Genomic DNA, 60,948 nt, shown 5'->3' with positions numbered 1-60,948 from the left:
AAAGAATCAGACCGATAAGCAGAATTGCTATTGGCATTGGTGTCAATACTAATAGTCTTGTCAATTCTCATCCCTATAATTGGACATGGTACATCATGGTAGAAAATAACACAAAAACTGGGTGCTTGATTCTTAAAGGACAACTTTAGTTTTTTTCAACCAAGGTTCATGTTTTAGGTTGTTATTAGAGAAACTAAAAGGTGAGTGTTAATTTTCTTTCATTTGCTGCTTTCTTTCGTTTTAGGGATTTTAGCTCTTTTGGACAGGGGGGCGGGGGCATTCGAGCATGGGGCTAAATATGTATTTTTTTACCAGATTTGATGGTGATTTATTTATTTATTATTTACTATAGTCCTAATAAACCCCAGGAAATTACAGTACATCTGGCCACAGAAGATCACATGATCTACTGAATGTGAAGGTATAGCCTACTGGGGGAAGGCTTATACTGTGTGTATAGGCTCAATATGTCAGTTTGACACATTCAATAGATCCTGTGATCTTTTGTGGCCAGATGTAATTTCTTGGAGTTTATTAGGACTATAGTAAATAAAAAATAAAAAAATCGCCATAATATTTTGTAAAAGAATACATATTATATATATATACATGCTCGAATGCCCCCGCCCCCCTATCAAAAACTGCTAAAATCCCCAAAACTAAAGAAAGCAGCAAATGAAAGAAAATTAACACTCACCTTTTAGTTTCTCTAATAACAACCTAAAACATGAACCTTGGTTGAAAAAAACTATAGTTGTCCTTTAAATCACTTATATTAGTTGGAGTTCCCCCGGGCTCTACTACACTCCTAGTCCTATTTCATCTCTTAACCAATTTTCTACGCAAGAAATAGACATCTATAAGCTTACAATATACATTATGAACTTGTATATATTTTTGCCAAATGTTTGCCCTAGAAATAGAATAGGGAGTTGGACGCTATAGTATAGGGTTTAATAACAGGACCATGAACTTTAGGTAAGCAGCACTAAAATAGCCTATACTAAATTAAGATAACAATTATGCATCCCCTCCCCTTTACTTGTGAAATGTGTTCTAGAGCTGCATTTTCTAATATTAGGAGCAGTTTCTGCCATTAAAGGTGCAGTATAAAGTGATTTTATTTTGTTACAATATGTCTGCTAAATAGCTCTGATAGTAAACATGTGTTTGTTCAGTGACTGCATGGTCTCCCTGTTTCTCTACTGACAACAGTAAACAGAAAATATACATGTTCAACGTACGGGATACCAATTTCATCCAAGCAGGAGAGATAACTCAAGATGTAAGTGAATGTGGAAGTGTTGAAATTTGGAACTGGAAAAAAATTGAATCTGATAAATGGACAATTCATTACTCTTTCCTGAAATTGGCAACCCACCTAAAAATGTATTTTCTGCTAATTAAATTAATAACTGGACAGACGGTCGGGGATGTACCCCAGGCCTATAGACTAGTTAAAATAAGGGATAACACTCTTTTGCAATTAATGACACGCACGCGCACCCACGCACGCACACACACACACACACACACACACACACACACACACACACACACACACACACACTCACACGTGCGCACAAACGCACACGCGCGCCAGCCTACTTCAATAGTTTGTATCTAACGTCAGTCTCGTCCAGTTTAGTCAGCACAGTGCTCTGCTCTCCTCTGCATGCAGCCAGCCAGTCTCATTCAGGCACAGGGTCAGGGTCTGTTCTGCCATGCCATATTTCGAACATAGTTCATGAATAAAACTGTCTTTCTTTTTTGGGAAAGAACGGGAATACGTACCTCGCATTGAACGCCTGGCTGATGAAGAAAGAGGAGTTCCGTTTGGAGGAAAAGTGCTGTGTTGTGACTGTTGTCCCAGGCAGCAGCAGCGCGACGCCAGATGTGTGCCAGTGAGCGACTGGAAGCTACAGAGAAGAAGCAATGTGAGTCAATGAATATTCCATTTATATACTGTTTTAGGGAACCATACAGGACAATCATTTAAGAAAAAAAACGTGCAAAACTCAAATGTGTGCGAGTGCAGGGACTCGGGTCTCGGGAGGGTTAAAGAACCCAAATATACCGACCTGCCTGGCGTTAGCCAATTGAAGCTCAATAAAGTCCAATAAGTCCATAGCATGAGTGTGTCTGACTAAAGCGTTGCTTGCCAAAAAGAACATCACACATGGCAATTAATTTGGGTATTTACTATTTATGTGTGCATGTTTGTTTAAAAGTAAAAAAATAAATTTACATTGTTACAAATTCCTGGCCGGTAATGTCGTAAAGTAGCCTATATATATACATTTATTTTTTTGAAACTTAATTAAAGCACATCACCTGTGTGAGCCTTGCATTGGTTAAAAAATAAAGTTTGAATTCTTGTTTGAGATGACCATGATGGCAGCCATGTTTCTGAACTGTCCACTTCCCACAGCAGTCAGTCAGTCAGTCAGATAGACAGACAGACAGACAGACAGACAGACATAGAATTATTGTACCAACTTAACCTAAACTTATGAGCATTTTTTAGGACACATTTTATGAAGATAAGTTGAAAATGGGTGACGTGCTCCTTTAAGTGAAGTGTGATTGAAAAATCTCTTTTGCAAGGGAGCTCTGGCCAAGAAAGCAATCAAGTAGGATTACAACACAAACTACAATAATAAAAAAGCAAAAGTGAAAATACATTAAATACATTACTACAAACTCAAGTAGGAAGAAAATAGCTGCAGTCTGCAGGTCGCGATTTTTATCATCTGAAGTAAACTTTTTAAAATCATCCAAAGGGATGAAGTGCTCCAGTTTAATGTAATTCTATCTCAAGCTCATTCCTAGGACAACGGAGCAAAAAAACCCAACTAAAAGCCACCCCAAATTCTGTGGACAGAAGATGGCCGGTATTAGGGATGTCCCGATCACGTTTTCTTTGCTGCTTTTTCCGATCATTTGATTTTGAGTATGTGCCGATACCGATTTTTCCAGATCCAATATTTATATTTTTTATAGAACACTTATGCCATATCACTATAGTACAATATCCCAAATCACAGACAATATCCAGTCTAATATCATGATATGGATATAATATTGATACAAGGATGTTCCAATCATACATGTTTCTTTTTTTTGTTGCTTCGATCATTTGAAGATTCCCCGATTTCCGATCAGGTGATCGGATTGTGACAACCCTAGCCCGGAATTGGTTATGACATGAAGCAAAATGTGTGCTCCCTCTGTGTGTACAGTGCTACTCATGAGGTACATCATGGGTACGCTCTCACGAATGCTACCAATGTAACCAACTCATACATCAGGGAAACGACGCTGAGAAGGGAAGACAACGGTCATATGACTGTAAATAATATGACATTTATAGCCTAAATAAACTCACTATTTACAGTAGCTCTCCATGAACAGTTCAGTTGTCACTGTTCATTGCTCACACTGTTACAAAACACAGAGTGGCTTAGCCAAAAGCCCCCCCTGGCCAAAGGGATTCCCTCCCTCGCAGGCTAGCGTTTTAATGTCCCATTTAGTGCCCTCCCATTAGTGTCCCGGCCACTAATGTGTATGTGTGCTTTATGTACTGTATACTAGTATAACTTACTGTTGTGTATGTATGTGGCCTATTTATTTACACAAATGTTTATTAAATAATAAAATGAAACTGGAACTCAGTTTTATGGTTCTTTGCTGGTCGAAGCCAACTCGACATACAATCAATACACCTGTGCTGTGCAGCGCCTATTGAACAGTGTGCTCTACCACATAAAGTTGTCCTTGGATAAACGGTTCACTTACCGCACCACACATTCCATGAATATGATGATAAAGAACCCCCAATTCTGCTCATTCCCCATTGTTATAAGTGTTATGCAGAGCTTTGTGTGTCTGTCCGTATGAGCAGGGAATGTGCTCAGTTGATTGGCTGAACACGGAATGGAATGTGATCTACAGTATGATGAGTGTGATCTTTATGAATTACAATCAAATATGATCTCTATAGTATTATTGTACTGTTGTACAGTCTTATGATGCAACGGCAAATATTTTCTTATTCACAGTATGAGTGAGAGACAAATATCTTGATTCATAATTATTGTACAGATTAAATATAACTTTGACTAATGTGACATATCTTTTCACTCAGGTGTGCTGCCTGGGGGTGCTCAGTCGGAAGGTTGATGGGGGTTGATGAGATCTTCTCTGGTCCAAAGAAGCGAGGAGACACGACAAGACACAACAGAGAACAGGTAAAAAAAAAGAAGAAAAGCCTGTAAACAGGGTAGGCAGGAATTATAGGTTATGATATAGGACACAATACATCATTATTATCCATGGTTTATGTGAGGCCAGCATATATTAAGTAACTTAACGCAAAGACACATTTTCATAAGCAGAAAATAATATTTCAGGCGGGACACCTATCGGTTCTGAGCTTCCCCATTATCTGAGTCTTCTCTTTGTCCTGATTGGATAAAATTGATATCCTGACCTGACAATGTATTTTCTGTTCACCAAGACGGCAGTTCTCAAACATTTTAATGTCAAGGAGCACCAGAATCGATACTAGGCTGTGGACACCCATTTGAAAAGATTCAGTGCCAGTGAGGGACTCTCATAAGATATATATTTTTAAATGTTACATTAGATTTAGTGAAAACCATCATCTGAATAGTCATTCATATACAGTAGATTTCTCTCATTGGGCTAACATCTATGTAGCTGGTTTTGTTGGGGACCCCTGGAATCCCTTTTGTCCCTGGACCCCACTTTGATTACCACTGCACTAAAGTGACCGAGACCCCTATTACTGAACAAACTCTATAGAGCACCGAAGTCTGACGTCACTTTCAGTAGAGGGCGTCAGTCCCCAGGTTCATGTATTTTTTTAGTTGCATTGAAATCGCCATAGGAGGATTTTTAGATTGCTTCATATAAGAACTGTGTTTGAAAAATAAACATGTCATCCCGGCCGCTTCACTCATATGGATATGAAGAATCAACTGACTGAGAGAAAACGCTAATGTTACTGCTACTGAATTAGTTACATTTTCGCTAGAAGCAGACTGTATCATATATGAGTCACTGACTGTTGCAAAACGATACAGAGACACCTCCCTGACAATAACGCAAATGTTTATTTTTGGACCACAACGCTTATAGTAGACGATATTAAGATCACCCCATGTTATTCTCCATAGAGAAATTACTTCCGCGAACCAGGGGAATCAAAGGGATGAGCGAGTTATGTCAGGACTTCGGTGCTCTATAGCAGCAGCAATAGCTGCTATTGTAATATAGAGCTATTTCATATTTATTTGTACACCTTATTTTCAAAATCTATAGTAGTTTACAGGTACCCTGGGAGCAATATTATACAAAACATATTTAAATTACTTAATTTCCTACCATTTTATTAATCACTTAGCCCGTTAAAAGACACTACCGTCGTCAATACATGGCATACCATTGTCTATTAAAAGATACAGACATGAACTGAGATCATTTACGCTAATGGCTTTATTTTTAGATTTAGCTTTTGTTTTCATTTTATCCATAGTCATCAAAATGCTACTGGGCTCATCTGAATAATTCAGCCATTGTTAACTAAACATCATTGAGTGGTTAACAATTCATATATTCATAAATCAATCTTTTCTCCAGGGATTATGTTCAAATCAATTTGTGCTCATGCATTCAAAATCACAGATAACATAAACTTTGACAAAAACAGGTGCCATGACGTTCACTTTGTTACCCAAAAGCAAGTTTCAAAATCTCTGCATTTTTATTTTGTGCTGCTGACATGATGGGAATTCAAGGGCTTTCTTGAAACTGATAAAGCTTTGGAAAATCATCAAGTATGCCTATTATATACCTGAGTCATAGTCAATAAAGTACACATGCTAGCTAGACTGCCTGCGTGGTCTTTTAAAGGCAATTAGGAGCCAAGTTAAGTATTCCTATACTTTATTCAGCCAAAGGCTGTCCAATATTTGTGTAGATGAACAACTCTTTCAAAGTAAGACAACAAGAGAGCTTAAGGCGGGTCAGTGGTGGAAAAAGTACTCACATTTCTTACTTAAGTAATAGTATCAATACTGAATATCGATATTTGGCTCTTCAAAATAAGGGTTGAAAGGGGGAAAACCTTGGCAATGCGCGATAAATAAATACATTAATCCCGGCAGGGTACCAAAAGTAGCAGAATAATGTCCCATCCCAAGTTCAAAATGTATAAAAATGTTCGCATAGTGAACTTGTAGAGAAATGTATATAGGGTATAAAGTGGTTATGTTTTGTGATAATCAAAATCTACAAAGTAACTAGTAACTAAAGTTTTCACATAAATGTATAGTGGAGTAAAAGTACAATATTTGGATCCAAGTAAAAGTATTGAAAATACTCAAGTAAAGTATATAAATACCTCAAAGTTGTACTTTGAGGGTTAGGGGTAAATGTACTTAGTTACTTTACAGTTTACACCACTGGGCGGGTGTGGTGAGATGCACTCAGTCAGCATCTAAAATCTGATTTATTCTGAAAATAATGTTCAGAGTTGGAGTAAAAATGCATAAAAGAAGAGAATTTGAGGTAAAATGTGAAGTGGTAATTGGCATCCCCTCTGGGACCCCAAATGTCTGTGGCTATAGCCACAGACATTTCAGCTCCCCTGTACAGACCAAGACATCCGTCCACCTGTTTGTATATCTGCCTATTAGTGATGTGCGGGCTGGCTTTTTTTCATAACCCGCCCGTCCCGCCCCGCCACGGGAGCCAGACCGCACCAACCTGCCCCGCAGCCCTCGAAAACAAAAAGTAGCCTAACGACCGGCTTTTCAACAACCCAATTGCGTTGAGAGAGGACACCGTATGAAAAACCCATGCTGAGCAGGTCACTCGTCCCCTGCATGCGACGCGTTGTGAGCTTCTAGATCTGCTTTAATTCTGTGTGTGCAGCGCACTGTGCACGCCTGCACAGTGCGCGCTCAATTAAGAAAGATTGGGTACAGATGTGCTCATTACGCTGATGACGGTCAGGCTCAGAGCCTCAGAACGGAGGGCACTTGGTCAAAAAGGCAGGAGCTAAAGCGCCCTTTCATAAGCAACACAACAGAACAACAAGCTGATGGTTTCAGCAGGAGTAGACAGTAGACACAGGAGAGCAGGTATCGGAAGAAAAAAAAATTCCTCCTTTTTTGGGAGGGGGGGCCCGCCCCGCCCGCCGTCGATAATTGCGCTGAAAACCTTGAGCCGTCCGCCCGCCCCGTGGGACAATCCGCGGGTCCGCGCATCACTACTGCATATGCACAAAATAATTGGATGTTTTCGACAAGTTCTCCAGACTTTAAAACCTTGTCTTTAAATCAAGTGGTATCAGACAGACACACACCACATGTTTACGCTGCATGTGGTTTGACCATGATTTTCACTGGATTGTCTCACAAAGAAACCCCAAAATATCCTCAGGCTGCTGTGTCTAATGGGCTAAGCTCCAACGTTAGGCCTTATTTATTTAACCACTTAAACCAGTGGTTTTCAACCCTTTTCAAAAGGCCCATTATGTATTCAGCATTTGAGCCACGGACCACCATTTGATGATATTTCATTTAACCTCTCAGTCTCAGATCCAAAACAAGAATATTAGTCACTGGTTGAGAACCACTGACTTAAACCCTGTATAATTATTTGGCCGGGTTCCACCAGGGCTCTGTACTAGGCCGACAGTATTTAACTCAACTTATTTTTATATTTCTCCTCCTATCTTATCCAAATCTCACGCTAAATCGGGACACATGATCTCTATAGTCATGTGATCAAGACGGGTCTGTTTGATTTCTCATATTCCATCCTGATTGACTTTTTTCCCCAAAAAATGATCCTATCCTGCCCCGAGGGGCACTTTTTCTTGTTCATTTTAGGGTCGTCTGATTGAATCTAGACCCAAAGATTTGATTCTGAAATTTCTGATTCAACGTTATATGTACTGTATACAACTCTGCATGCTCCCTGAGTGGCGAGGACCAGAGTTGGAATCTGTCTCAGTCACATCATGTCTCCCTGCTCTCGGGTTCCAAATACAGCATGAAATGCTGATATCCTGACCCTAAGAGATGACGTAATCGAGAACATGTTTTGGAATGGAATTTATTAACCAAAACACTGATTAGGATTCATTCAAATGATAATTTTAATAGATTTGCATTTTTATCTGACAATAGACCGCTGTAATGTACTGTAGCCAATATTGGGCCTTGACCATGCTGGGCCTATAGACACTTTTGATTTGTCAACTCTGTGCCACTTTTGACTCACTTTTACCGGATTCATCCCTCAGCACTTCCGCAAACTCAAGCGTACTATTTTAACTTCATGCACCCATAACTATAACACAGGAAATCTGAATTGGCATCTTGCTTTCTCTTATCCAAACCCGCTGTCGCTCCAGCCTTTCTAAACAACCGGGAGGCAGTTACCTAACTATCAGTCAGATGTCATGTAAACGCCAGTGAATTTATTTAGACTGACATGGATAGTCTTTACTGAACCAGAATACGTGAACGTGTTCTACTTTAGCCTGGGTTTTTTAGATCCAGGCTTTATGCCCTGTGTTATATTTTTCTGTAGTGGCGCTCTGTAAGTGTTCCCCAGCACAGGCCAGGAATGAGTTACTGCCGGGGCACAATTTCTTACAATCAAAGAACCTCATATGCAGCACTATATCCCCGGCAGCATGTACTGCAGTTTCTCCTGTCCTGCTGTTAGGTTGCCAGGAATGAATCGATACGAGGAGAGAGTCTCTGGTTAGGTCCTGAGTCAGAGGGACACTCGGGTTATTAAGAGCCAAATAACTGCAGTTATATAGGAGGCTTAAGCATTCAATCATCAAGAGGTAGTGGTTATTTTGTAGGATTTATAGAAAAATGCTACGTAGAAACATTTTTTTCCCCTCCCTCCTACATTATGTAATATCATTCCCCATAAGGATTACCCCTGCAGAGTGTGTTTTTGCCGTTGGACTACACTAAAGAGAAGGTAGTTTTTGTTACGTGATAGGCTTACATGTTACATCAATTCAAGGACTGGTGGTGACCAGACCTGTACTTTTGAGGTACAATTTTGACGTATTTGTACTTTACTTATTTCCAATTTCCAATACGTTAAAAGTACAATTCTACTCCACTACATCTCAGAGGCAAATGTTGTACTTTTACTCCACAACTTTTTATTTATTTATGTATTCTTTTTAAACTTGAATTACTAGTTGTATATTTGGATTATTATTACAAGACATACAGTAACCACTTAACTCATATATACATTTCGGCCACTTGAAAATAGCAGATCTACAAGCTCACATTGCATGGCGATGTGACACATGATAAGCTTGTAGATCTGCTATTTTCAAAAGATTGTTATCCATTTGAAAACTTGAAATGAGACATCCTGTGCACAATGAGTACTTTTTCTTTTGTTAATTACATTTTGATGCCAATACTTTTGTACCTTTACTGGAGTACATTTTAAAATCTGGACTTTTTCTTGTAATGGGAGCATTTCTATATTCCAGTATTGATACTTTTTACTTAAGTAATAACTTTTCCCCACCACTGACAGCAACACTGCATAATTAGTATAGCTACTACTTCGCTTTTCCTCTGCTGAACATAACCGTTCAGAGAGACACACGATGGATACAGTTTATTCTCACAGTGACAACTGCAATCGCTAGACCCCACAAAAGTGTTTATTCTAAATTGTACATCAGTTAAGACGGTGCCTAGCTACCTTGTTCCACCAGTTGGTTGTAGAGGTGGCCTTGCCGACACTGTACTTTACTGAAGAACACGTTAAACTTCCAAAAAAAGAAGCATGAAACAAGATATAAATGTACTTTGTCTGCAGTTCGTTGGTTTTATCTTGGCATATGTATATCCTCAGAATGATTAAACTGTATCTATACCTAGACAAACTGTAGCTAGACATTTTTCTCGATATAAAGCTGAAACAGGGAAAGCTGCTCGTACCAAAAACATTCTGTCATTAAAGGAGTTGTTCATCCCAGAAATGAACTTATTTTTCTATCAACTTACACACCCCATCAAGCCATTCATGCAGAGTTTTGATGACCGGCGAAGTCTCCGGTTTGAGACTCAAATGGAGTCTATATTGAGCGGATTTGGACGGACGGTACAAACCTTTTGGGGACGAACAAACGTGACGTGTGCAGCTATCAGGCGCCACGCCACAGTAAATCAAGGGGAGAGGCAGGAAATTGGCTGTTTAAAAAAAGGTAAAATGCCTAAAGATGCATACAAAACCTGTGTTCAAGGCCCTCAATCCGTCTTTGGGAGCGTTCATTTCAAGGAGCTCATTTTGCGCACTTGTAGAAAACCACAAGGCTTCTCCCCTCACAGCGTGAGACCTCTTTAGACCAGCATGTCTAAAGAAGGGTGTTGTTCTAACTTCCAAAAACCACAAATATTTCTTTTTACTGTCTGGCACTGTGGGAAGCTGGAGGCAGCCGGTCTGGACGTGTTGGAGAAGTTTCTGGGGGTCCATGCCTCTTCTTTTGATATACCCCCCTCTGGTCATTTATATTGTTTTATCCCTGCTTCTGGACATTAAATTCATGCATTTCCTTTATTTGGAAATGTAGACTGATAGTATGTTTGATATTTATGTTTCATAATATCATAATTTAACAATTTAAGAACAAACACACGTATGTTAAGCTCATTAACCCTAGTGTCCCTATTTTGAGCAAATACAGTACAATACAGTCTACACCAAATCTCTTCGGCCTAATTTGTTTTTTCCAAGGTTCTCTTCAACCTTTTCAGGCTGTGACCGACAAGCACTTGTAGTAGTTGAGCCAGGCATTACATTTAGTTTGAATCGGTTCCACAGACAAATATTGCGAAAATTATAAATCTGCAAGCAAGTTGTGAGCTATTTTCACAATGTTGGCCTCTTTCTTGTATTATTTGACAATGTGGCTAATGTTTGACCAGTTTCTATAGTATAGTTGATTACTTTTGATGCAGTATAGTAATGGCCTTTCTTTAGGTATTAAAACTATCTTAACCCTTGGACTACCAATCCCAATTTTTTTGTTTGGGTAACAAATTGGCATATTTTTTATTCATCATTTAAACATTAATAGAAAGATCTGGTGGTTTGAACAGATGTTTTTTTTTTGTTTTTTTTTCATTGCTAGTGTATTCTCTCGAATTGCCACCAGATGGCGGGAACGCACCATTATGCTGATTTTGGCCAAAATAGACGAATCTTCCTAAGTCACTTCCAGTTCAACGATCAACAACATCCGGTAGTATTTTGACCCTAGTCACTAGCTTGGCTGGTCCGGATTGCTAAGCTAATGCTATATTTTTCATAACTAAGTCAAATTAACCTCAAATCAACCCCAAAACATCGCAAAATATCACATTTTTTACAGCGACGCACATAGAGACGGCGTGCGTGCACGATAGCACACGATCACGCGGATTTCGGCCGTTTTCTGGTTAATTACATCCAACATTAGTGATATTAGCGAAAAAATGCTAATTTTTGCTCCATTGAACCCCCGATAACTGACATTGATTGACATTCCGTTAATTCCGTGAACAGGAGGATTGTATTTTTAGCAATAATCCGTTTTTTCCGGGAACGTACGCCAGGGGTTTAAAGTCTTCACTGTCATCTGGGGACCACCCCAAAATCACATGGAGACTCCCCTGGAGATCCAGACCCACAGGTTGAGAATCACTGGACATGGCCAGAATAGACACGTTGCGGTTGAGGTGTTCTTTAGCTTTTACTATTGGAAAGTAAATGAGGAAAGGCTCTCTCTCTCTGCCACACATACACACACTGTGGTGTCCTCAGGCCACAGGCTTAATTATGAGGGTCTGTCTGTTCTGGGTTCTGGGTGTTGGAATGGCCACTTCACCCCTTTTGCAACCAGATCTTATTTTAATGATGTTTAGGACACAAACCCTTTCCTGGGGTTTTGATGTGTGTAATATGTCTTTTTAGATATTTTAGTTTTGACGCCATGTTCATGACCAAAAGATTTCATGAAAATGTGGTCTCACTTCCTTCCTTGACTACACGTCGCACCTCCACACAGCCTCCCCCCTCTCCACAAGGAGGGGAAGTGCAATAAAGCATTTTGGAGGAATTCAGCAATCCAGTCAAACCCTAGGTGCTCTTTCGTTTTCATGAAGCCATCTGATTTATGCTGGCATGTACACATTTATCGATTTACATTTACAAAAAATTGTGAAAATAGAAGATCTAAGCTCTGTTCTGAGCTTGGAGATCAGCCGTTTTCACTATTCTTCCCATGCCACCTGTTGTATGAAGTATAATTAAAGCGGGCTTAGTGGTTAATCAGAATTTAGTCAATTATTAAACATATACAGTTTATACAATTTTTGATTTTTAAAGTTTAAAGTAATATTTATACTCAACTCAACTCAACTCAACTTTATTTATATAGCACAGCAAGTTTTGTGTTGAGGTTAAGCTATTTTAATTTATACAGCAAGTTTTGTGTTGAGGTTAAGCTATTTTAATTTACTAAAGAGCTGGAGAGACAGCTGGCTCCTGAACAAACACTATAGCAATGAGTAGGCTATAAATATAGAGCTATTTAACACTTATATGAAGGGCAAAAAACAACAACAAAAACATGGGGTACTATAGCAATGAGTAGGATATAAATATAGAGCTATTTAACACTTATATGAAGGGCAAAAAAAGAACAACAAAAACATGGGGTACTATAGCAATGAGTAGGCTATAAATATAGAGCTATTTAACACTTATACGAAGGGCAAAAAACAACAACAAAAACATGGGGTATTGCTTAATTGGGTGCAGGTGGTGTTGAACTGTCGTGTAGTGTGTGGCCTATTAACACAGGTTCTGTGAGGCTGTGAGGTTAGCGGGCATTAAGTCAACAGTTAATGGAGAATGTTGCGCTGGCATCTGTGGTTTAAAAGAAGTTGAATGAAAATCTGGGCTAATTATTATTGTGCAGCAGCGTAAGGAGAGTTTTTGAGGAATGTTTTTGAGGTGAGAGAGACATGGCGTGTGAGGCGATACATGCTGAATTACAAGGCAGACACTCTGTCTTTGCCTTTTTGTTGTCATTTTGGGCAATAGTGAAGCACCACTTCCACACGTCGCAGACTCAAGCAACTTGGGCTATCCTGCCTCTGAGTTTCAATTCCCCCCATTGCCAACGACCCCATTCATCAATAGTCTCATAAATGGTGCATAAATGGTAAATGGTAAATGCATTTTATCGCGCTTTTATCCAAAGCACTTTACGTAGATTGTGCATTCCATTCGCCCATGAACCAATGAACCATGCAAGGCACCAACCTGCACATCGGGAGCAATTAGGGGTTCAGAGTCACAACAACGATACCATCGCCAATATTGCACCTGTACAGACGGCTTGGGCTATATATCTTCTTTGTCTCTATCTAGAATTTGTGGAAACATGCAAGCAATTTTCTGCCAATAAACTCTGTGCACTTGTAGTAGAGAAAAATATACACACACCGTCAGGATATGCTCCAAAACTTTATTTTATTAGAGGCAGACAATAACTCACAACTTTTTTACTTACTATATGAAGCCTTCGTCAGGTGTAATAAACTGTGTGGCCATGATTCTTTCTAAATGCTCGAGTTGGGGAGTGCTCGTTTTAAATCAAGCAATGTCCTGCATATTATGTTCAATTTTGAAAATGGTGGTGCGTAAGATTTAAGACAAACGGTTCCCAACACGAACCCGAGCTGTCTGCAAGAGGTGCAATAAGCAATATTGGTCATTTTATCATTGGGTCTATTCTGTCTCATGAATGGGGCTGTCCAATGAAGGGAATTTTAACTTAAAGGATATCCTCTTAAGTTGCAGCTAGACACGGACAATCATTCATGCACAGTGTTAGCAGCTAGAGGCATCAGTCTGCACCCTGAGCACATGGCACATTACACAACCTGGCCATATGGGCCCTTTTTTGAGGGTGTGTGAGGGCTAATGAGACAATGTTCAGGCCAAATTAATTAAATGAGGGAGACCTTGGACACTCAGGCATGAAGGAAGCATGAGTTCAAGTCCGTTGCTCTCCCCATGTCCCCCATATATGGGGACTAGGCTGGCGGAGGGTAGAGCCCAGGATCACATTAGATAATTGACACAGGGGTGAAAAATGGGTTACAAATCGTGGGATAAAAAAAATATAAAAAGAATAAATGAGGGAGACCTGCGGTGACCGAACGTCCTGGTTTGACTGCGATTGTGCTGGCTCTGGTCCATAGCGTTAGGATGACGTCTCCTTAACGCTATGGTGATTTCAACTTCCTGCGCACGCATGAAAGGCTGCACTGCCTTTCGACTGGCGCAAAAACTAAAATAATACTTTCAAAGACAGTTTTGCCTACTTTCCTTAGTGGACTCACTCTAAGCCCCCACACCACACGTCTAAGATGCACCTTTTGTCCAGAAAACTTTTCACCTGAAATGAAGAACTGTAGAGGGCGCAGTGGAGTAACTAAAATCTTTTCTTCCTTGAAATGTTATACGTGTGGTGGGGGGCTCAGTGTGTGTCCATTAGGGAAAGTAGGCTGTCAACTCCACAAAACCGTCTTTGTATATTGGTGAGTTTAGCGAAAGTGTTCTTTTTATTTTTGTAGCAGTCGACGCGACTCGACACAAGTCGACAGCGCTTTTCATGTGTGCGTAGGAAGTTGAAATTACCATGAGACATCCTCCTCCTAACCATACTCCTAACTCTATGCACCAAAGCTAGGATTGTCCCAGTTCCAAGCTGGGTGCCCCAAGTTCCCGACGCGATATATCTATACATGCACCAAGTCTCTAATCCACGTAACTCGAGAACCATTCGCCCCACCAACTTCAAATTCAACACATGCGTTCCACTCCCCCACAGGGAGTGCAGTGCCCGGTGTTGAGTCCGTCGGTGAGTCCGTCAGTAGCCAGTTGTCCAGAACCAGCACCTGCATCACCCCTATATCTCCATATATGGAGCTGGCTTGTTCTGACATCATTCTGATCTGCATAGACTCCATATTTGGGCATGCTTGACAAATAACTCCATATATAATAACTAGGTGGGGCATCCATTTCCAACTTGCATCGTTCCAAGTAGAGCGGTTCCCAACGGGCACCGCTCTACAGCTCTCTGGACAGGGCCGCTGCCCAGGCTCTGCGCAGGGCCCATATTAGCCAATTAATCACACCTGATCACCCATAGAGCTCCATATATGGAGCTTGACTGTTCTTTTTTTTTCTTTTTTTTTATAACTTTATTTATAAGATTTTCAATTTTTGTAGACAAACAACCCCACATATACCCCACCCTCCCCGGTTCCATCACAAAACAAGACAACAAGAACAACAACAAAAAAACAACAATAAAATAAAATAAAGGTAGTAAAGGATATAAATAATAAATGAAATAAATAAATACAATAAAATAAAATTAGCCTTTCACTAGATTAAGGGGCTACACAGTGAACCAAATTACATGTAGGAAAAACACTTAGGACAAATCATCAAAAGACAGTGAGTCGGAAGACAGTGAAAGGGTGAATTCAAGGAAAGGGGACCAAGCCTTTACACATTTCTGGCGAGATTTGAACCTGTTGTATCTGAGCTTCTCCAATGGTATAGGATAGAACATCCTTGACCCAACTTGTAAATGTTGGAGGTTTATCAGATTTCCAATTGCCGAGAATAAGTCTCCTCGCTATGAGTGAAGCAAAAGCTATGAAATTGGCTTGGGGAGAGGTAATTGGTGCATCGTCGTTGGGAACTCCAAATATAGCAGTTATCGGGTTGGGCTTGACTGTTCTGACATATGCTTAGACTCCACATTTGGGTATGCCTGACAAAGAAGTGACACAAATAATATAATAACTGGGTGAGGCCTTCTTTTCGCACATAACCTGCTCCCAAGATGTCTCTAGTCATCCCCGAGAAGTTCCAGCACATTCTTCGTGTCTTGAACACGAACATCGACGGTAGGAGGAAGATTGCCTTCGCCATCACTGCCATTAAGGGTGTTGGCAGACGTTACGCCCACGTTGTCCTGAGAAAGGCCGACGTCGACCTCACCAAGAGGGCAGGAGAGTTGACGGAGGAGGAGGTTGAGAGGGTGGTGACCATCATGCAGAATCCTCGTCAGTACAAAATCCCAGACTGGTTCCTCAACAGGCAGAAGGACGTTAAGGACGGCAAATACAGCCAGGTCCTTGCCAACGGTCTGGACAACAAGCTGAGAGAAGATCTGGAGAGGCTGAAGAAGATCAGAGCTCACCGTGGCCTCAGGCACTTCTGGGGTCTGCGCGTGCGCGGTCAGCATACCAAGACAACCGGCCGCCGTGGTCGCACAGTCGGTGTGTCCAAGAAGAAGTAAAACCTCTCCTTGTCAATAAATCATCACAGTCCACAAAAAAAGACAAAAAAAAACTGGGTGGGGCATGCATTTCCAACTTGCATCGTTCAAAGTAGGCCTGTGGCAGTGCCAAATGGGCACCACTCTAGTCTTATCTATAAATGTCTATGTCTATGTGTACGTACAGTACGTGTGCACGTCTGTAATCCACGTAACTCGAGAACCGTTCACCCCACCGACTTCGAATACGACACGCGCGTTCCACACCCCCACAGGAAGTGTAGTGCCCGGTGTCGAGTCGGTCAGACCCACTGTTGTCCAGAACCGCCACAAAAGGCCTCTGCCCGGGCTCTGAACAGGCTCCGTATATGGAGCTGGCTTGTCCTGACATCACAAATAATGTTCTGACATCTGCATATTAGACTAACTAAAGAACCCCATATATGGGCATAAAAGGGACACATATATAATAACTGGGTGGGGAATGCATTTCTAACTTGCATTGTTCCAAGTAGGCCAGTGCCTACTTGCCTATGATAAATTAGCGTTAATCGACAGTTTAAAAACTGTTTAAAGAAACAGCCAAAATCCCCACATTCACGCGTGTGCACGCCTGCACCGCTTTTATTGGCATTATGGCCCATAATGAGATGAAGTAGGCCTGATCGGCAGCTAATAAAACATTAAGTCAAACTCCCGCTAATCAAAACACTGATCACATATGTTCATACTTGTCCACCATTGATTTCAATGCGTTTCATCAAACCTCCGGCTCCAGTTTGCCTGGCAGACATTTCCTTACCTATATCATCACCAGGTGAGCAGCAATGACAAGACGACAAAAAAATTTTGGAATTGGCATAAGAAGAACTGGATTAAGAGCGTCTGCTAAATGCGTCTGCTAAATGCCTAAATTGTAATAACACAAGAGGTGGAGATGGTCTACTCTAATTTTGTAATAAAAAAATAAAAAGTATCACATTGAACTGGCGATATGGCGATAAATATTATAGAGACAATACAATGTCTTCACGGAATGCCTTTTCAGATACCTTCTATTATATATTAGAGAACTTGTACCCAACACATGGCAAGAAACCCAAAGCCACAACATCTATGTCGCTATAGAGCACCGAAGTCCTGACGTAACTCGCTCATCCCTTCGATTCCCCTGGTTCACGGAAGTAATTTCTCTATGGAGAATAACATGGGGTGATCTTAATATCGTCTACTATAAGCGTTGTGGTCCAAAAATAAACAAGCTGTCTCGGCGTTATTGTCACGGAGGTGTCTCTGTATCGTTTGCAACAGTCAGTCACTCATATATGATACAGTCTGCTTCTAGCGAAAATCTAACTAATTCAGCAGCAGTAACATTAGCGTTTTCTCTCAGTCAGTTGATTCTTCATATCCATATGAGTGAAGCGGCCGGGATGACATGTTCATTTTTCAAACACAGTTCTTATATGAAGCAATCTAAAAATCCTCCTATGGTGATTTCAATGCAACTAAAAAAATACATGAACCTGGGGACTGACGCCCTCTACTGAAAGTGACGTCAGACTTCGGTGCTCTATTGCAACACCCACAACACCATCTTACACACTACACCCACACACACTCACACGGCAGTGACGTCACACACTTACCTTCGCAGGGCTGACTTCTATAGGTTTTGAAAGGTACCTTTCTTGTGCTCATTTTCAGCAACGCCCTGCACATCGAAACACACACACACACACACACACACACACACACACACACACACACAAAATGTCATGTCAAAGGTACCTCTGAAAGCCACACCTCTGATTGGTCGGGTTTAGTCTTAAGGGGTGTGTTTTTTTCACCCACTGTGTAATACAATGAATGGACGGTAGGTGGCAGTAGTACAGAGGCCAGAGAAACTATAAGACAAACGCACATGGAATGGGAAATAGAGGGGGGGGAAATGGTAGGCTTTTTATTTTTGGTATTTGACTTTGCTACTGATGATTGTACGCAACAACAACTATTGCATTGTGTGTTTGAGCTGACAGGCCCTTTTTTATGTCAATCAATCAAGTCATCTCAGGTCATCTCAAGCGGCAGATGCAAAAATAGTTTTTTATATTAAAATTATATATATTTTTAGCCATGTCATGTGCTCTACCTGCAAAGCCTTTGTGATCTATAACTTTTGGGCACCGCTTAACGTCAGATCAGGGGTTTTGTCGGCCAGCGCCAAAAATGCTCCCCGACAGCATAATCGGAGCAAATACCGGGCAGTGTGTATGTATGTATAACGTGTTGACTACACTACACTACACTAATAAGGACACATAATAATAACTAATAACCCATCCGTTACTACATGTGGAGTCAACTCCCGCAATTTCCTTCTTCCCATAGTGCGCTGCAACGTAACTCGTAGTATTTTGGTCTAAATGGTCTGTTATTCTTTTCGTTTTTGTTAGCTGGTTGTACTGTTAAAAAACACATGAACAAATTTTGTGTGTATAGTAGATAATTCATAGATAAAGCTTGGAGAAATATTGTGGTATTTTTCCATATCGCCCACCCCTAATTGGACTGGTATTCTGCAGGGCATTACTCAGAATCGTTATTGGCAATGAAAGAGGCTATTCAGGTCTCTAGTATTTTATCTCCTTTTACGGCCAAAGGAAGCGTCTCTTCCCGTCTTCTGATAAAGAAGTATGTATTGTCATGATGTGAGTGGGCACTCGCCCTAACGGCAAGGAGCTCTCATGCAATGTTCAACACAAGAAGACATTGACTAACAATAGCAATTATGGTAAAGAATTCCACAGTTATCATTACTCAAGCCTTTTGTGCGCCAGAGCCAAGCAGCGTGTATAAACAAGACCCGCGGGGCACCGCTGCTAAAAGAAACAAGGCTGAACTGGATTATTGTAGAAAGGAATAAATGTTGTGTGAGACCTGTGCGTGCAGGAGAGACTGTTCATTGTTATACAGTATCACTATCTTCTCTCGGGCAGATTCCACAGTGAGCTTAATTTGGGACGCGTGTGTTTTCAGTTAGGCTGCATCTGGCTGGTGGTACGCTCTCCTCTCACGTGAATGCCAAGCTCTGTCAAAGTACAGTCGAGGAATGTGTGACAGCTTCATTTTGTTGATAAAGTGTGTGTGCGTGTGTGTGCAATGCATACACGCGTGTGTGTGAGAGAGAGATATGACACAAGCCTTTTGTGTATCAGTGGCCTGGCCACACATGCTGAGTCAGCCAGCCATCCTCACTCCTTCCGTTCTCTTAATTCATCTGAGCTTGCCATCCTTTTCCTCATTATCTCCCCCACATAATGTTCCTCTGGTATTTCTTCTTATTATTATCACTATTCATTTGTAACCTCAAATGTTATGCTGTGTGCACACGGGCAGATGCAAAGATTCTCAGCATAATTAGTTGTCGCTTAGAATCTTTGTATCTGAAGCTGATCTTTGTAGCTTTATCTTAGTATCTTTTGTAGGCAGCTAAACGTCGGATGCATCTTTGCATCTCCATGTCGCTGGCTTTCATTGACAATGAATGGTAGACTGTAACATCTGCTCGTGTGAGCAGATGCATGATATGAGCAGTTCCTCTGGAACAGTTGGGGGGTTTATTGCCTTACTCAGTGGTGGAAAAAGTACTCAAATGTTTTACTTAAGTAAAAGTATACTGTAATGTAGAACTACTTCGTTAGAAGTTGAAGTCCCAGATAAAAAAATGTACTCAAGTAAAACTACAAAAGTATTGGCATCTAAATGTACTAAAAGTAAAAGTACTCATATTGCAGAATGTTCCATTTCACAAGTTCAAAATGTGTTTAAAGTATTTTGAAAATAGCATATCTACAAGCTCACATTACGCATTGTGAGCTTGCAGATCTGCTATTTTCAAATGGCCGAAATGTGTATAGGGCTGAAATGGTTAATGTGTGTTTTCTAAAATCTCCAAATAACTAACTAACTAGTAACTAAAGTTTTTTAGTAACTAAATTTTTTCAAATTATTGTAGTGGAGTAAAAGTTTGTCTCTGGGATGTAGTGGAGTAGAAGTAAAAGTTTCGGAAATACTCAAATACCTCAGTATTGTAGTAAAGTACAGTGCTTGAGTACATGTACTTTCCACCTCTGGCCTTATTTACAGTATACTCAAGTGCTCGTTTCCAAAGAGGATAGAGCAGTCGTTCCAAAACTCCTCCAAGCCAAGGACACCCAAATAACCATCACCTCTGGCTGTGGCCCAACCATGGGCATCACACCCATATATGGATGAGTACGATGCGACACCCCAACTCTCACAGATCTGTGATGTCATCCCCCCCCACTTTGACTGGCTGATGTCTGCGATGCGTTATGATCCCACCGCAGTTAGAAAAGCCCTGCTGCGATTGGCCAACTCGGTTTCCCCTATATGAAAGTCTATTGGCCGTTGATTATGTTCAAATCAGAGTAATGCTAGTGTCGCCACTCTCTTACTAGATTACTCTGGTTCAAATTAGGTCAAAAAGATGGCAAAAGAAAAATAATGCGCGAGTGCACACTAATGCACGCTCACCCCCTCCCCACGCTCACCCCCCACCTTCAGATACCCTATGACAGTAGTTCCCAAAGTGGGGTCCGAGGACCCCTGGGACTCCCACAGAGGACTCCCTAGGGGTCCCCTGAGGGAGTTCCAGGTGGTCCCCAGCTTGGACCATTACGGGTCTGTAACTCAGAGAGTGGAACAGTCCATTTGGTTCAATTTGTACACTCTCAGAGTTAAATTAACATAGATTTTACCATATAAATTGGGGTCCCAGAGATAGAAATGCCATTAAATGGGGAACCGTAGCCTAATTCAGGTCAAACAGAGGCCCTTGAAATGAAAATGACTGAAAATGACTGCTAGAGCCATACAAATCTTCTCTTATGGCATATATTTTCAAATGGGGGTCCGTGGGCTAGTGTCATTTTGGGGGTCCTTGACGTGAAAAAGTTGGGAACCACTGCCCTATGACACCCCTGGGCCAAACCTCCCACAGGACACGGGATAGACATGTTAAATTGGAAGTGATGAAACAAAGTCTTCCAGGTCCAACAAAATTGGACCTGGAACACTATTACATTATCTTTGTGGGGGTGTTCTCTGTCCTGATAGGATGGCATTGGTCCCCTGACTGACCTGAAAATGTATTTCATGTCTATTTAAGTTTCCCAAACAGAGGGTTGGGACATATTTGTGTGTCGCGGACACATTTTTATGGGTCCCCTTTGTTTCTTTTTTGTTTCCAACATTTTGTTGTGAATTATTTCAAAATACAGATAATTCTGGGGGTCCTTGACATGAAAATGGTTGAACACCCCTGACATAGAAACATAGGTTTTTCAGAAAATTGTCACAATTTAGAAGACATTTGTAGAATGCGTTCACAGTTCAAAATGGGTTAAAATGTAATAACTTCTATCACCTTACACCACCTTTAATTTAATTCAGAGTTTTATTGTACAGTATGAGGCATTGGCACTAAGTGCCATCACTTTTATGACGTGTGTGTGTGTGTGTGTGTGTGTGTGTGTGTGTGTGTGTGTGTGTGTGTACTGTATGCCTGTTTAACTCAAGGACACCATCTTGCTGACTCTTGTCTTCTCTCTGTAAAACAGAGTGTACTGTTGTACATGAGGGAACAGGGAAGGCCTTGTCTGTGTTTGTGACATCCCTGTCGGTCCTGAGCGCTCATTAATGATGGTGATTGTGATTACATGTGTTATGGGGGTCGGTCATAAGTGGCCAACGGGCACAGTGCTGTCGGGTGTGCACAAATATCTTCTTCCTTGGACGATGAGGAGAGAGGAGTCACTGATAAGGAGACTTGGTTATAGCCGAGGTTCTCAAACTTTTTAATGTCAAGGACCCCCAAATTGACACATATTAGTCCGCGGACCCCCATTTGAAAACATTATGCCAGGGACCCTCATAAGAGAAGATTTCTACGGCACTTTAATTTCAAGGACCCCCAATTTGACATGCATTAGTCTACGGACGCCCATTTAATGGCATTTCTCTCTGAGACCCCAAGTTATATTGTAAAGTCAATGTTAATTTAACTCTGAGTGTACAAATGGACCAAATGGACCCTTTAGCATTTGTAGCATCTCAGAGTTACAGACCCATAAGGGTCAGATTATTTTATGTTAAACTAAAAACTAAAAGAAAAAACTCATTAGACAATGGGCCCCCGGTCCTTTTTTTTTGTTTAAATGATATTCAATTGTGCAATCAAAATGGTATATGATAAATAAATCAGGGGATAAGTACAGGGATCCTGAAACATATTGTTATAATAGTAACTTTGAATTAATTATCTAATTAATTAACTAATTTGACTACAGTGATAGTAAACAACTCTTTTTGCAGGGAACCCCCTTAATAATGCAACTGGTTTAGTGCACATAAAGTACATTACGCAGAACAGAGGTAATGCTAACAGTAGCTAGGCAAAATAAATAAATCTCTCCACTTCTCAGTTATCCCTGCGTAGACCAAACTGTCTGTTGAATTACTGTACGTGTGTACACAGTGGAGTTTAACTTCGCCCCCTCGCCTCATATTTTGCTGATGCCGGGGTGACCCGCCTCGTTCTGATTAGCACGACGAGATTGACTTTGCATCGGAGCTCGCCACAGATGGAGGCCAATATATCATGTCAGAATCAATTCATTCAAATCTAATGTCTTTCCTCCCAGCCGCTGCCCCCCCCCCCCCACACCTCCTGATTGACTGACTGCCTCAACTCACGTGCATATTCCGATAGATCAACAACAACATAGATCTCTTACTCTTTGTTAGACTCTCAAAGCTTTGGTTTTGTTTTTAATCTACCATACCCAATTACCCGACCCACCAACTGGTCTTAAAACTGCAATTCTGAACTTTATTTTGCAGTATCTTTACTATCTTAATACGACACCTGTAAAACTACCACAACTTGCGGCGGTTGGAGGACGTCTCCCTTTGAGAAATGTAGACCCGGTAGGAACAGGTATTAGAAAAGTATGAATATCCGCACTCTGTATTTTAGCTCCCAAACACATGTATCCAAACAAAAGGTCAACGCTTCATCAGTCAAACTGTTTTTGACAGACAGAAACAAGTTCAATACCAAAGTCATTGACTAATGACAAAGCAATTGCGCCTGTGAGCCAAATGAAGCAGGCTAGCCCATAGATAAGACCAATCACAGGAACAAATCAAACCCTCCTGTCTCCCCAGTCTCCACCCCTCAGAAGAGCATAGCCTACTCAGCGCCTGCTCAGGCTTCGTGTGCTCTTCTGAGGGGTCTGTCATAAACCATTAGCCTGGACATGGTGAAGACCTAAAAGGTGAAAGTGTTGCCCTTTGAATACATTAGTTTGGGAGCTACTGTATATCCAGTGTGTGAAGCCTCATTGAACTAACAAGAGGTATTGCCTGAACTAAGTTCAAAGTGAATATCTCTGCCGTCCAAGTAGCAGTAGTTGAGTTCTGGTTTTTCGGCGTCACTTTGTTTAGGTCCCCTCTGTTTATTTTCCGTCTAGGCCAGTCGGTACGAGTTGGAATAAAAGATGGATATAACAAACAAATTATTCCAAGAAGTAACTTCTCTCATTCATACTTGTCGGATACACCGAAACCCGAAAATGGTATGCCTCCCAGGCTACTTGGGAGGTAGTGCAGAACCTGGTTCAGCCAGTGGCATATTTGCAGCTAATCTTTTATCCGATAACTTGCACATTTCTCTTATTTTCAATCTGGGGGAGTACTTACTGTAAAGTTGAAATCACATTCTAATCATTCTAATTGAGGTTGTTAGTGGGATGAAATGTCTGAAGATGGAGGGCTGCTATAAACAATGGATGGAATCACAGCTTTCTTGGATGGTGGGATAGAACAAGGGTTGGTGTGCCAAGGCAGGCTGTTACTGGGGGAACATGGAGAAGAATGTAATTATGGACACAATCCCATATGATATGATATGTTGCCCAGCCCTATCTTATACTTCATCGTATGACAATGCCACGCACATTTTCTTCAAGGTATTGTATTGGAATGAGAAATTCCAGTATTGTGATGACACTACTCTGTGTATGTTGTGGGCATAGAAATGAAGACTGATTCTGCTGGCTTGCAACACAGTGAGTCACAAACAAATATAACTCCCAAATGACTTAAGTGTTAAGTGCGTGCGTGCGTGTTATTAATTCGTTCCAGATTACATCTTGGCAGGCATCATTAGTTAAATGTTAAATATGGAATTTGGTGGAACAGTGAGTTTTATGCTTGTCTACAGTGTATGTCTCGGACCATAAAAGGCATGATGTCTCTGGCAGCCTGTGGCATTTTTCTCTGGGTTCTGTTCCCCCCCCCACCCTCCCCCGCATGAACAACATTGTGTCCATAACTATACTGTACAGTGTACAGTGAAGGCTATCAAAAGACCAGATTTATATGCTCTATATTCTTTTTTTTAATACATTTTATTCAAAGAGTATGACATCATGCAAGTTTCACAGAAAGAAAATACAACTCTTTGTTTTTATATTTTCTCCCACAACTCCTTTCCCAATCCTCCCCACCCACCCACCATCTTTCCCCACGAGGGCAGACATACAAACAACATATATACAGGTATAAAACCAATAGGTTGAGTACATAACTAAGATACAAAGAAAGGGATCACATGGTTATGTTCACAGAAATAATTAATAAACAACTTAAAAGCGGGGTAAAATAAGAGACATACAATTAACTAATGCTCTATATTCTTAAATGTAATGTTGTATGCACATTCAGGTAAACAGTCGGTTTAGATCACTAAGTATGTATATTGGCACCAATTGTTCCCAGTGGTTTGTGATATTAGATCCGGACTAACACGCGCACAGCCGCACACACACAGACATAAACATAATCTCCTCTACCCTTTGACACTTTGATGTGCTCGAAGGTGCTCTGACTGCTCTCTCTCTCCAACTCTATCATAAAAAGAAAATACATTTTCGGGTCAGGATACCAATTTCATCCAATCAGGATCGAGCACTTCATAGCAGATCTGAAAAATGTATATTTTTCAACATGAAAATGATTATGACTATATTATCCAAGAAATCATTGTGATTATCTCAAATCATTGCGCTTAGGATTAATTGGAACTATTACGCCACGTTGAAGAGTGATCGGATAAACGTGTGTCTCTCCTCTCCAAGTTTGATGTCAGTAAACGACAGCAATGTACTAACGTTACGTTGATATGCATCCCTATTGGAGTGTTCACACTGTGGTCAGTGTAAAATACTAGAAATGTGCACGCTCAAGTCTATGGAGCACGCCACATGTCTATGTGGCAGTGCGATCTGAGTGAGACAGACACACACACACACACACACACACACACACACACCGACCGTACATTTTGAATGAAGGCAGCCAGCGATTTATGTTTGGCCACTGTAATAGAAAGGTCACAAGGTCACAGTCTGCCCGAATGGCCTGCAGTGCAGACAGTTGCCAACCTGTCTGAAACCTGTCAGAAACATTTCTCCAAGTGTCGTTCGACATGCGTGGTCAGGTGGCCTCAAGGGATCACAACACAAGCTCAGTGTTTTTGTCCGGGCACAAAACTCCATGGACGCCCTTCATGAGAACTGCAATGTTGATGAAGGGCCCTCGGCCAAGGTTTGATTCGTAAGACAAACCACTTGAACACCGTAGCCAACTAAAGTACCATACCTTTTCTGAGGCCAACGTGTAGTGAAAGTAGTTGATCTACAAATTGGCAACGCATGTCTTCTCAACGTGACAGAAAGCAAGAAGCATGGATACCAATTTTTTTTATTTTATTAATTGATTAAAACCATTAGTTCATAGAAATTCGATTTTGAGATATCTTGTGTGCAAGTGGACATTTTAGCCTAATGGTGACAATTGAGGAAAGGCCATTGACAAGAGTTCAAAATTTGTAATCCCTATTGGAGTGGATTACATTTGGATTTAGGGTAGTTCAAAACCAAGAAACGGGATTGGGATCACTTGGATATCCGATCTGTGATCATAGAATGATCTCGGCAAACATTATGTGAATAAGAAAGTTTGATTAATTAAATAATATACAAAAACCGAAGATTAATCCACTCAGACAGGGATTAAAAGTGTTGAACTCTTGGGTCTGGGATCATTTTCTAGCGGTGTTTGGGACAGGTCAACTGACACCCATCCTTGGCCTCTAAAACACTATACTTAGCTGACAGGATTCCCAAGAGCTACACTAAATATTTCAATGCTGTGACATCTTGTAGACCTGCCGTTTGGTGACGGATGCTAGGATTCAAGTGGTTAGGAAAGGAAAGGCAAGATGTTGATCTCTTTGTGTTTGAAGATGGCATAGAGTAGTGGTTCACTGGTTCTCAAGGAGTCCTTGAGGGTGGTCCGTGTGTGTGTGTGTGTGTCTGTGTGTGTCTGTGTGTGTGTGTGTACAGGCTGTGTTGTATACCTGCATACATGATTGCTGACTGAAATGTTGTTTGGTGGTCTATTTTCCACACACACAGCTGTAACAATAATGTATGGCTCTGCTGGCAGTGTGCCCTGGCTAATTGCAAGCATGTGTTTCACAATGAAGGAGGCATGCCCATTTAGCTCATGGCCCTTTTTATTTGTTCAAATTAATGTATGCACGCACGCACACAGAAATACACACAGGTTTGTAACTATACTTATGAGGACATCAATACTTTATGACAGTTTTTAAGAATTTGATTTTTGCCATTTTTGTGCCATTATTAACCAAAACACTAAAGCCTTAAATAGCAGATCTACAATGAGCTTGTTGGTCGGCTATTTTCACCCTAAACCTAATGTCTAATGCTAACCCTAAACCCAACCTGACTTTTTTGTTCAAAGTTTCTTTATTGGTATTTTCCAAATCACATATAGGTCAATAAGACCATAGCATACAAAAGAGTGCGTATGTTACCGGCCCCCCAAAGTTCCCGCTCCGAAAGAGCACATCCCTGGTATCTTGCTGTACCATTAACAAAAGAAAACGTTGCATGCAAATAAAACAAGGATATAATTTAAACAAGTAGGTTGGTATACTGAACTTTTTTAACGATGAAACTAAGGACCAGTAAAATGGTTCTCACATTGTCTATTTATCAAATTCTACTATGTATACTTAAGTTATGGAGGCATTTGGGCCTCCTCACAAGTATACTGTAGTAATGCAAGCAAACACACACACACACACACACGTGTATGTGTGTGTGTGTGTGTGTGTGTGTGTGTGTGTACATGGGCACGCACGCACACGTGCACACACACACGCACGCGCGCCGCACAAAACACAAAACCTGACGCATTTACAAACACTTCGTTTTTTTCCAGTCAGCCATTAAGCTGCAAAGCTCAACTGTCAGCACAAACTGCAGTGCAGAGCAACTCTCAGACGGCCGGGGGTATCTTGGCTGCCGTTTGGGTTTGCGTGACGGCTCTGTGTATACACTAGACACTACAACAGTTAAACTGCTCTCCGCTCATGTTAGTTGCTCATATTCTTTTATTTGGTCGTGTTAGGTGGTGCTCATATTATTTTATTTGCTGAACAACAGTCTTTTGGGTTTATAGTACAAAGGCGTGACTGGAGGAAAGAGCACAGATAAATCATCACATGTTCGACCGGACAGCACACTCACAGATGTTGGGAGGATAGTTAATTCTCTCTCTCTCTTTCACCTAATTTCCTTATTTGTAGTGGAATTTTCCACACTCAAACAATAACATTAGAAACACCTGTTAGATATCATATCATTCCATATTGATGGAAACTTTTTGAAAAAGTTTTTTTTTTTTTTTTTTACATCTCACCTTCAATCGTGACAATGGAGGAATGTGTACTGTAGTTGAAACCACCTGAAAACCAGACCTCTTTCCACTATTTAGCAGTGGTGGAAAAAGTACTTTTACTCAAGTAAAAGTATTAATTTTGCAATATAGAAATACTCCGCTACAAGTCCGGAATTCTAAATGTACTTGAGTAAAAGTACAAAAGTATTACCATCAAAATGTACTTAAAGTACCAAAAGTAAAAGTACTCATTGTGCATACCTAAAGATTTTAAGTAAATGTACTTTACACCACTGCCAGTAGGCTATTCATAGGCGTACAGCTGTTTTTAGATAGGAAAATATTAGATAAAAGAATATCATAGCTACAGCCCAGAGTTGTAAATTAGAAGCACATTGGGTATATGACACAGACTGACCTCACGGTTTGCTGTACCGACATTTCCATTGCATTTCTGTTGTGATTGTGTTGATAACATCTCTCTGGCTCCAGAGGAAAAATCCTGTAAAATCCTTAGTGTTATATAATGGAGTTTAAATGAGTTACAGTACCAGTACCACTCTGTTTTTGTTTTTTCTGTTTGGTTAATGAAGGAATAACTCGGTATATTTTATTACGGTATTATTACGGTATACAGTATTATCACAATATCTAGAGCTTTTTAAATGTTAAAGATGGAGTGCCGTGATTTATCCCCCCCCCCCCCCCTAAATCATGATCATCAGGTACTACGATTATACTAGGAGAGATATTTTTTATTTTTCCAAAGAAAGAGTACAGAAAGTGTTAAAATTATGTTTTATGTGGCCACACCCACCAGTTCACCAGGATGCCTCGTTTGCCTGGTGGGTGGTGATGTCGTGGTGATCCACCTGAACTAAAGCCGCACCCACAGCTGTTGTTATATGATAAAGGGGAGGGGATGGTTTAGGGGAGGGGATGATATTGTGATGTCACTGTATCACTGTCATTTCGATTGGGGCACTGTCTTTTGACCTGGGCCTTTTGAGAAACCAAAAATACACAGGGAAGACATATTTCAATAGTCTAACCACACCTATTACAGTAACGTTAACACCATAGACACATACAAAAAATAACAAAGAATCACGGCAGTCCTTCTCTCCACCTTTTAAATGTGTATTGGTGACAGCCCTAGGCGTGGTGGTGTGAGACTCACCCTCCGTCACCATGAGTTGGAGCTTCCTGACGCGGCTGCTGGAGGAGATCCACAACCACTCCACCTTCGTGGGCAAGCTGTGGCTCACCGTGCTCATCGTGTTCCGCATCGTGCTGACCGCCGTCGGAGGAGAGTCCATCTACTACGACGAGCAGGTACGTACGTCTGCTGGTCAGGGCTCGTTCCCCGCCTGGACTGACCAAAAAAAACTAAAGGCGACGGAGCCTTTCGGTAGGCTTCTGCAGCTCAGAGACTTTGGAATACCCTTCCAGCTTCCTGAAAGTCTTTCTTTCTTTTCAAAATCTTTTTATTAAAGTTTTGTGACAAACCCAGGGGCAAGCATTAAACAGAGACATATCAAATATGAAAATAAAACTCCATCCCCTATCCCACCCACCCACCCCCCACCCACAATCCCAAGGATAGTCGGAAAATATCTCCAACTCGAGACAGGACATTATATCACGAAGCCACTGACGGAGCACGAGCGGGGCAGCATCCTTCCATTAGAGCAGAATGGCACGCCTAGCGAGCAATAAGGCAAAGTCGACCATACGACACTCTATGCGTGTTAGAGGAAGGTCATCCCTTCCAGCAGTGCCAAGGAGAGCCATTAAGGGATCTGGGTCTAGATTTTGGTGTAAAATGTTGGACAGAGTCTTGAACACATTCCCCCAAAATGCTTGTAATTTTGGACACATCCAATACTGATGGAACAGAGTTGCATCACCGCTCTTGCACTTGTCACAGGTAGGACTTACGTCAGGATAAATACTAGCCAGTTTAGCTTTAGACATATGAGCTCTATGGACTATTTTAAACTGCACTAAGCAATGTCGTGCACAGAGAGAGGACCTGTGTATAGAAGAGAAAACAGAATCCCACACTTCCTCAGACAGTGTGAGCCCCAGATCATGTTCCCAGTCGGCCTTTATCTTATCTAAGGGTGCTGGCCTCGAATTTGAAATGGTATCATATAATATTGAAATGGCGCCCTTAGTCATTGGGTCAAAAGACAGAAATTCATCAATAGGGTTAGGATTAGGCTTATTAGGGAAGCCAGGTAATATAGAGCTCACATAATGCCGGACCTGCAGAAATCTGTAGAAGTGTGGTCTAGGTAGACTATATTTAGTTGAAATTTGATCAAAGGATGCAAACCCCTCTTCCACAAACAGGTCTCTAAAACATTTCCTGAAAGTCTCTCTGAATGTATAACAGTCCGACAGGCATTAGTCCGACACCCTATCCCAAACAGTAACCTAACCCTAACCTCCCCTATCCCAAACATTAACCTAACCCTAACCTCACAGGGAAGCCACGCTAGGTTGCCACGTTTTAACTGGCAACGCATGTCGGGAGCCACGGGTGAGTCTGAACCGGCCACGCATGTGTCGGACTGATAGTACGTCGAGACCAACGTATGCGCCCCTTTGATTATATCCTCCATGTGTGTCATGTGTCTCTGGCTTGTTTCTGAGATAAACTTTACCGATTGTGCTCTGTTGCTTTTTGTTTGCTATTTATGCTGTTTTAAAGGACGTTGTGAGCCCTCTCTGTGACAAGTGGTGTATATATAAATGACATTTTATATTACTTTTCTTTCCTTCACAGAGTAAGTTCGTGTGCAACTCGGGCCAGCCGGGCTGCGAGAACGTGTGCTACGACTCGTTCGCGCCTCTCTCCCACGTGCGCTTCTGGGTGTTCCAGATCATCCTGGTGGCCACGCCCTCCCTCATGTACCTGGGCTACGCCGTCAACAAGATCGCCCGCACGGAGGAGCGCCTGGGCGACGGCGGCGGCGCCTCGGCGGACGGGACGTCCCAGGCCAGAGACAAGAAGCAGCGATACCTGGGATCCAGGAAGCAGCACAGGGCCATAGAGGAGGCCGAGGAGGACCAGGTCAGTGGGGGGGCTGCAATGGGGCATAGTGGGTGGGCGTGGTTTTATGGTTCCGCTGAAAAATCGGCCATTCTTTTTTTTCTCCCCATGGAGACACACACACAAACTTACCAATCTACAATTTGTGTAAAGTTACTTTATGGGCCCTATTTTTTATTTATTTTAACTTTTTTGAAAAACATTCAAATTGTTCAACTCGTTGTGAGCTTGTAGAAAAGAAAGTTTAGGGATAAGGGGTTTAGCACTGACAAAAATAAGGCCCTAGGGGCTCCATTTCCATTTCCATCACCACTAAACCCCTTATACCCAAACTTCTTTGCCTTTTACGATTTTGAAAAACATTTTTGAATAGTTCAACTAGCCAATCTACATTGACACGTTGTGAGCTTGTAGACTGGTCATTTTAACTATTCAAAAATGTTTTGCAAAATAGTAAATATAGGGTTTAGTTTTGACGAAAATGGAGCCCTAGGTGTTTTAAAGATATTTTTTTTTGCGGCTTACGCCTTTTATTGATTTTTTAAGGGACAGATAGTAGGCTGACAGGAAACGGGAGAGAGATGGGGGGATGACATGCGGTAAAGGCCGTGTCGGGTTCGGGAGTCGAACCCGCGGCACACCGCGACTGGATCACCAGTCCGGTGCCCAGACCGTTACGCTACGGCCTGGGCCGCCCTAGGTGTTTTAAGCATTATGTTATACTTTAGCTATTAAAAGATAGCTTGTTGCGCACCACCGAGTGGCGCGCTACAAGCTTGTAGGTCTGCTATTTTTTTTTTATCGAAGAACGACTGACATAGAAACACAGACCTTTCAGAAAACTGTCAGGATGTAGAAGACATTTTTAGAATCTGATCTCAGGTCAAAATGGGTTAATTAAAAGTAACTAATGTGAGTAAAACGTAACTACAGTAGGTAGACACTAGCCTGGTTAATAAACCAGACTAATATCGCACGGATCCGCGGGATATTAGTCTGGGGAGGCTCAGCTTGGATTTCATTTCCAGGGAAACATTTTCTCTTTGACGCAATTGGTCAGAGCTACTGTCAGTCAAAGGTCTCAAGCATTGAACGTCACTGTACCAAAGCCCGCCCATATTGCATACCGTGTCCCTTTTGGGTGCACACGTTTTCGTGTGTAGAAAATGGGCGTACAATTGAGCCTCTCCAGACCGAAATCCGCCGGTAGGCAATTTTTTTTTGCCAACGGCTGATTCGGTCTGGTTTATTAACCAGGCTAGGTAGACACGTGCCGCCTCCACGGGAACCAGGGTTCGATTCAGGAGAGGGAGCCTTTCTCAGTTCTCATTTCTCACTGTACAAGCAAGCCGTTTGTACTTAGACATGCATGGCTTAATCTTTGAGACAAGCATATGCTACTGGCAGGATCAAACACATGATTTTCCCATTCATCTTTTTTCCTTTTTCTTTTCATATTTTTGTTTATTTATTTGGAAGTGAATAATATAATACTTGAACCACTGCACCTCTAACCAGTGGCGTAAAGTACATTTACTTAAGTACTGTACAATTTTGAGGTATTTGTACTTTATTTGAGCAATTCCAATTTCCAATACTTTTACTTGTACTGCACTACATCTCGGATCCAAATATTGTACTTTCACTCCACTACATTTATTTGAAAACTTTAGTTACTAATATTACCACTTTATACATTTCGGTCATTTGAAAATAGCTGATCTACAAGCTTGCGACACATTGTGAGCTTGTCGATCGGCTATTTTCAAAGGATTTTTTTATACATTTGAAAACTTTAAATGAGACATTCTGCATAGATAGTGCTTTCTACTTTTGGTACTTTTAAGTACATTTTGATACCAATACTTTGGTAGTTTTACTCAAGTAAATTTTGAATGCTGGACTTTTTACTAAGTCACAGAGTATTTACATACTGTATTGCAGTATTGATACTTTTGCTCAAGTAAAAAAATTTGAGTACTCGTTCCACCACTGCCTCTTAACCAGTTTCATTATATAGATATTCCACTATTAGGTTCTTAGCTTATGTATGATTCATGATGACTATTTTTATGTATTTGATGTATTGCCAGGTTTCTGTTCTTGCTCTGGATTAAGAGCGTCTGCTCTTGTACTGTAACCAGGAGGAAGACCCCATGATCTACGAGCTGGACAGCGATGACGACGCCGGGGGGGTGGCGCCCGGGCGTGTCGGGCGGCGAGGCGGCGCCGCGGGCATCAAGGCGCGCCACGACGGGCGCCAGCGCATCAAGGAGGACGGGCTGATGCGCATCTACGTCGTCCAGCTGCTGGTGCGCTCGCTGCTGGAGGTGGCCTTCCTCGTGGGACAGTACGCCCTCTACGGCCTCAGGGTGCCCGCCACCTACGTGTGCCAGGGCCTGCCCTGCCCGCACAGGTGATGATGCCCATGTTCTGAAGAAAACAAAACACTGGTTCTCAACGTGGGGTTCGGGGATCACCAGGGGGTCCAAATAGACCCTTAACCCATTCTGACCTGAGATCAGATTCATACGAGGTTTTCCACTGGACACACACTGGTCTGATGAACCCATTCTGACCCGAGATCAGATTCTAAAAATGTCAGTCGTTCTTCGATTTTTCAAAAATAGCAGACCTACAAGCTCGTATCGCGCCACTCGGTGGCGCGATATGAGCTTGTAGATCTGCTATTTTTCAATAGCTAAAGCATAACATGATGCCAACACCAAAATGGGTGCACGGTCAGAATGGGTTAAAGTAGCTTCATACTAGGGGTGTAATGTTACATTTTAACAACGATACGATGCGTACCACGATACATGGTTGATACGATGCATGGACCATATTGGTTCATTCATAGCAATATGATTCAATGATTTAAAATTGATGCATTAACTATTTAGAAAAAAATCACACCCGGAAGTTCCAGACCCACAGGAACTCGCCCAGGGTGCCGCCCTGCGTCCGAAACGGTCCAGAAATGACACAGTTACCGTGTGGCGGTCCCTGGGGGGTCCCCAGAACATCCAGACCCCAGGAACGCGGCGGTTTCCGGTTTCCAGCGAGCCACCGCACGTCCGAAATGGTTGAGAAATGACAGTTACCGTGTGGGGGCACTCTTTTCCTTAAAATCGCTAAATACAATGCACAAGTACTTGATACAAGTATTGTATCGATACCGATTATTAAATTAAATTAAAAACTTTAATATTTTTCGATGCAGTTACTTTATCGTTACATGCCTACTGCAAACTCCAGACAAACAGCCAAAATGTCTTCAGTTCAGCTGGCAAATAACAAAATGACATCATTCAGAACTTCGGGAGGGCCTGGCAATCCCGAAGTTCAGCTGTCCTGCGCCTCCGAGATGTTCTGACTATCCAGAGTCACTGTGATGGTCAGACAGTCAAGGCGAGTGTGATATATTTAGTTGTGTTGCCGCATGCAGCCTGGCTTCATTCTGCCAGCAGAGAAAGGCCAGTTAGAGGCCATTTGGAGCCCTGGGCCCTGGACCAGACGTTGAGAAACAGTGTTATACACTACAGTAAATATCATGTGTATATAGGCTACCTGATATTACATTTGAACATCTTTCTGAATATCTTTTGATTATTTTACCCGTTTTTGTTCTTTTCTCTCCTTCTCTTACTCTAACTTACATCCTCTCTCTTCTCATGAAAAAGCACATTTCACCCTCATCTTTACACTGTGATGTGACAGTAAACTGTAAGCCTGTGATGTGACGGTAAAGTCTTGACTGTGATCGTCGTGCTCCTCCTCACAGCGTGGACTGCTTCGTGTCGCGGCCGACGGAGAAGACCATCTTCCTGCGCATAATGTACGGCGTGTCGCTGCTCTGCCTGGCGCTCAACGTGTGGGAGATGCTCCACCTGGGCCTGGGCACCATCTGCGACATCCTGCGCACGCGCCGCCGTCACCATGGCCCCCCGGGGCTCCCCTGCGACCGCCGCGGACCCCCGCTGTACGGCGGCCTGACGGAACCACCCAACGAGGGGAGGGAGGGGCCGACGGCGGCGGGGGCCGGCGGCGAGTCTTACGGCAGCTACCCCCCGTTCACGTGGAGCGCCGCCTCGGCTCCGCCGGGGTACAACATCGCCGTCAACAAGCCCCTCCTGGTCTCCAACGGACTGCACCACCACGACCCGTCGCAGCCGCTGCACTTCACCGAGCTCGGCAGCAACAGCGCCGCCAAGATGGCGTGCCGGCAGAACCGTGTCAACATCGCCCAGGAGGAGGGGCAGCGGCAGCAGCGGCAGTGCGACGACAACCTGACCACCGCCGCCAGGATCGGGGGAGGGGATGGCCGCGAGGCGCCACAGAAGTCGCCCGACGGCGGGCGTCCGACGACGCAGGAGCGGCTGGAGGTGGCGATCCAGGCCTACGGCCAGCAGCAGCACGGCGGCGGAACCCGCAGCAAACCCCAGCGGGAACGCAAACCCTCGCGGCAGGCATCCAAACACTCCAGTGGCGGCAGCAATAAGGCCGACAGGGACAGGGCGAGCAGCAGCAACAGCAGCAGCAGTAGATACGAGGAGGGCAAAGGTTCAGAGTGGATCTGAACACCTGACGCTTTAAGCCCGATTCGAACTTCGTGCGACAAAGGTGCTGCGTGCCAAAAATGTATCATCATGTATCATCCTCAAATCTCGGAGTCTCTGAACAGCCTCTGAACTTTGGTCTGTACAGAGGACATGTGGTGATGGGTGGTCCGTTCAGGGGACAGGTGGTGATGGGTGGTCCGTACAGGGGACAGGTGGTGATTATGTGGCTCGTCGCACTCACATGCCAAACCTGTGTGCGCCAAACCCCAGTTCTTCATAGACCAAAAAGAACCGATCAACAAGCTCACAACACGTCGCGGATGCCTTTTTCATTTCAAGAACCACCAGTTTGGTTAGGCCACGACCTAGCCTGGCTCCAGCCCTGAATTGCTGCCCACGGCCATTAAAACAAACATGTTCTGGCGGTTCAGGTCTGGTGACTTGGTCTATGGCGGTGTTAGTCTCGGTCGAAAATCTGATGCAGCAGCTGATTGGCCATCAGCGTGACAGCGTCGGTTCAACCATTTGCGACCGTATGACGTCAAACAACAAACATGGCTGCCCCCACTGTGGTAACTTGCGACTGTATGAATCTGTCTATTAAATCGCCCTATGATAAATGGTTTCTTTACAGGAACGACAGGTTTTAGAAACATCGTCATCCGACATATTTTACCGTGTTTGTTTACATGCTAGTAGCGCTCGTTGACCGTGTTTGTTCGGTTTAGCAACCGGGTTAGCCACATTGACAACGACGTCATCTGCTTTGCTACTATTTTGATTGGTTAACCAATCGCTGAAGACTACCGCTTTGGCAATGGCCATCCCAGAAACGGCTGCCGTGGGAAGGGCTTTCAGTCTGAATAATGGGTAAAAAGTGAAACGAAATGGGAGATTCAGGCTGAGTGTCAGGCTACCACTGACCCCCATTTGATAAGATTATTTTGTAAAATCTCTGTGTGGGGTGGAGTAACACAATCCTTGATGTTTATATAACTCTAATTTACAGACCTTTAAGCGTCCGTTTGGACCTCTGGCGGTCCCCAGACTGGACGTTGATAAACGGCAGCAGATGCGATGCGTTGTGAGCTTTTAGATCCTATATTTCCTTGCACAACATCGTCCACACGACGGAGCATAAATGAAGCATTTTAATATAATATAATATAATATAATATAATATAATGCTCTCTATATTATAGAGAAAAGACTCAAAACCATTCCCCCCATTGTGTCACATGCAGCTTTCTTGAGACAGGGTGAAGTCATGCGTAGAAAATAATATTTTGTACACTTACACAGCCTACTTAGGCACGCATGCAGATACAGTATTTTATAATGGTAAAGTATCTCTGATTACAGTGATTAGAAGTGGTATAAGCTCAGGGACAGCTGTGTATATGGCCAGTTTAATACTAAAAGTTTAGTTAAACTTTCTTTAAAACTACTATAAATCAGTCAATCTACTCATAATTTGATTGCCTATAAATATTCACCAGGAAATAGTTGCTGTATATGCATGATTTTGTCACAATTTGTGACGGAAAAGTTCTAATTTGTTTTTATTTCATTTTCAACTTGATAAACAAATTGATTTTAGAATTATTTTTATATAAAAAATGTTGCTGCCTTTTATTGATGTGGTGGCCTGGGGAACTGCTATAAGACCACAGCAGCACTAATTGGCCTGTCATTCACGTTGCTACATTTCCATTGTACAACTGTCACATTTTTTAAATGAATGACCTATTCATACTCGACTCACGCCGAGGTGATAAGAGATTCACCGCACAGCCCAACACATATGGGACTGCCCATAAGTCTGACATCCCTTTAGTCCTACACCTACTGTATGTGGCCAGTTAAGACTAAGGTTAGGGTTAGGGTTTGGGATAGTGTTAGTAATGGGTCGGACTAACGGGAGTTTTTACTAGACCCCGAAAAGGTGAGTAGCCTACCTGGAGTATATGAATAGGCCTTTACTGTAGTTGCGCTGTCTGTGTTGAACCATCCATACAGTATAGTTCATTGACCGCCAGGGGTCCATAATACTAGGTCCTCTCCTCTACACCCAAATGCCCTTGCCGAAAATAGCCGATAGATAACCTCACACTTTGTGAGTTTGCATATTATTTTTTACCTTTGCCTATTTTTGCCTGATGTTTGCCTAATATCACATGCCCAGAATATATGGACAGTAGGGATCATGTGGTACTAAAGGGATTAGTATGAAACCTAATATTTATTGGGATAGCCTTTGTATCTGTTGTTCAAAGATACAAGTTCAATGGTGCTATTTCTTTTTTTTACTCCTGTTATGGTGATGAGAAGCTGTTGAGTAAGTGCCTTACATGCTGTGTGTAAGAATAACAATGTAGGGCTGCAACTATCCATCCATTTTCATAGCGATTATTCTATTGATTACTTTTTTTTATTCACCGAGTAATCGATTTTGATCAATATGTTTTATTATTCATCAAACTAATCTCCCCCAAAATTTCGAATCGATTATTTTTGAATCAACTAAATTGATTAGTCTGATTAACCACTAAAACCCTACTTAACACTTTATACACAAAGAAATACCCAAATAGCCGCTCTACGTACGAAGACATAACAAGTCGGGATAAGACTCGTTGTGAGCTTGTAGATTGGCTTTTTTCTGTATTTTTTGGCTCATTTATGCTACCATTTATTTATTTTTTATGGAAAAGGACAGAATAAGAAATCCAACCCCCCCATCCAAAGATTGAATCAAAATGTAGTATTTTTATTTTTTAGATTGATTTAATTGTCAACTGTTGCACCCTTAGAACAATGTAATCATCGCTACGAACTGGAACGACGGCAGTCCACTGGCTCCACCCATTCATAGGCTCCACCCATTCATAGGCTCCACTCATTTAGGCTCCACCCAGGTTGTACACAGCCTACCGTCACTGTCGGGTGGAAACCTTCCATGTCCAAAACGTGACCTAGCTTTTTTTCAGGAATTGGGTGAACTATAATCCTTTAACAGCTTTCACTTTAACTCAAACATTTAAAGAAAATAGCAAAAATAGAAGATCTACAATGGTCACGCAGTGTTGCGATATTCTTGCTATTTTTGTGCGACAGTAGTGAGTGAGGTGATCGAAGTGGAGGGCATTCATTTATGAAAAATTTAAAATGGGCTAAATGGTCCGATACAAGGTTTCTGCCTGACAGGCAACAATATGACATTACTGCCATATAGAAGGGAGGGGGGAAAAAAGAATAACGCTATTTTTAAGTTAACATTTTTCTTTGGTTTCTTGTGCCATTTGTTTACTTTTTGCTGTTTGCTCTGGTTTGTGTTTTCATGACATAAAATGTATTAGTTCTATGCGAATCAGACTGAAACACCTGTGTTGGTCCCGAACATGGCAGGTGTATATTATATTTGAAACTCATGAATAACTACATAATATTCATTTGGATGCACTAATGATTACACAATTCATCTAATTAAACGCCCCTGGTGTGTATACGTCACATCGTATAGTGAATAGTGAAATGGCACATCTACAATCTCACATTGTGTCACATGCACTGTGTGGGCTTGTAGATCTGCAATTATTTTGCATATTTTCTTAACACAAGCCCAAAATACTGCTGCCAGGTTTAAGTGGTTAAGCCTATACGTCAAAAGGTTTTGTACAACATAATTCATTATGTTCTGTTTAATTTGTTGAGACTTCTCATTTAGGTATCATTGTTAAAGTGTTCACCTTACAGTATAAGTTAGTGTATTTGTCGTTTTTCTGTGTCTAAAATGAGTAGGCTATTCTGTCAAGCAACACATTGTTTTAGGCCTTTTGGCTAATTTTCAGGCGGAAATGTCATCGAGGCAAAAAATGTGGCGTGTCGTACGTACTGTGCCACCGTTTCCATTTTGTGGAAAAGGTTTTGTATGAAATGGAGCATGTTACAAGGGGTCTGAGTAAATAAAGGGAATCTTGTTATAGATCGTGCAGTGTTTGTACGCTCGACACACTTTAACACTAAATATAAAATAAAACAAAGTAAAATGCACAAGCGATAACAATTTTAAAACAAAATAGAATAGTCCACTGTGTATGAGAATGTGCTGTGGACAGCAGAGGTGTGGCATAGCTGCTAAAATAAGAGCTATATTATAAAAAAAAATGAAAACCAACATCCACAGAGCCAGTCGCAGTCATGCAGATTGAACAGTGAGTGGTTAAAATCGACACACTAGTGGTTGTGTGTGCAACTTGTGTAGGAGTGACAAAACTCTTCATAGTGCACAAACCGCTACTATATGCTTGTAGTTACATTTTATGTTTCACTCTATTGCCATCTACTGGTCAATGTTGTAAAACCACAGCCTTAAAGGAGAACTCCAGACTAAAACACATGTACCATGATTCCATGAATCGGCCTATAATCCTGTCCCAACATACATGTTGGCCTTGAATTGTTTCATATATGCACCCTGTTCTCTATTTCCCCCACCTAACCCCTCCCACAGTAAAATGCAGCTAGAATGGTAGACAGGTAGTTGTCTTCATTCTAATGCAGGTATTTCAGTAGCTCCATGCAGCTTGGAAAAGGGAATGGGAGTCCAATGAGGTCCCAAACAAGGTCCCCAACCAACAGGTTCCTGGCACCACCTTCCCAAGGAGACAGTGGTCGCTCAATAAGTTCAGGACTGGACATGGCCCCTGCTTCAATCACAAATGGGGAAGTATAGCCCAAGCCCATTGTGTGAGTGTGGTGAGGAGCAAACTATGGAGCACATCATTGAAGTTTGCCTTCTCCAAAGTCTGGAAGGAGGATTAGTCACCCTCCATACAGCAAACCAGGAGGCAACCGCTTGGCTTAAGGAGGATAAAAAATAAATGAATAAAGTAGCTCCATTATTTTTCCCCCTCACAAATCGTCTATTAATAGTGTCCTGGTACTCACTCATGCACCGTTTGTCACCCTCGATCTGTCGTTCATACAGAACACAGGCAGGTTGAGAACCCTACCTCTGGGTTGACATGAAAACATCTTCCATGGACTGATGGATGTCAGCTATGAGCTGTCACTGTCAGTGGGTGAAATTATTATATATTTTTGAGGGGCGCTATAGCCCCTCCTATGCCCAGCTTTGTGTGTCTGTGTGTACCAAATTTGAAATGATTGATTGGCTGAGTGTGATATTTTATTGTACAAGCTTTGCTTTCCTCAGTGTTTGTTTGGTATGGCATTTGGTTACGGCTTTTGTACCGATGCCGATGCTGAAATGTGATACTCATATGGGAACGGCTGACCTGGAACTCCATATTTGGGCATTGTAACCTCGCCATAGTGACAACACATGCATCACAGTCACATAATATGTAAGCAATGCATTTTCAGTGAAACAGATTATCTACCTGTATTCTCCGTGGACTTGATGTCACAGACATCAGCGTGCTATACTGCGAGACTTCCCAAGACTCTTCAGGAACCGCCACCTCCCACCTGAGTGAGATTCCTTCAAGCATAGGCCCTCCAGGTAACAACCCCTCAACACCATACAGGATTCAGACCCATTACTCCACACTCCGGTCGTAAGATACCTGAAGCCACTCTCGGATCACACGGGCAGAAATCACTGTTTAGTTTAAGTATTTTGTGAGTATTTCGTACTATCTTCCAAAGTGAAGTCTCCTTATTTAAGAGTCAGTATTGTTATGGGAAATACGTTGAAAGGTGACGCATAGAGATCACATAATTGGTCTGCGATATATTCAACAAGAACAATGCCCTCATGCGAAGGACATCCAAGCAGTCCCGTTCTTCCAAAAGACTCTGACAGGAGCTGTTTCTCCATTTCTTCTCTGGATGAGGAGCTCCTCCGCTACGCTGAGATCACTCCCAAGTCGGACGCACCTTCTGGAGCTCACCTCCACGGCACCCCCCCGCCGTCCATACGTCCATCAAGTTCCCATGAACACCTGAGGTCACCTGCACGCATTGTTGTTGACACCTCTACTACACCGTCCAGATCCTATTATATGGACCAATCAGCGGCCTTGTCCATGAGCAGGGTCTCCGAGGCTTCGTCAGACAGGACCCACACGCCGTCGCTGGGATCCTCCAGACAAAACAGTCCAAGCTCCTCGGCATCCGTGCTCACAGAAATGTCCGTCTCTTCTCAGGAGAACTTGAACTTGGAGTTGGAGTCGACCTTTCTGGTGTTTCTGAGGAAGTGGCAGCAGGCCACCATGGATCAGCAGAACCTGGAGATGAGAAGAGAGAAGGAGAGGTCCTTGTCCCTCAACGCACATAACGACGGCCTCAAACAGCAGCTGGAAGCTGAGAGAGGAAAGAACGAGAGGAAAGACCACTTGATCATGACATTGACTCAGGTGTTGGACGAACAAAAGGAAAAAGTTGAGAAGATGAGAGCTTTGACCCACTGGAGAGTGAAGCATGCCGAGGCTAAGGAGGAGTCTCACAACGCCCGGAAGGCTGAGCAGCATTACCATCTGAAGCTAAAGAAAAAGGTCTGGTCCGCCTGGAACTCGCTGACCCACATTCCATATAGGGAGCGGGTGAAAGCGGAGTATCGCTCCCGAGCTGAGCAGGCCTGCACCAGCTTGTCTGCAGATCACGAAGCCAAGATCGCAGTGTACCACGACGCTTCGGCGAGGGACCGCGCTGAGATCCGGAGACTGCGGGCTGAGCGGGAACACATGAAGGAGTGCATGAAGGAGTGTGCTATCAACATGCAGGCTCTGAACTACACAGAGCTGCCTGCTGACCACTTCCCTTCACCCGGCGATGATCCATATGCAGACTCGCTATGTCAGAATATGGATGGCCAGGTATACCCATCTCGTCCAGTGTCATGTACACCACGGCTCAATCCGGTCCACTCTGACTCTCCGGGGTCGCTGTCCCATTGCGAGACAACAAGACCCGTCAGTGGACGCGTGAACCGTGCGGAGACGCTCACCCCAAAGAAGAAACCCTCAAAAATGTCCAGCTCTCAAACGAGATCTGCCAATAATACACCCGCTCAACAAAAACCCACGAGGGCTGTGCCGACACCCGGCTGCACCCCATGTCCTGACCTCGCCAAGACCTCCCGCACCCACCCCCAGGGGGTGGGGGTGGGTGCATGCGGCAATGAGGTCTATCAGCGTTGGGTCATCTAACGCTGGGCCAGCACATGTACACAGCTCACGGTTGGCCTGGCAACAGTTGATCTCAACAGAGAGTCTCTCGAGCAGTGACCCATTGCTAAACATCCTCCAACACGTGACACATCTGACCTGAGATCAGATTCATACGAGGTTTCCACTGGACACACACTGGTCTGATTAACCCATTCTGACCTGAGATCAAATTCTAAAAAAATGATTTTTCAAAAATAGCAGACCTACAAGCTCGTAGCGCGCCACTCGGTGGCGCGCTATGAGCTTGTAGATCTGCTATTTTTCAATAGCTAAAGCATAGCATGATGCTAACACCAAAATGGGTTCTCGTTCAGAATGGGTTAAAGTTGACACGTAAAAAAGTGCACTATATCGACTGCACTTTTGAAATGTACAACAATGTAACAATTTCAGAAATTAGTTATTTGGATTTGGGAATTATATTATTTGTAGCCTTTTGGTTAGTCCCTTAAGCCTAGAGCCCATGAACATGCGGTTCTAGGGTTTTTCGGATTTTTTGTTTTGTTTTTGTCTCTATAGACCCTGTATATATACCCATCTTGTCCAGTGTGTGTAATTAACAATTAATAATAATGTGATTTCAAAGGCATGAAAAAATATACTGCATTGTTTGTTGTGTGTGTTCATAGTGTGATACATACACCTCATGATATGAGGTCATGATACTACCTTTGTATTGCTACTAGGTATTTAATGGGTTGTTTGCTGTTTCTTTCCCCTGATCCTTACACATTCCTATACGGGTTCTGACTGATTTGGAATATATTTGTGTAGCTTTACTATTTTACCTTATATATTTATTTATTTTTTGTTTATTGCAACTATAGGTACTGGCGTACTGCCCGACTAGGTTTCCTATAGAAACGCCCCTGACCATAAAGGCCCTGACTGACAGTGACACATGGACTCTGAAGACACTCGCGTCAAAGACCGCACTGTATACATGTAATGTATTGGTTTCAAAGTGGGGTCCCCGGACCCCCAGGAGTCCTTGAGGGAGCTCCAGGGGGTCCCCACTCTCCAGCTATATGGATTGTTTGGAACCAATGGGCTCTATGGCAAGTTATGGGTACAATGCCTTTAAATGGGGGGCCCGTAGCCAAATGCTGGGGGTCCAGGAAGTTTAAATGGTTGAGAATCACTGCTAGAGCCATAAAAATCTTATGGGGGTCCCTGCCATATCTTTTCAAATGGGGGTCTGCGTGCTAATAACTAATAAGTGTCAATTTGGGGGTCCTTGACTTGAGAAGGACTGCATGCACTGGGTTTGTTTGTGTCTCTGAGCAGTAACCGGAGAAGTTAGGCCTATTTTCCAAGCCGCTGTAAAAAGTGAGGAGTTGCGGACATGCACCAGACATATCACCCAAAAAGTCTGGAGAGGTCGCCAGACATGTCGCCGGAAAGTCCTGACAGTTCACCCACCAAACAGTGTGCGTACAGTGTTACAGTGTTCATGGAACACAGCTCTGTTTACACCTTTAATTTATTCCTATTTATATGCAATATCTATACGCTAATGTATTTATTATGGCTGTCAAATGATTACAAACATATTAATCATAGCTTAAAAATAAATTAATCATGATTAACCAACATTCGAACTATGCCCAAAATATGGCCTGTTTTTCTGTATAGTGTTGTGGGAATGGAAAGATAAAAGGCGCATATACATTTAACATATGTTTTATTCTTTATAACAAATCCAGTATGGCAGGAAGGTGTCTCTGTCTCTCACCCTGTTGTATGTAAATTGTGCAGCCTTTTATGGCAATAACCGACGTGTTCTTTCCCCATCCAGAGAGGGCTATAGTGCAGAGTGGATGGAATTATGGTATACGTATGGGGTGGGTCATCATCCAAGCATGGATTAATTGCGTTAAATGTTTTAATCTAATTAATTTCACAATTTAATTAACACTAATTAAATTAACACATGACCTTTAAGCAATATATTCATTATGGTTTGGCGATGAAGTGGATCTGCTGTTTAGGTACTCTGATCAAGCACATCAGTCCCAACCATAGGGACTCAGAAACCCCCGTACCTAAACAGCAGGTCTAAAACAACAGGTGGTAGCTGGGGTGGAGGAGGGCGAGCAGAAAAGTATAGTAGACAGCAGCACAGCAGAATCAGTGTGCACTGTGCATTAGCAAGCAAGGAGGATGAGCAGTGCAAACTTCCAGTTTAAATAGCCGGTATGAAGCTGGAATGAGTGTGTGATTGGATGAGTGAATCATGATTCATGTGAATGAGATGCTGAGGCGACCCAATGAACGGCTTCCGGCAACTGCACTGAGTTTCCTGACTGAACTTGCTCTGCGCATGTCTGTGACAGGTGCAACGCTCTTGTATCCATTGTTTGAATATAGTTACATCTATCCTTATACGATAATGGTTAAACATAATTTGAAGCCCTAATTGTGTCTATTTAATATTAAAACATAAATTACTGTATAATGCATATAATCTGTTTAACACTATAATTATATTTATTATAGCATTATGGATATTTATACTTTGTATTTAACATACAGTATAAGTATATATTTGTAATGCAACTTCAATTTGATCAGAAATTAAATATATGTTTGTACTAGAGGCTCTATACTCAGGATATTTTTGACTTTAATTATTGTCTATTTCTGCCAGTGTGTACAGAACTCACATTTAGATTTTGGTCTACTGTATTTGCCTGCAATTCACATTCATTGTTTACTCAAATTGACCACAAAGTGTCTCTCTTAAAACAATATGCCAATCTTCATATTTCATTCCATTTTATTTTGATTTATTTATTTATTTATTTTTATTCATCTGCCATTTTATTTTTGTTGTATCTTTGTATCTGAAGTTGAAGCCAGTTCATCTCATTTACTGTTTTTGTATGTTTTTCATCAGCTACAAACTCGGATGCATCTTTGCATCTTCATGTCGCTGGTTTACATTGACAATGAATGGTAGACTGTATCTTTGCATCTGCCTGTGTGAAGTGAACGCAGCCTGGTGACGCCAGGTCTACTCTAACCGGCGGACGTGACGTTCTCTTAAGTGCTCATTTTGTTTGTGTTGTTTAAAACAAACGGCGGTTGGTTCTCCTCGTTGTGTTATATAATAATTCACATACAGTCTGTCATAATTAAAACACTTTGCTCGGCACAAGAATCACCAGAAGGTACGTAGCTACATGTTGCACATAACATAGCAGCTTCTGTGTTTCTATATTGGATCTCTACGGCGGCTAGTCGAGGGGGTTTTAATGTAGCCGTTAGCTAAGCTAACGAATAAGTTAAAGCCCGGGGTGTGTGCTGCAAAATGAACAGATCTACAAGCTAACGGCGCGTCGCGTCATCGACGCGCTGTTGCCTTGTAGATCTGTTTTATTGGGCCAGCGACAAGAAGAAAGCCTAGAATATTCTCTATTCGTATCACCCAAAATGGACAATTTACACAATTAAATTAAATTATGTTAGTACCAGTGGTACATGTATAGATACTAGTAGCTCTGATCCATAGCCCTAATGCTAGTAGCCTAAGTCTCTAATGTAACGGCATTGGAGCTATGGACCAGAGCTAAGATACTAGATACGTAATACGTATTGTAATCGTTACTGTGGTGTTCAGCCCAAGAGACATCTCCTTGTAGAAGCTCAAATGTTTTCTATTAAACTATTACACTTGAGTGACCCGTTAAGTTTGTGATCCATAACGTCAATATAGCCTGTAACTAGCTCTGGTCCATAGCTCTAATAGAAGCAGTAGAAGGCTATGGACCAGAGCTAGCCTGTAACCAAGTTAGCCTAAGAGTCTAAATCTTAGGCTATAACCAAGTATTACATTTACATCTTCAATAAGCTTTTGAAATTAACGAAACTAATTAGCAGTGATGCAAATATCCTGCATCCTCACTAAATTGAGAAAGGACTCATGGTTCCAGAATATTTTGGTATTTCTTTAACCATTCCTGATGGTAAAAATATATATGCCTGTGTTTAGTGCTGTTTACGTGTACAATTAAGGTTTTTGAGTTTGCATAAAATATCTAATGTGTGTGACATATCTGTTGTTAGAAAGATACACTCCTGCACATAATGACTACTGTCCATATATTTGCACATACCAGTTGAATATACTGTAGTTCCACACCCCCCCCCCCCCCCCCATTTTCCCTCACTGTATATTGTATCTTTTCCCTTTTTTGCTTCCCATATGATGAATTCCTGTTCTGTACTTTAGCTACATAGAAATGTCTATTTGTATGTCTCTAAATGTCTGTATGTCTTTAAATGTTTTGATGAATTGAACAATGTGGACCCTGTTGTAAACAAGTGTAATGCTTAATTGGGTCGTCCACTCACAGTTGACAGTCTTTGTATTGAGTTTGTGCTTAAAATGTACTGTAAATTCTACAAACTGTTAATAAATATTTCAATCAATCAAAACCGTATTTGGGGGGGGAGACCTTGCAGGGGTTGACAATATGTCTCAGAGGCACTTGCCCGTTGGACAAGAACAGGTCAAGTTCTACTTGTCCAATGATCCACCATTGCCTGAAAAGTAAACAAAATTAATGTTGGATCCAATCGATAACTGCCGAGTGGTGGCAGTCACTTGGCAAATCTGAATGACTGCAACTGCTACTTGTAAAACGGTAGCATAATTTGTTCTTTCGTGAATAACCAATAATAATGAATGAAAAGGGTCGCTTCCCTATTCAAACACATGTGCCCGTTGGGCAACCTGAAAGCAAACTCCACTTGCCCATACGTTTTATTTACTTGCCACAGGCAGTCGGGCAACCATTAGTGGCAGCCTTGTTTGTCCCAGGGGGATTCATTTTCAGCTTCATCCAGCTGAGGGCTTCTCATCCCAGATAGGCGCTCTAGTTAGGGTCTTACTCGGGGACACTTTGGCTTTATTTAGACTGCAGTAACATCCAGTCAAATCTGATCTTTTTGGCACACTGCATTTGCAAGAGACCAGATCGAATCTGTGACAGATCTGTGTTCAGACTGGCAGCCTAGGCTTATTTAAGCAAATCCGTTTCCAAACACAAACAAGTCACATGGAATCGGACTTTTACAAATGTGACTTTCAGAGGTGGTTTCATATCTGATTCAAATCTAATTTCAGGAGCAGGAAAGACAAAATGAAAGCAGAAAAAAACAACAACATTGAAACCTAAGTAAAAGCAGTGCTAGAAGGATTTGTCTAATATTTATTTAAAAAAATGTCCACAGATCCAGCGACCCGCAGATCTTTCCCGGGCCAGGCAGGCTGTTCCAGAGGCTAGGAGAACCACTATAGGCGAAAGCCTCTGGAACAGTGAGGAGAGACCAGTGCCTGAGAGGACAAGGGCCCTGCCAGCCCAGTCAGGAGAGACCAGTGCCTGAGGACGAGGGCCCTGCCAGCCCAGTCAGGAGAGACCAGTGCCAGAGGATAAGGGCCCTGCCGTCCTGGGTGTGTAAAGTTCCCTGTGCCTGGACCTAGACCTGTCACAAATTTACATAATAGCCTAATCGCAATAATTTGAGATAATCACAATTAAATCTCCATGCATTTTCAAACATTTTTCAAAAATAGCAGATCTACAAGCTTACAACATGTCACTTTTGTGACGTGTTTTTTGATTGCTTTTGTAGATTAACTATTTCCGCTATTTTGTAATTTGTTTTTGGTAAAGAAAACATTAAATGTGTCAGTGATTTCTTTGTATATTTAAGTTGTTTGTACTGTGCAATTTGAGATTACGAAGGAAGGCTTAAAAGCAAACGGAACAATACAAATACAAAATTGTAACGTTCCAATGTTCAATGACAATTAATCACCAAGTTAAATGTGTAATCGTGACAGCTCCATCTGCCAGGTGTTCCCTGTGCCTGGACCAGTGGACCTAGAGGGCAGCATGCAGCAGCAGGCTCCTGCGGCCAGGGGCCTCTTGGGGGCGCTGTGTGCCGGGGAGGGAAAGCAGCTGCAGGGGAAGTCCTTCTACCTGGACAGTGTGAAGGCTCGCTCTGTGACGCTGCTCGTGGAGGCCATCGCTCTTCTGGGAGGGGTAAGGCGCCACAGCGTACATAGATTGATAGTGTTTCCCCTAGCCAGAAGCTGATAGTGAGTGTGTGTGTGTGGGGGGGGGGGGGGGGGGGGCTTTCACGCATGCACACGACACTTGTGCGTCGGACCCATGCACACGTGTATGCAACATTTCTGTGATGGGTTTTTTTCTTCGTTTTATTGCAGTCTTTTGCGATAATTTGCCTTTTTTGGCCTATTGGCTGCCGGCTTTGTGGTGGCTGGTCATGATTGTGTGGTGGCCTGCCACATAATCATGCATTAACACTAAACACAATTGATTATGTTTTATCAATGAAGATGAAAGGTCTTTAATGTATATTTATAAATGATGCATTGCATATGAAAATGGATGGCAGTAGTATGTACGTTATTTGTTGTGTTGGGGAATTAATTCCACTATCGGTCCTTCTGAATACTGTATAGGCTAAATAACTGATACATACAGCTTAGCAACTAATTAGGTATCATCAGCAATGGAGCACAATTGAAGTGGGACAGCACATCAACAACCTAACCAAACCTTTGTGCAACTCAACCGGCCACTGAGGTCGACCTGACTGACTCTGAGATGTTTTGCTTTGTCTTCTGCAGAAGGTTGAGAGTTTTCTGCACAAGGACGTGAGCTTTGTGGTGACTGGAAACCTGGAGGTTTCTGAAAAGGATCTGAAAAGGTCGTGTGTGATCAGCAAAGTGGGCTCCAAGGGGGCGAGTGAAGATGTCTGTCGCTCCACACAGGGAGAGAACATCCACACCCCTCCTCCCAGCGGTAGCCGCACCCCCACACAGCGACCAGGGACCCCTCGACCTCCGGTACACACTTCACTCGACGGTCGTTGTTGGTCAGAATTTGGTCAGAATTTTATTGAAAGGATAGCCCCTTGAGATGCAGCATCTCATTTTAGAGGGGGTCCCGTACACAGGGAAAAACATTACATACACTACAGTACAGTTACACAAATAGACAGTGCACAATAGACAATACAGACATGTACAGATACAGTTAGCTTGCTCATCATCTCCCACCCACTCCCCCATCCCCCCGACTTTTTCTGGACAAGCATATTGAGACGAGTACAGTACAGTGACAGGGGTCAGAAATAAACAGCAGTACAGGCAGTGTTAGTATCATGAACAGGTTGAACAGGTTGTTTTGAGGTGTGAATACTCCTGAAGCGGCCAGGAGAGGTCACAGATCTGAGAGAAAGAGGAAGGTTGTTCCAGTCAAATGGGGCTTTTTAATGGAATGACCTGTGTCCAGATTCAGAGAATATTTTTCTTGGAATAGCAAAGTAGGGATGTTGAGTATTTCTAAGTGGGTATGAGGATGTATATAGTACCAGTGACTGTTTCAGGTATGGAGGGCAGTTGAAGTGCACACATTTTGTTTGCACTGGGCATTACAATTCTAAGTGATGTAAATTATGGATGCAAGTTGGAAATGCATGCCTCACCCAGTTATGTCTGTGTCCCCTTTTTATGCCCATATGGAGTTCTTTGTCAGGCATGCCCAAATATGGAGTCTGCAGATGTCGGAACATACCAGTGTACTGTATACCTTATCTCTGTATTGGGATATCCTAGTCTATATAAGTACTTTTAGTGCTTTTTCGGGGGATAATTGCTTTCCTAATATTTCTTGCTGTGTAATTCCTACTTACTAGCTCTTTGCTGTGGCATGGATTACACAGTGTCTGCTTCAGACTCCTACAGTTAAAACATTCATTGACTGCTCCTTAATTCAACTACAGTTTTTCTATAATTAGCCACTGTAGCTACAGCCGTGGGTTAAGTGCCTTGCTCGATGGCACATCAAGGGTATTATTTATAAGTGCAGACGTTTCTCCTTCACTGAGGACAGTGACAAAGTGCTTCTAGTGCCTCTCTGTTTAAAAATAGCAGAATTTCATTAATTATGACAGTGTGTTCCGGCTCATATACCCTACTTATGATCTCTGCCAGGCCGCAGGACCGATCAGCACCACATTTCTTGAGCAGACTCTGCCAGTAGGCCAAAGAAGTACCTACATTTGTTTTTTAAATTTGTTTCCACATTGGTTTTTCCACCATTTTATAATGGAAGAAGAGCGGTTTGATCAGGCTGAAAACTTGCCCAAAATAAATATATATTATATCATAGATGCCTCAGAGATGACTGACATCATAGACCAGTGGTTCACGAAGTGGGGTCCGAAGTCGGGGACCCCCAAAGGTCTTTGATTTGGTTCCAGGCGGTTCCCACCAAAATGTGTTAACATACCATCAAAATCTGTTTAACCACTGTAACCCTATATATATATACATTGCCTATAAAAAAAGTAATCGTAAAAAATGTGAATATTTCGGATACATTTTAACAACAAAAATATGATTGAGAACCACATAGACAACCCCAGATGGAGTTCACACAGCCTGGCAGTGATATACATGTACGTTCCACTGAGTGTAGCTTTGTACCGTTAGTTTTGATTAGTGTATTCATTCATAGCAACTTGATTTCATTCACATGCTGACATTCATTAGGTGAGTCAAACAGCATTGCTTTGGTGTATATTAGGTTAAGCGTGTCATTAATGACTTAATCTGTGTTACTCTTGCAGCCTTGTGGCAGCCGTGGTAAGGCTCTACTGGAAAAAGCCATTCGCAACAATGTGAGTACTTCCTACTTCAGCTATTGTTCAACACGTAGATCAGTGGTTCTCAAAGTGGCGTTGAGAGAATCTCGGCCACTTGGTCAGCGGTGGTGTTACGATGAAATTGGTGTGCTGCTAAAATTGTGTATCACATAACGTCAGTGTCCGAACATAAATCATTGCGGTTTATTAGCAGAGTTCAACTTAGCGGTATTTAGGCCACGTATTTAATTTATAGACCATCATGTAAGTTATGTGAAGACCACAAGATGGTTACATATTTTGTCATGAGTTTTACCGCAACACCGCCATACTGGTATTTGAAATGACAAAGTTTGAGAACCGCTGATGTAGAATAAAAGATGTTCTCCAGTGGGCCTAGAGTTAATATGTCTGCCTTGCAGGGACAAGTGACCAGTGTTTTGGCCAACGCTCGATCCTGGGGAGTGAAGATCTTGTTTGTGGATGGTATCCTTTTTAACTGTCTAGTGTTTTCTGTAGAAGAACGTTAACCACTTGCAGTAAGCCATATACCGTATATGCCCCACAATGCGTCGCATCGCAATGCATTGTGAGCTGGTACATTAGCTATAAGGAACGATGGATGTCCAAAACGGGGATAAAAAAAAGATTAAGAAAACCATGCCAGGGTGGTTAAGATATCCTAGCATGACTTTCAGTTTGTATGAATTAAGCAGACATCTTTGATTGGATATAATCTGTTACACCTATGCTTCCAGCAGGTGGCATCTTGTGTATGTGTGTTGAATGTTTCTACTGTGTCTCGCACACTTTAGGTTCTAATCACAGTGCACTCTGGAACAATGTTATTGCTTTTCTCCTTAATGCATTTTTAAGATGTCCTTTTATACTTGCAACGCTTATCAAGAGACAGCTTCAATACCAAACACAAGTCACCACCAGAGGTACATTGTCTTAAGACATAATAAAGGCACCATTCAGTGTATTGTATGTATGTATATACATGAGCAGCAGTCTTGGTTTCTGACATCGTTTTCTGTCCCAAGCTCATTTATTTGTATGAACTTTCTTTTTCATTCAGCAGAAGAATTCCACCAGATGTCTTACTGCTCGTGTTATCAAAGGTTTGTTGATGCATTAGTATTGTTATATATTTATTTCCATGTAATCCTGCAAGTATTTCTGCAGAGTTGTTTGTTTTATTTATGTTTTCTCATTTGCCATTTCTCTTTTACAGCTATATCTTTGAGGTCCCCCTACCTCAAAGTTGAAGATTTGAGCAGGTGGGGTAGCATTTTTCCATTCTGTGTATTTATTTATTTAATTTGGTTATTTTGCGCACCTATGGAGGAAATTTGAATCCAACTGCAACTCTATCCTTAGAGACCTGTGACTCCACTGTACCCAAGCTATCTCCCAAAAAACAAATCCCTCTAAACTCTCCCTGACCTCACCATGTAAAAAGATCCTATCCTTCCACTACTGACAGACTACAGTTCAGCCTGTGCAGCAAAAAGTGTTAAGTTTAATCCTAACCTCCAAGGTAGGTACTAGTATGGCTTTTCTGCCACAGCCCTAAAAACATCTGCATCACTGGGAGTCTGCTTCGCTCACCAGCTTTTAATTCTCTGCCAGGACCACCGACTTAGAAAGCCTAGTAGCTAGCCACTCATAGCGTTAAACAGGAGGAGAACGAGAGTGTCAGGGTTTTCTCCTAGAAGAGCTGCCCGCAGAACTATTGTTCGCTTTAGCTCCAGAATGGACACTTTCCCACAGCTCAAATTCCAAAATGTGAAACGACAATGGGGACGGCGGTCACCTGCCCGTCACGGGCAACGGCGGTCACCTGTCCGTTGTTCCTCTTACCCCCCAGTGGGCGTTGTGAAGGCTTGTGTTTCAGCCCCAAGATGAATTTTCTTAGTTGAACTTGTTCAGGAGTCCCGCCTGGTAATGTGACGACAAGAGGCTTCGGTGGAGGTGCTCCCCCGGAGCTTGGAGCTCAAGCGGGGGATAAGATTTCTCTGGCAGCTGGGCTGTGCAAGCTCCACTGCCCCACTCCGGCAGGGGATCTCTGTGTGTGCTAACAACTCTATTCAGTGGCTCTGTCATTTCAACCAATTAAAGGGATTAGATCCCATATTATATGAAATTGAACCTGTGTGACATCTGAAACAAGTGGCACGTTTCGGTTGCATAATAAGGTTTTCACATAATGCCATAGTACGGCCGTCATCCCTTTAACCACTTACACCACCCTGGTGTCCCTATTTTGGGCATCTCAACATAGGAGAAAACGTCGGAAGTCGGAATCATAACATAGTGGAGTTAGTAGATTGGCTATTTTCCAGTAGCCAAAGTATAAAATAGTATATTAACAAATAATAGTATATTTCCTCAGCTGAATTCAACAATGTTTAATTTGACCTCGTTCTAAGCTCTGATATTGAAATGTCTCTTCCTGTTGTGTCACTAGGAAATTCAAGCCCGTACTTCTGCAGTCCATGGCTATGCCAACTCTGTGTTATGTGGGTCGCTTTAGTCCTTTTGAGCCCCCTCCTCCCCCTCGGCCAGAAGGAAAGACAAAAGAGAAAAGACGAGATAAGCCCAGGTTTGTTTGCTGTATAATGTATCAGGCATACTGACTTGAGAAATCAGCTAAATCAGTTAACCTCCCTTCAGCTTGCATTTGTTTGATATTTTCCACACACTGCCAAGAGATTCCTAACAGGACGTTTTGAGATACTTCGGAGCCTCATGTACACCATGTCTTTTTAAACAGGGATGGGGGGAAAGCCGTGAGAAGCAGCCAAAACAAACACCGAAGTGCAACTGGTCTTGACCCTTTACCTCGCCAGAGCCGAAAAAAGGACACAGGCTACTGTGAATGCTGCCATCTAGCCTATGACAATCAGGAACAGGTGGGGCTGTTTGTCAAAATAAATGTTTTGTGTTTTAGATGATTGTAGATAGCTTGTCGGGAACAAATAACTAAGTTGACTGGATGTCAGAAGTCACATCCATTAAACGCACCTATTTTTATGACATTCCGTTCCGTATTTATCACATAACTTTGCCAAATACGGGGTGTCCTGGTGGAAAAGTGAAACCTAAAGTTTATTGTGTGATGTCATGGGTCTTTGTTGTCCCTCGCAGCACTTGCAGTCGTCTGAGCACCGTGCTTTTGTCCTGGATGCTTCTAACTACCTGGAAGTGAACCAACTGGTGGCTGACATGCATCCAGGTTTCTCTCTCCATCCTCCACAGCAAGCACGACTAGCGCCGCCAACCCGGTGGGTTTTACCACTTTTTTTGCTTGTATATGTACTGTACACATTTGTTTTTTTCCCTAAATTTTGCTGGTGTGGCTTATATTCAGGTGCGCTTTATAGTCCGGAAATTACGGTACTTTTAAAATAATACCAAATGAACTGAAGACTATATTGATTTGAATAAAAATATGTTTCCAAATGTATGAAGTGTCTTTGTCAACATATATTGTTTTCTCAATAGAGGATCTATTTCACATTTAATTTACCACTTGAATGAGTTACCCATAATGTTAACGGAGCAGAGGGGAGACGGCATACAGAGAACCTGTCGCTTTTAAGGACGTCACTGCCTTTACGAGGCACCGAACGCCGACTTTGAAGAGTGGAATTCTCAATAATGCATCCCGAATCCCGATCCCGACTCACTTTGTTGAGTTTGTTCATTCATGTCTATATTTTGAACATGTCACAGGCTTACTAATATGTTCTACCTACCTACCTCGGAGCTGCGATGGTGTGTTTTACCGTTGTCAACTAGTTGTATAAAATTAACTGGGCTGAATACTAGTTGGGAGTGACATATCCTGACATTTTCAACTACCTACCTACTGAATTCCCCAGATGAGTATTATTAGTCTTGCAAGCCTGTTTGGATAATTTCCCACAAATACATAGCATATAAAATTAAATACAGTATAACAAATATATCTGGGAATTGAAAACCTCAAGGGATGCGACCGTGACTTATTAGTGAAATTAGGGTATTTTATGATGCCTCTCATAGGGATTGCATTGGCAGCTGCAGTACACCATTGAAACGGACCAGAAGTGGGGCCGCTGTCTCATTTGGGGGGCGTGAAATTTGTAGTCCTCCTGTGTGTCTATGCCATAGAAAGCATAGGTGAACCCCAGGCTAATTTTTGGATAGCCAACGCAAAAAATTCTAAATTGACACCGATGCTTTACCAATTTTAATGGGTTAACTCTTAAAATGAAACCAAATGTGCCAATAAGGGTACATTTGGTGGATCCTAATAAAACTCTAAACTATCTGGGGGAATTGTGGGCATTTTAAACAGTTTTAAGCTGCACTAGTCTACTTCTCATTGTTTGTCCCATGCACTGACATTTACCAGTGCCTCTGTTTATGTTTGTTTATAGCTTATATGCTAATAACAAAAGAAAATCAATATTTATTCATTATTGATTTTGAATATTGAAGTAGCCGTGCAATAAGCAGGATAATATACAATGAACTGGTCAGATAAATGATGCAGGCCTCTAATGCAGAGCTCCTGCCTTTACCCTCCTGCCTCTACCCTCTAATGCAGAGCTCCTGCCTCTACCCTCTAATGCAGAGCTCCTGCCTTTACCCTGAAAATAAAAACATCACTTTACATTGTACTGTAATTCATACATCGGTAGATGGGTGACTGGTTTGTTGATTTTATATTGTTGATTAAGAAAAATGTTGTTGATCTTGCAGGCTGCCAACAACTCCTCCACCCATTCAAGTGCCCAGTCCAGCTGAGCTGGAGTTTCTCACAGATGTGGAGGCGGAGCATGCTCTCCAGGCCCTGCTGATCCAGGCTCAAGCTCCAAGCCCTCATACGAAGCCTCTGTCCACTAGCCCGGCTGGCCCACTTCCAGACGCTGACAGCCAGCCTTCCCACCCTAGTCCCACCGTCCCACCACTGGGCAGCCAGCATTCACACCCTAGTCCCACTGTCCCTCCACTGGGCAGCCAGCATTCACACCCTAGTCCCACTGTCCCTCCACTGGGCAGCCAGCATTCACACCCTAGTCCCACTGTCCCTCCACTGGGCAGCCAGCATTCACACCCTTGTCCCACTGTCCCTCCACTGGGCAGCCAGCCTTCCCACCCCAGTCCCACCGTGGGCAGCCAGCCTTCCCACCCCAGGCCCACCATCCCTCCACTGGGCAGCCAGCCTTCCCACCCCAGTGCCACCCTGCCTGACGGGGTGGGCCTGGGGTGTCCTAGGTCCCCAGACACGGACGCAAATAGCGAGCCCTTTCACTCCAGCCCCGCCACACCTCGACTGGACAGCCAGTCCGATGGCCCCTTCTCGGATGTCATGCGGTCTGATCCCCCTCTTCTAACTCCCTACTCAGACTCCCCTGACCGTTACTGCCTGCCACCGGTGCTCAGCCCCCAAGTCCCAGACGACCTTCTGGAGCCCCACAGCCCCTACTCACAGACTCCCATTCTCAGTCCCCAGGTCCAACTACGACCCCATAGTCCATATCTACCCGAGGATTTTGATATGGACATCTGTCCTCAAATGACAGGGAACGGAGAGGGCCAGTCTATGTGGTTCAACAGGTTCATGAACCCCAGCAACAGTGATGAGCTTCCTGGTCAAACTGTACGTAGATCACGGTCCCTCCCTCGGCTGTCAGCGATCGTACTAAATGGCGGAAAGCGTTGCTGTTCGGCCAGTCCCGAGTGCAAGCCCAGGAAAAGGAGGAGGGTTTCTTCGACTAGTTCCCAGAGGTTGCGATCAATCTTTTGCCCCGTTACCTACAACAACAAACCAGAGGACAATGTAATGCCAGTAGTTGAGGCTGACTTACTAATAGACATGCCAGCAAACCACACCTCAGTCTGTAGCGCTGCATACAGCACTGTGGAACATCTTTATTTTAACACAGATCAACAGAACTTTGATCGCTGTGCAGACAAGCTCCATACAGGTCAACTGGCTCTTGCCACGTCCCTTGTTCCTAGTTTACAGAATTTCCCTTTGTGGTTGGGGAACATTTCAGGTCTCCGTAGCACGTCGGTTAAACCAGAGGAGACACCTACCTGCGTTGGGAATCTAACCGCACAGATGCCTGAACTCGTCCTTTACTCTCACTGCTCTGTTGTGTCCAGTGAAGACTCTCACGTTTCCATCTCATCGAGCTTCGCCACGGAGATGGCTGCCCTCTCCCCGTCGTGCTCCGACTCGGACTGGGACTGCGAGCTGCTGGCTCGGCTCGACCCCAACGTTCAAAAAACCTCCCTCGGGCCCACTGACGGAAGTCGCGTTCTGGACCAGGAGCTTCTACACAGGCCCTGCACCGGTCTGAACAGCAACTATGAGTCCCGCCTGCACTCGGTACTCCAGTCGCCACTGACCCCGCCGCGCTCGTTCTGGGTGGAGGAAACGGACCCGTCTGCGTTTTCCAGAACCGTGATGCAGATTGTTGAGGTTCAGCATTGAATGTGACGTTTTCAGGTTTTACATGATGAACTAAAAGACTTGACTTTTATGAATGAATTTTCTTAGTAATTCTCGGGTTTGTAACTCACCTCATGACATATCAGATAATATGAATAAGTATGTGTAAATGCCTTATAGTTATTATCCATATAAAAAAATATGAGCCTCTATTGGAGGTTTGCGGATGAAATAATGGCTTATACCACCACTTTTAGAAATGTATTTTATACTTTGTTTTAAAGAGCTGCTTTTTTTTTTAATCGAAAGCATGTTTTAAAGGATTAACTATTCCCCTGCCCCTGGCCCGAATTCCCCCCACTGACGCACATCGGACACCAGTCCATATTTTGTATGTTGTGAATGTTGCTGACTCAAGGCTTTCTGCAGCTATGTCCGGAAACACGCATCGGTATTGAGAATTTAATGAGGCCATGCTGAAAGGGACATTACTCAATTAGCTTAAGTGCTGCTGTGTGTCTGGACCGGAGCCCACTCATGCCTCTGTCAACCGTCAAACAGGACTTAATGTGCCGAGGGGGAGTGTAGCGGCCGCGCCTGTCGCAAGCCACAAAGATGTCTAATTAATGTCAAAAGGTCTCTTTGTCTTTTTTGAAGGTGGTCCAACAGTACTGCTGTTTTGGACTGTGCGTAGCGTGCACGCAGTGCCTTTCTCGCCACGATGCACTGCAGCTGCACCCATGCAGCCGTTCCATATGACCATCGGTTGTTTCTGTCAGATCTTTGATGATAATGGCTTATGAATTTGATCATAAGCCTACAATATCATCATCCTACAATATGTACAGTATATTGCCGGCTACCTGACTCCCAAGATTCTCATTACAAAGAGTACTAATATCTGCTACTTCTAAGATTATTAGAATACCGGTGTATATACAGTAATCCCATGTCAGACTTGTAAAGTAAGAGGCAACACTTATAATGTATAACTTATACAAAAAGAAAATGGGCAGCTCTTTGTGCAATGATGTGCAAATTTCATTTTTAATTTTAAATAAATGTTTTTAAATAATTTAAAATGTTCATTATTGTGAGATTGCCTCTTGGGGGGGAAAAAAAACTGTTGCTGAAGGCAAGCTGTGTGAACCAGTAATGATATTCAGCGACTTATTTTAGTCGGCATGGCAGGATTTGTCAATGTGTGGTTAGACAGATTGAGTGTCGATTTATCTCAGAATGTTCAAATAGACCCGTAGCACTCGGGACTGTACAGTGTGTTATGTGTCTCATAATGCTGACAGCGTGCTTATGGTCTGGAGAGGAGAAGAAGGCAGCACAGGGAGGGGAGGAGGCGTCGGAACATTCAAGGACATCCAAGCGGTTGGGTCGATGTGTCTTTGAGCTCACCACTCCTCTGCCTGGCCTGCCTAGCATCCTGCTGACAAGCACAATATTTGATACCCAAGTACCCAAAAAATTTAAGTTTTTTTCTTCTCAATTCAACCTTTAAACTGCTTTGTCCTTCTCACATCTAGCATCTCTCTTCCATCATAGTCGAGGCAGGCAGAGGCTGAACCATCTCTTGCATCCGTGAAGGAGAGAAGTTGTGGTGCAGTGATAATATCGTCACAAGGTCCGTAATCTTTTTTAGCTTGGACAAGCTGTTTTAAAGTACCGTGCCTCGGGTTGAAGTGACAATCACTTTACACTGTCACAACATTTTTGCTACTTTGTGCATAATCGTATGAATAATTTATGTTCACTCAGATGCCACAGTTTGATGTTCTAATATATGAATTATATATATCTAAAATATAATATTTTGTATTGTGCTAGTGGAGGACGGCAAAGAAAAGCCTGGTTGCAGAAACATTTAAACATCTGAATAAAAACGCATGTTTTACTAGAAATTCCGTGTTGAGGTGTAATGTAGCCCCTTTCGGGACCCTTACCGTTTCTGAAGTTTGAACTAGTTATCAACGTGATCTCTATCCAGATTTAATCCACATTAATGTCTGGTTGTTAGAGAATGCATTTACATCGTACGATGTGTCGTGCAGCGAAAGTAGCCGTGTATATTATTTCACTATTCTTTTTAGGCCTACAGTGATGGAAAGTGTTTTAGTCCAAGATGTATTTACACTTGGCACATAATCTGATAATTAATTATACACCAATCAGACTGTTCAGACAAATGGAAACACCTGTGTTGGACCCCAACATGGCAGGTGTAGGACTATGTTTGAAACTCATGAATAAGGTATTTAATTTGGTTTGTGAGTGAGTGGAAGCCAAGGCATTACTGGTTGGCAGCCTTGTTGGCAGCCTGCAAGATCAACAGTCAGGCTAGACTAATGGATATTAACACCTGACCTAACTACTTTCTAGTTTCTAGACACCCATTTGATGCCCTCCAACACTTTCCTCATAGCGTTGTGTCCAGAGGGCCATCAGGGCCAGGGTCCATGGACCCTTAATGCTCTCTTTATAGCCCAGAGTGTACAAATGCATTAAATGAACACGGATGACTTCACCGTAAGCCCAGCCCAGAGTATATACATTACATGAACACAGGTGATTTTACTGTTTTATACTTTACACATAGATTGGTGTTAAAGAGAGAAATCATAAAATACAAACTCATAAAATACAAACTATGTCAAATGACAAGAGTAATCTATTTT

At 42.5% G+C, this 60,948-nt stretch overlaps 3 protein-coding genes across 5 annotated transcripts; all 3 read left to right on the top strand.

The window, feature by feature from the left end:
- The first annotated feature begins 1,668 nt into the window (after positions 1 to 1,668).
- Positions 1,669 to 36,037, top strand: LOC310874117 (gap junction gamma-1 protein-like). The gene is made up of 6 exons (XM_083786796.1): positions 1,669 to 1,937; positions 4,148 to 4,250; positions 29,457 to 29,638; positions 31,098 to 31,385; positions 33,509 to 33,780; positions 35,149 to 36,037. The coding sequence occupies exons 3-6, from the start codon at positions 29,495 to 29,497 to the stop codon at positions 35,942 to 35,944; spliced, it is 1,500 nt and encodes a 499-aa protein (XP_083642922.1). The 5' UTR covers positions 1,669 to 1,937; positions 4,148 to 4,250; positions 29,457 to 29,494; the 3' UTR covers positions 35,945 to 36,037.
- LOC310874047 (small ribosomal subunit protein uS13-like) lies at positions 15,991 to 16,470 on the top strand. The gene has a single exon (XM_083786715.1). It carries the CDS (start codon positions 16,004 to 16,006, stop codon positions 16,460 to 16,462), a length of 459 nt encoding a protein of 152 aa, XP_083642841.1. The 5' UTR covers positions 15,991 to 16,003; the 3' UTR covers positions 16,463 to 16,470.
- Positions 36,038 to 46,191: 10,154 nt separating the features above from the next.
- Positions 46,192 to 58,552, top strand: dbf4b (DBF4B-CDC7 kinase regulatory subunit). Of its 3 annotated transcripts, none has more exons than XM_083786824.1 (13): positions 46,192 to 46,295; positions 48,361 to 48,580; positions 48,987 to 49,175; positions 49,787 to 50,005; positions 51,793 to 51,843; positions 52,230 to 52,293; positions 52,684 to 52,751; positions 52,889 to 52,931; positions 53,045 to 53,090; positions 54,281 to 54,415; positions 54,587 to 54,725; positions 54,961 to 55,097; positions 56,563 to 58,552. In XM_083786824.1, exons 3-13 carry the CDS (start codon positions 49,026 to 49,028, stop codon positions 58,301 to 58,303), a joined length of 2,793 nt encoding a protein of 930 aa, XP_083642950.1. In that variant the 5' UTR covers positions 46,192 to 46,295; positions 48,361 to 48,580; positions 48,987 to 49,025; the 3' UTR covers positions 58,304 to 58,552. The 3 variants fall into 3 exon arrangements, with proteins under 3 accessions (XP_083642950.1, XP_083642951.1, XP_083642949.1); XM_083786825.1 differs by having other exon boundaries at positions 48,974 to 49,175; positions 52,892 to 52,931; XM_083786823.1 differs by having other exon boundaries at positions 48,974 to 49,175.
- The last annotated feature ends 2,396 nt before the right edge of the window (positions 58,553 to 60,948 follow it).

This window comes from Protomyctophum parallelum (assembly GCF_964188405.1).
Source record: "Protomyctophum parallelum genome assembly, chromosome: 17".
Lineage (NCBI taxonomy): Eukaryota > Metazoa > Chordata > Actinopteri > Myctophiformes > Myctophidae > Protomyctophum > Protomyctophum parallelum.
The sequence above is the reverse complement of the archived record's forward strand: the minus strand, read 5'-3'. Positions and strand labels throughout refer to the sequence as shown.

Excerpts from the sequence above, each read along its gene's own strand:
- LOC310874047 (XM_083786715.1), top strand. The coding sequence starts at position 16,004 with ATGTCTCTAGTCATCCCCGAGAAGTTCCAGCACATTCTTCGTGTCTTG.
- LOC310874117 (XM_083786796.1), top strand. The coding sequence starts at position 29,495 with ATGAGTTGGAGCTTCCTGACGCGGCTGCTGGAGGAGATCCACAACCAC. Across the intron at positions 29,639-31,097 it reads CCATCTACTACGACGAGCAG|AGTAAGTTCGTGTGCAACTC; the intron begins GTACGTACGTCT and ends TTTCCTTCACAG. Across the intron at positions 33,781-35,148 it reads GGCCTGCCCTGCCCGCACAG|CGTGGACTGCTTCGTGTCGC; the intron begins GTGATGATGCCC and ends TCCTCCTCACAG.
- dbf4b (XM_083786824.1), top strand. The coding sequence starts at position 49,026 with ATGCAGCAGCAGGCTCCTGCGGCCAGGGGCCTCTTGGGGGCGCTGTGT. Across the intron at positions 51,844-52,229 it reads AAAAAGCCATTCGCAACAAT|GGACAAGTGACCAGTGTTTT; the intron begins GTGAGTACTTCC and ends TCTGCCTTGCAG. Across the intron at positions 53,091-54,280 it reads AAAGTTGAAGATTTGAGCAG|GAAATTCAAGCCCGTACTTC; the intron begins GTGGGGTAGCAT and ends TTGTGTCACTAG.